The sequence below is a fragment of the Triticum aestivum genome, chromosome 2B, assembly GCF_018294505.1.
Source record: "Triticum aestivum cultivar Chinese Spring chromosome 2B, IWGSC CS RefSeq v2.1, whole genome shotgun sequence".
In the NCBI taxonomy this organism is placed as follows: domain Eukaryota; kingdom Viridiplantae; phylum Streptophyta; class Magnoliopsida; order Poales; family Poaceae; genus Triticum; species Triticum aestivum.
The window spans coordinates 587,460,746-587,532,834 of NC_057798.1; the positions used below are offsets into that span (position 1 = coordinate 587,460,746).

At 43.6% G+C, this 72,089-nt stretch overlaps 1 protein-coding gene and 3 non-coding genes across 5 annotated transcripts; all 4 read right to left on the reverse strand.

Annotated features, from left to right (window-relative positions):
* Positions 1-12,350: 12,350 nt before the first annotated feature.
* TRNAI-GAU (transfer RNA isoleucine (anticodon GAU)) lies at positions 12,351-12,424 on the reverse strand. The gene has a single exon. It is a non-coding gene; the product is annotated as a tRNA-Ile (tRNA).
* Positions 12,425-14,648: 2,224 nt separating this feature from the next.
* On the reverse strand, positions 14,649-14,722 carry TRNAI-GAU (transfer RNA isoleucine (anticodon GAU)). The gene has a single exon. It is a non-coding gene; the product is annotated as a tRNA-Ile (tRNA).
* Positions 14,723-14,932: 210 nt separating this feature from the next.
* On the reverse strand, positions 14,933-20,212 carry LOC123046180 (probable metal-nicotianamine transporter YSL9). 2 transcript variants are annotated; one of them, XM_044469483.1, is made up of 8 exons: positions 20,069-20,212; positions 18,764-19,179; positions 18,499-18,665; positions 17,572-17,669; positions 17,091-17,225; positions 16,814-17,003; positions 16,623-16,737; positions 14,933-16,546 (listed from the first exon to the last, which is right to left on the reverse strand). In XM_044469483.1, exons 2-8 carry the CDS (start codon positions 19,140-19,142, stop codon positions 15,624-15,626), a joined length of 2,007 nt encoding a protein of 668 aa, XP_044325418.1. In that variant the 5' UTR covers positions 19,143-19,179; positions 20,069-20,212; the 3' UTR covers positions 14,933-15,623. The 2 variants fall into 2 exon arrangements, with proteins under 2 accessions (XP_044325418.1, XP_044325417.1); XM_044469482.1 differs by lacking the exon at positions 20,069-20,212 and adding an exon at positions 19,308-19,589.
* TRNAI-GAU (transfer RNA isoleucine (anticodon GAU)) lies at positions 14,973-15,046 on the reverse strand. Its single transcript has one exon. It is a non-coding gene; the product is annotated as a tRNA-Ile (tRNA).
* Positions 20,213-72,089: the final 51,877 nt, after the last annotated feature.

Here is a 72,089-nt window from a genome sequence, read left to right on the forward strand (position 1 = left end):
GACTTCTTCCCGGCAAATGGCTTACCGGGCGTGGCAACATCTTTGCCGTCCTTCTTGAAGTTCTTTTTACCCTTGCCCTTCTTGAACTTGGTGGTTTTATTGACCATCAACACTTGATGTTCTTTCTTGATTTCTACCTCTGCCGACTTCAGCATTGAAAATACTTCAGGAATGGTTTTCTCCATCCCCTGCATATTGTAGTTCATCACAAAGCTCTTGTAGCTCGGTGGGAGCGACTGAAGGATTCTGTCAATGACCGCCTCGTTCGGGAGGTTAATGTCCAGCTGGGACAGGCGGTTGTGTAACCCAGACATTTTGAGTATGTGCTCACTGACAGAACTATTTTGCTCCATCTTACAACTATATAACTTGTCGGAGACTTCATATCTCTTGACCCGGGCATGAGCTTGGAAAACCATTTTCAGCTCCTCGAACATCTCATATGCTCCGTGTTGCTCAAAACGCTTTTGGAGCCCCAGTTCTAAGCTCTAAAGCATGCCGCACTGGACGAGGGAGTAATCATCAGCACGTGACTGCCAAGCGTTCATAACGTCTTGGTTCTCTGGGATGGGTGCTTCACCTAGTGGTCCTTCTAGGACATATGCTTTCTTGGCAGCTATGATGATGATCCTCAGGTTCTGGACCCAGTCCGTATAGTTGCTGCCATCATCTTTCAGCTTGGTTTTCTCTAGGAACGCGTTGAAGTTCATGTTGACATGAGCGTTGGCCATTTGATCTACAAGACATATTTTGCAAAGATTTTAGACTAAGTTCATGATAATTAAGTTCATCTGATCAAATTATTTAATGAACTCCCACTCAGATTTGACATCCCTCTAGTCATCTAAGTGTTACATGATCCGAGTCGACTAGGCCGTGTCCAATCATCACGTGAGACGGACTAGTCATCATCGGTGAACATCTCCATGTTTGATCAAAACTTCCACACGACTCATGTTCGACCTTTCGGTCTCTGTGTTCCGAGGCCATGTCTGTACATGCTAGGCTCATCAAGTTAACCTAAGTGTTTTTGCATGTGTAAAACTGTCTTACACCCGTTGTATGTGAACGTAAGAATCTATCACACCCGATCATCACATGGTGCTTCGAAACGGCAAACTTTAGCAACGGCGCACAGTTAGGGGGAACACTTTCTTGAAATTATTATAAGGGATCATCTTATTTACTACCATCGTTCTAAGTAAACAAGATGCATAAACATAATAAACATCACATGCAATTATATAGTAGTGACATGATATGGCCAATATCATATAGCTCCTTTGATCTCCATCTTCGGGGCTCCAGGATCATCTTCGTCACCGGCATGACACCATGATCTCCATCATCGTGTCTCCATGAAGTTGCTCGCCAACTATTACTTCTACTACTATGGCTAATGGTTTAGCAATAAAGTAAAGTAATTACATGGCATGAAATCATTGACACGCAGGTCATACAATAATTAAGACAACTCCTATGGCTCCTGCCGGTTGTCATACTCATCGACATGCAAGTCATGATTCCTATTACAAGAACACGATCTCATACATCACAATATATCATTCATCATTCATCACAACTTTTGGCCATATCACATCACAAAGCAATTGCTGCAAAAACAAGTTAGACGTCCTCTAATTGTTGTTGCATCTTTTACGTGGCTGCAATAGGGTTCTAGCAAGAACGTTTTCTTACCTACGAATAACCACAACGTGATTTGTCAACTTCTATTTAACCTTCATAAGGACCCTTTTCATCGAATCCGCTCCAACTAAAGTGGGAGAGACAGACACCCGCTAGCCACCTTATGCAACTAGTGCATGTCAGTCGGTGGAACCTGTCTCACGTAAGCGTACATGTAAGGTCGGTCCGGGCCGCTTCATCCCACAATACCGCTGAAGCAAAATAAGACTAGTAGTGGCAATAAAGTTGACAACATCTACGCCCACAACAGATTTGTGTTCTACTCGTGCAATAGAGAACTACGCATAGACCTAGCTCTGATACCACTATTAGGGAACGTTGCATAAAATAAAAAAAATTCCTACGTTCACCAAGATCAATCTATGAGTTCATCTAGCAATGAGTTAGAGGAGTGCATCTACATACCCTTGTAGATCGCGAGCGGAAGCATTCAAGAGAACGGGGTTGAGGGAGTCGTACTCGTCGTGATCCAAATCACCGGAGATCCTAGCGCCGAACGGACGGCACCTCCGCATTCAACACACGTACGGTCAGCATGACATCTCCTCCTTCTTGATCCAGCAAGGGGGAAGGAGAGTTTGATGAAGATCCAGCAGCACGACGGTGTGGTGGTGGATGCAGCAGGGTTCCGGCAGGGCTTCGCCAAGCGACTACGGGAGGAGGAGGTGTAGCAAGGGGGGTAGGGAGGCGCCAGATGTTAGGGTGTGGCTGCCCTCCCACCCCCCTCTTTATATAGGGACCCCAGGGGGGGTGCCGGCCCTGGAGATGGGATCTCCCAAGGGGGGCGGTGGCCAGGGGGTGGAGTGCCCCCAAGGCAAGTGGAGGCGCCCCCTCCCCTAGGGTTCCCAACCCTAGGCGCAGAGGGGGCCCGGGAGGGTGCACCAGCTCACCAGGGGCTGGTTCCCCTCCCACTTCAGCCCATGGGGCCCTCCGGGATGGGTGGCCCCACCCGGTGGACCCCCCGAGACCCTTCCGGTGGTCCCGGTACAATACCGGTAACCCCCAAAACTTTCCCGATGGCCGAAAAACGACTTCCCATATATAATTCTTTACCTCCGGACCATTCCGGAACTCCTCGTGACGTCCGGGATCTCATCCGGGACTCCGAACAACTTTTGGTTTGCTGCATACTCATATTCTTACAACCCTAGCGTCACCGAACCTTAAGTGTGTAGACCCTACGGGTTCGGGAGACATGTAGACATGACCGAGACGGCTCTCCGGTCAATAACCAACAGCAGGATCTGGATACCCATGTTGGCTCCCACATGCTCCTCGATGATCTCATCGGATGAACCACGATGTCGAGGATTTAAGCAACCCCGTATATAATTCACTTTGTCAATCGATACGTTACTTGCCCGAGATTCGATCGTCGGTATCCCAATACCTCGTTCAATCTCGTTACCGGCAAGTCACTTTACTCGTACCGTAATGCATGATCCCGTGACCAGACACTTGGTCACTTTGAGCTCATTATGATGATGCATTACCGAGTGGGCCCAGAGATACCTCTCCGTCATACGGAGTGACAAATCCCAGTCTCGATCCGTGTCAACCCAACAGACACTTTCGGAGATACCTGTAGTGCACCTTTATAGCCACCCAGTTACGTTGTGACGTTTGGTACACCCAAAGCACTCCTACGGCATCCGGGAGTTACACGATCTCATGGTCTAAGGAAAAGATACTTGACATTGGAAAACCTCTAGCAAACGAACTACACGATCTTTGTGCTATGCTTAGGATTGGGTCTTGTCCATCACATCATTCTCCTAATGACGTGATCCCGTTATCAATGACATCCAATGTCCATAGTCAGGAACCATGACTATCTGTTGATCAACGAGCTAGTCAACTAGAGGCTCACTAGGGACATGTTGTGGTCTAAGTATTCACACGTGTATTACGATTTCCGGATAATACAATTATAGCATGAATAAAAGACAATTATCATGAACAAGGAAATATAATAATAATCCTTTTATTATTGCCTCTAGGGCATATTTCCAACAGTCTCCCACTTGCACTAGAGTCAATAATCTATTTACATTGTGATGAGTCGAACACCCATAGAGTTCTGGTGTTGATCATGTTTTGCTCGCGGAAGAGGTTTAGTCAACGGATCTGCGACATTCAGATCCGTATGTACTTTGCAAATATCTATGTCTCCATCTTGAACATTTTCACAGATGGAGTTGAAACGATGCTTGATGTGCCTGGTCTTCTTGTGAAACCTGGGCTCCTTTATGGGTTCTATTCTGGTCATTTTTTCCGTTTAAAACTATAAACTGGTGGTTATTTTACAGTTTCATGCGTTTTAAGGGATCTGCTAGAGATGCTTTTAGGGTGGTAGGCCCGTCAACTTATGTTCCGCAGGTCCCATGTTCTAACCCTGATGATGACCTCAACTTTTTGTCAGAATTAAAGTTCTTTTTTTAACATGGAATTAAAGTTCTTAATTTATGTTGTTAAAATACAACGATATAATTACTGGGTATCCTTCTAGTACATGAATCGTTATCCTGGTGGGTTGGCTAGCTGCACACATCGGTTGGCTGGCACAGAGCGTATGTCTTTGACCTACAAGTTGGTCCCGTGGCGCTTTTTTGGGTGAAAAATAAAATAAAATTCGAGGGTACTTTTGTAAAAGAAAACACGCCACATGCCTCTGCTACACCGCCCGGTCACTGACAATGGGCCCGCACGCCATGCTGTCACGCCTCATCAGCGCCGCATGCGTATACAAATGAGTTTTGCACCGTATTTGGATGACAAGCCAAGTTGTGGCACCAGTTTAATGTATGCTGCAAGTTCTAGCACTAAAGTGACTTTTCTCGCCAAGTTTAAGCACCGGTGGTATAATTGACTCTAGAAACAACAATGTCTTAAATCTAGTAGAACAAAAGAATAAAAGCAGCATATCCTATATATGACCTAGAGCACCTAGATATATCAAGCTGATCCAGGCTCATATGAAGATCCATCTTCAATGCACCATCAACAAGCCTTGTACTCATGGATATACTCATACTCTACCCGTTTATACTGACATGTGAACCTTACTCGTGAAGTGTGTCGTGAGCTTGTGAACCTATATTAAAGTTGTCATCAATTGTTAATTTAAATTAAGATAATTGTTATGTACTCACCTATCTGTTATTGAGTTGAGATAAATATTATTTTTGGCTAAATGTGATACCGAGGAATGTAAAATTGTGAATATCGTGTGTACTATTTACTCTAACCATTGGGTACCACATGTGAATTTGGTATTCGTTTGGTATTTTGATGATATGTATGTTGTTGCTTCCTTTAGTGGTGTCATATGAACGTCGACTGCATGACACTTCATCATATTTAGGCCTAAGGGAGAAGGCATTGTGGAGTAATAAGTAGATGATGAGTTGCTAGAGTGACTGTAGGATCGAAAGTATGTCTAGAGAGAGGTGATTAGACTACTTGACCAAATAAAAACCTAACATTTTCCCAATTTTAGTTGTGGCCAGATTTTAGCAAATCTAGCAAGTCAACCATCACCCTACACATGCAATTTCAAGAGTATAGCAACGGAAAGTAAGACATTGCACATGTAAGTAAAGGAGGGGGTTGGAGAAGGCAAACACAATTGGGACAATGTAATTTTGGCATGGTTTTGATAGGTGGTGCTATCGTATGTCCACGTTGATGGAGACTTCAACCCGCGCGAGTCCACGGAGGGCTCCACCCACGAAGGGTCCATGAAGAAGCAACATTGTCTATCCCACCATGGCCATCGTTCACGAAGAACTTGCGTCACTTGGGTAGATCTTCATGAAGTAGGCGATCTACTTGACCTTACAAACTTCTTGGTTCAACTCCACATCATGTTGGAGGCTCCCAAGCAACACCTAACCAATCTAGGAGACACCACTCTTCAAAAGGTAATAGATGGTGTGAATGATGATGAACTCCTTGCTCTTGTGCTTCAAATTATAGTCTCTCCAACACTCAACTCTCTCTCACAGATTTGGCTTTGACGATGGAAGAAAAAATTGAGTGGAAAGCAACTTGGAGAAGGCTAGAAATCAAGATTCAAATGGTAGGAATGGAATCTCTTGATCTCCACACATGAGTAGGTGGTTCTCTCTCAGAAAATGAGTAGTGGAAGTGTAGGCATGTTCTGATGGCTCTCTTGCTAAGTAAGAGGGGGTGGAGGGGTATATATAGCTAGCCTCCACACAAAATCCAACCATTACACACTTTTGACTCAACTCGGTGGCACCGATCAAAATTCTCGGTGGCACCAACCTGTGTAAAAGATATGAACTTTAGGAGTCTCGGTGGGACCGACTTGAAACATCTTGGAGGGACCGATGTGCAATGGTAATGGCAAACCTCGTTTCGGTGGCACCGATTGCATCAACTCGGTAGGACCGAAGTGAAGCAATAAGGCAACCGAAGGCTGGAAAGCCATCTCAGTGGCACCGATTGCAAAACTCGATAAGACCAAAATAATTGCAACAGATGACAGAGAGTTGGCAAGGTCATCTCGGTAGGACCGACATTCATATCGGTGACTCCGATCTGTTAGGGTTTGGCTGTGGCAGTGTCCAGTTGAACTGTACCTGGGTCCGGATATGTAGGTTTTGGTGGGACCGAGTTGGATTGTAGGGTTTACGACATATTTGGATAGAGAAAGTGGTTGAGGGTTTTTCGAACAATACCACTAAGCACTTGAGCAATCAGATCATCAACAACACCGCATCCCCTTTTAATAGTATTGGCTTTCCTATGGACTCAATATGATCTTGGATCACTTAACCAAAAATGTAGAGTCTTGAGCTTTTGCCAATCCATGTCCTTAGCATTTTGAGGGGTCCACAATCACTATTCCGTGCCATGCCAATCATTGAACTTCCTAAAATATTTAACTTGAATGAATATTAGTTCAGTGATATATATGTTGTTATTAGTTACCAAAACCACCCGAGGATTAGTTGCACTTTCAATCTCCCCCTTTTTGGTAATTGATGACAACAAGCTTCGTCAAATGATTAAATGAATGAAATACATGGTCACTTTGAGAAATATGTGATAAGCAAGAGCCCCCCTCCCCTAAATTTGTGCATTATTAAAAAATTGTGTTTGAATGCAAATGCACAATCGATTAGGATCATGGGTCACTCTTCCATGTCACATACAACTTGGTGGAGCGCACAAAATGATATGATTGGGATAATAAGCACTCGTCACCAAAAACACAAGTGAATGATCATACAAAGATAATGATAATGATAAGCAATATGCATAAAATGAAGCATAGTATGATCAAGCACAAACAACCAACATAGTATCTCACACACACAACAAATCAAAGTAGCATAAACCAAGTAGTAGCAAAAACTCGAAGAAATCAAATGAGCAAATCAAGCTAGCATAAACCAAGTAGTAGCAAAAACTCGAAGAAATCAAATGAGCAAAAGCAAGACACTCTCCCTCTCTCTTTCTCTCTCTCAGCCTAATGATCTATACAAATTATCCCCCCCTTTGGAAGTATCAAAAAGCTCGAATAGGTATAGATCTATGCGTCTCTCTAAGCACGATCCCCGGCCGCTCCTGGAGGTGAAGATCTCTGGCTGGCAGCTCCGGTGTGTGTAGACAGTGTTCAGAGAAGTGTATCTGCAAAAGCTTCGGCTTGCGTCTGCTAGGTTGGTGGAGTAGACACTAGCGGTGGAACTGATGGAGTAGCAGCAAGGGCTAAAGTGGTAGTCCTCATATCTACAGTAGGCACGGTAGCAGACCTTGCTATCCTAGGCATTATTTGGAGTATGTCAGTAGTAGGTTTGTCATCACACTGTCCTCTGCATCCTCTCTAGCTTTAGCAGCTGCATCAACATCATTCTTCAGCTCTCCATGATGGTCTGGACCTCTGTGACCTTTACATCAAGATCATAAATTTTTGCCTCAACTATCTGCTCTAAGCTCTCCTGGTTCTTGGCGAGGCTGGCCAAACTTCGTTCAATCCTCAGGGTTGCTTCTAGCAGATAAGTCATTTGATCACTTTTGGTCTTGAGATTAGCAAATGGACCAGATGCTTCCTTAGCTGCGAGGGCTGCATGTATCTTCTCTTGTGCCTCAACAGAAGTAGGATGAGATGGGTCCATCACCATTACGTTATCCTCGAATTCTGGCAACAATAGGAGATGCTCGCGATCAAGAAGATATGTGCTCGTTCCAATCTTGGAACTGATGAGTAACTGAATGTGCGGAGCAAAACCACATGATCTCCTTTGGTCTGTAGTTGTCCTCTTGATAGTTTCAATAATTAAGCTCATTACCTTGAATTTTTTTAGGTGTGTCAAAGAGATGCAACAGGTTGATGGAATGGCCACGGATCATCTTGTCATCTTCAGATTTGGGCAACAAAGTGGGCCTCAAAATAGTGTTTGTAGTGGCCAAACCAGGTAGCAAATGCTTCACAGAACCTAACTTGTGGGTCTCAACATCTTTCTCGGGAATAGCTTTGTACATGTCCTTCATCGAGTTGCGGTCCACCTTGGGCTTTGCATAGACATCAATGTCTCTCTCTTCTTCTTCAAGAACAACAAGAAAAGTTGCCCACTCAAAGATGGTCGACTGGTATCTCACTCCCTCAGTCATCGGCACAATCCTTCCACCTGGATAGAAATGAGCAGTTGAATAGAATTGCATTATCATCTCATCATTCAATGAGGTAAGCTTCTTCCCAACAAAAGCATCAACACCTGCAAGTCTGAAACTCTCATGGACATGGGGAAGTTGTCTTCATTGTCATCAATGTATTTCCAATCCACCCATTTTATGTCACTGACAATAGGCTTTTTGTCAAGCAGCACCGTTTTGTAAAATCTTGTTGCTCTCTGGTGTGGAAATGATAATCACAGACAGTTCTTCTCTTGATAGAATAAGGATCATATAATCTCCACTGACGCGAACATTTGTCATTTCTTAACATCATGTTCTCAACAACAGAATGGGCTTTGTCATGATCTGAAATTTTGGGTCTCAATTTCTTGAGCACTAGTGGCTCATCATCTTCAGGCACTGAGGCCTTATTCTTCTCACTTGCAGAAACATTGAACTAAAACCACGACGAGTAATTTGAAACGGAGAGAGTAGTTCTCATGGCCTTTGTAGCTGAAACTCTTGTAGTTCAAATACTTGTTCAACACACACACACACACACACACACACACACACACACACATATATATATATAGGAGTAGGATTTTCTACAATAGCTTGCCACAGAACTAAATATATATATAATCAATATTTCTCAAATATTTTTTTGAAAAGTGTTTTTTGTAATATACATATATTTAAAATATTCTAAAGTATAAGTAAAAGTACAAAAATAAAGTAAAAAGGAAAACAGAAAACGCAGGAAAAAAACAGGGAAAAGAGGCTGGGGGCTCCCGTGCTCGTGGGCCGGCCCAACTCGCTCGCGCTTCAGCGAGTCCGAAGCCAGACTTGTTGAAGGCGAGACGTGCCCGACAAAAAACGAACTTGTGTCTGTTTGCGTTGGCACGTTGGGCTGTTGTCTCTGTTCGTTACACGTGCGAAATGCGTCGGCGGGTTGGAGTTTTTTTTTTATGGTAGCGTTGGAGCTGCCCTGGGGTCAGGTGCACGACGCCCCGTCCCATGCCGAGTCATTTCAGTCACGAATCAGCCGGTCTCGACTGGGCTAGCGTGACTTTGGGCCGCGTTCCCGGCGCACTCCCTCACCGCAGTTGATATCGGGCACCGGCTCGTGGTTGCGCTACAACCATTGCCGCTGGAAATGCGCGCGCTGCGATCAATCGTCCCTTCCCTCCGTCCTCCGGCGCCAGGAGGTAACCTAATACACTCTTGACGGATCTTCTAACTAGCGCTTCTATCACCGATCTATTTACTTCTATCGTCGATTTGCTCTGGAGTGTATGATTTTTACGCGATTCCAGACAAAATAAAACAAATTGTTGACGCGATCTACAATATCGCCGTCATTTCTTGTCACTGCGGAGACGATTGTGTAGGGTTTCTAGGGCAAATCTATTGTCTACTCTGCATCCATCCTAAATAAGATGGACCTGCTGGCGAACAAAATCAGAGGACAGGAAAAAGTTTCCTGTACACAATTCGGCCAGAGAATTTCAGAACACGGTCCAGATCGAGCATCGGATCCCGCTTTGCGTGGTTGAACCAAAGGCAGCCGTGGACAGCTCGTAAGCTATACATACATGCAGTACAATCCCACATCAGTGAAAGCAATCCCACACACTATGATTCCACGAGACATTGTGGCTGATCTGTGCCATCAGAAAACTGAGAAGACACCTGTGAACGACGAGGGCGGTGAACGACGAGGGCTACTGTTAGGAATCTTCAGTACTTGAGTGAGTGGGAGAAGACACCAGTGAACGACGACGATCCACATCGGGCGGTTCATGTGGAGGCCGGCAGTTCACACAAGATGCCCCGTCTCTTTCACGCATCAGCGTCGGTCTACGATCGCGATGTTGCACAACACAAGCAAGCATAAAGAAGAAGAGTTGGGGACTGTAACAGGTTAGTTTACTGTCCTTGTTTTGATCCCGAGCCTAGTCTATGGACTGCGTGGATCATGCTTCACATCTTCTTGATTGTTTGGTTAGATCCATTGGTAAATTTGGTCGATACACGCGGAATTGTTTCATGCATGGTCTTGATCACCTCAATAATTGGCCTAGTGATGTAGCATTGGGCAGGGCTGTCTGGCTAGTGTTTTTTTGGGGGGACCGGCTGTCTGGCTGCTTGATGGACCTGAACCCGTTAGCTTTTGAGTCAAATCGATCTAAGAACAACTCTAGATCATACACCCTAAAACACCGGCTACCACCGGATTTGGAGAGCAATGGGGGTGAACTTTGTGTGCGCAGATAAATGGAGTTTTCATGTACATCTCAATTGACCCAGTCCGGTTGAAGATGCTTTTAGTTTTTTTTTTTAGAAAAGAAGGATGACCCTGGCCTCTGCATTGAGAGATGCATGCGGCCATTTTATTGATTATTCTTGAGGACCTTACAAAGTAGAACAACAATATGCCTGAATCCGCCATCTTGGCAACATCTGCTGCTACTCCTATCCATATGATGAAGGGGTGCAAGTCGGGCCACATATCCAGACCTCTCACCTAAGCCTAACATCTAAAGCCGGAGGCCCCGACCGAGCCATCTATCGGTCCAGGGCACAAACCGGTCCGACGCACTCACATGTGTCGTTGCCGCCATCTTCCACCGGTCCATCTTCAGAGCAGATTGAGGTGTCAACCTTAGCAGGGCCTCCGCCATCGACGCCACCATGACGCCAAACGACAACCTCCACCTACGCGAGCCTTGGCAGGTCTTCCGCCATGGACACCACCATGAAACCAAACGACGACCTCCACCTACGCGAGTCCATCTCCAAGCAACGGACGTAGATCCATGCTAGGATAGGTCTGCACCACCGCCCTCGTCCACCACCCACTAGCGCCACCCAACCCCAAGGTTCCCAAAGCGGCACCTTCAAGAAGGTAACGGCGCCGTGAGCGCCGCCGCCGCCCAACAAATTTAGGGCTTTCGCCCAGGAGACCTAGGGGAAGGGGAAGTGAGGAGATCAGTCCATACCGACGCCTCCAAGGAGGGGAACGACACCCTAGGCGTCGTTGTCGGCATGGCCGACCATGGCCGGCCAGGGATTTCGCCCGAACTAGATCCCCGCCACCAGCAGCACCTCCTGTACAGAACCGGCGACCAAGGGAAGCGCGAGCCGACCCGGCTGGCCCGCACGCCGAACAGGGAAGGAGGGAAGGCGCCAGATCGCGCGCACCGACCTCCGCAGAAGCCGCCGCCAGCCGCCAGCCGCCAACGACCACCGGGATCCCGCCGCCCGCGCGGCCAGGACGCCAGATCCACCACCCGCACAGCTGCTCGCCGGAGCTTGTTGTGCCTCGCCAAAGGAGCCGCCGCTCCAGATCCGGGACTCCCCACGCAGAGGCAGGACAGCCGAGACCCCACGGCCACCATCCTTGGCGTCCCGGGTTTGCCCGGCGGCTGCCTCAGGCGGCGGCGAGGAGGTGGGACGAGGTGGGGAGGGGGCTGAGGCGGCGCGGCTAGGGTTCCCCCGCCGCCGCCGGGGGAGGCGACGCGGGGGTCGCGAGAGGGAGCTGAAGATGCTCTTAGTGTTCGTATTTCTTTATGTTTGAGAACTTTTTAGAGGGTGAGAGATTATATAGTCTGGCTGTAATAAGCTATTCTTATTTTCTCAAACTCACTACAAAAACAGTAAGGGGTTGGAGAACATAATAAAGAAAATGTAGTCATAGCTGAATTAATTAAATCCATGAGAAACCCTACATTAATTAAACAATCGTCCGGCAGGCCTGTGATACCAGATCTAATACTCCCTATGATCATATTATGTACTAAATCAACAACAATTAATATGGATTGGAGGGAGTAAGTTAGTTAGTATATCAGTACAAAAACGAGTAATCGTGATTGCATATCCTGGCGGTCCCTGAGATACCAGACCTAATAAGCTATTTTTATTTGCTCAATTTACTAGAGAAAATAACACAAATACAGGAAAAAGAGAGTAATCGCAATTAAAAAAAGAAATGGTCCCGACGGGGTTTGAACCCGTGACCTTTGGTATATCAGACCAACACTCTAACCAACTGAGCCACGGGACCTAATTATTTAGTGAATATTTCTTTCTTTATTAAAATAATGGAAAATACAGAAGAACCAAAAAATCAAGACCCATGAGAGTTAGGCTCCTCGCTTACACTGCGGCCAGAGTTAATAAGCTGGAGAGGTGTTTTGAATTCAATAAAGAATTGCAGTTCAGTGGTGGTAAGCATGGTAAGCAGCACTGATTTTGTTGGATGTTCTCAGAAACTCGTGATGGTTGCGTCAATCCTGTTGAGTGGGTACATCTATCTATCTTAATACCAGTCTCACACTCATCAGTTTATACACATTACTTGACAGTTCTTTCCAAGTCACAGATCAACTGACAACCCTTCAGTAGTTTATATCTGATGATAATATTTGCAGGAACAGCTGAAACCGACATTACGCAATTGGATCTGCTGCTCTTGAAAGATATACTCCCTCTGTAAAGAAGTATAAGAGTGTTTAGTGTGTTTATAGAGGGAGTACTTCTTACTACTTGATGATAACATTTGCAGTCTCCAACTCTTCTTACGACCTTCTTGAAAGGCACCAGTGAACAACGACGATCCACATCGAGCGGTTCATGTGGAGGCCGGCAGTTCACACAAGCACCCCGTCGCTTTCACGCATCAGCATCGGTCTATGATCGCAATGGGCACAAGCAAGCAAAAAGTAGAAGAGTTGGAGTCTTGGAGACTGTAACAGGTTAGTTTACTGTGTTGTTTTGATTTTTGGGCATAGTCTACGGACTGCATGGATCATGCTTCACATCTTCTTAATTGTTCGGTTATACTCACCGGTAACTTTGGTCCATACCCACGGAATTGTTTTATGCATGGTCTTGATCACCTCAATAATTGGCCTAGTGATGCATGCAGCATTGGGCAGGGCTGGCTGGCTAGCTAGAGGGATTTGAACCCTCCACTTTGGCACAAACCGATCCTAGAAAAATTCCAGCAGATTTGATAAAAGGGCAGCCCCTCTAATGGTTCCAGAGGGAACTCTAGGAGGTTTTAGAGTGCGCTGCTAAATCACACACCCTAAAATTGCATCCTCTGTACTTCTTATTCCATGTGGGACTCAGTTGTCACTGTGTCACTATTTTTCTTCTTTTCCCCATTCGTTTCTTGCTCATCATCCGGACGCATCACTGTTCTGGCTGGCGCACCTTGTCCCTCTCGCTAGTCCCCTCCACTCGCCACCCCCGTAGGATGTCCCTCCAGCCTCTGCCCGTTATGTTGATGGGCAATGACTGGAGAAGGAAGGAACCAAGGTGGCGCTTCACCGGTTGCGACTGGCGGGGTCGGCTGCTGGGGGCGCGGCGCCGAGAAGGGAGGGGTGTGGAGCCGGCTACCAGTCACAAGAAGCGGAGGGAAGGCCGCGACAGGGGAATGAGTCATGCAGTCGGTGGGGTTGGTGAGACCACGACGGTGAGTGAATGAAAAGGGCATGAAGTTTCGTTGGCACCAAAACTTTTGTGCATAGGGTGTCCCTCTGTATTTTCCTCTCTCTTACCTAATACTCCCTCCATTCTGATTTACTCGCCGTGGTTTAGTTGGAAAGGAGGGAGTAAATATATAAAGGGTGGTGCGATCTTTTAGAGGGTGCCCTCCAAAATTTTTTAGGGATAGAGGGTCACTTAGGGAATCTGGTTGAGTGAGTATTTCTCTATTTTGATAGTTTTATTGGAGGGGTTCTAAGTAATCTGGCAGAATTGCTCTAAACAATGATCGGTTTGGGAATATAGAGAAAAAAGAGTAATTGCAGTTACTCGCCGTGGTTTAGTTGGAACGGAGGGAGTAAATATATAAAGGGTGGTGCGGTCTTTTAGAGGGTGCCCTCTAATTTTTTTTAGGGATAGAGGGTCACTTAGGGAATCTGGTTGAGTGAGTATTTCTCTATTTTGATAGTTTTATTGGAGGGGTTCTAATTAATCTGGCAGAATTGCTCTAAACAATGATCGGTTTGGGAATATAGAGAAAAAAGAGTAATTGCAATTACTCGCCGTGGTTTAGTTGGAACGGAGGGAGTAAATATATAAAGGGTGGTGCGGTCTTTTAGAGGGTGCCCTCTAATTTTTTTTAGGGATAGAGGGTCACTTAAGGAATCTGGTTGAGTGAGTATTTCTCTATTTTGATAGTTTTATTGGAGGGGTTCTAAGTAATCTGGCAGAATTGCTCTAAACAATGATCGGTTTGGGAATATAGAGAAAAAAGAGTAATTGCAGTTAAAAAGAATTGGTCCCAACGGGGCTTGAACCCGTGACCTTTGGTATATCAGACCAACACTCTAACCAACTGAGCTACAGGACCTAATTTATTTCTTAATATTTATTTACTATTAAAATAATAAAACGGAGAATATACAATAAGTAATCATGATTGAATACAATTTTAAAAACTCCTGCCGGCCCCTGATATACAAGACTTAATGAGTCATTTTTGTTTTCTCAAATTACTAGGAAAAACGATGAGCAGTTAGAAAATACATTGAAAAAAGAGGGTAATCTTCCCGCAAAAAAAGAAAAGAAAATAGAGGGTAATCACAATTTAAAAAAAGAACTGGTCCCGACGGGGATTGAACCCGTGACTTTTGGCATATCAGACCAACACTCTAACCAACTGAGCTACAGGACCTAATTATCTACTGAATATTTCTTTACCTTAAAAGCAATTTAAAAAGACCTTCGCATTTTATTCTGAGAATCATATCTCCTACACATACATAAACTGATAGATAGGGACTTCTCACTAAAGAAAATAATCACCACAGGAAGATAATTACACAGTAATGTATAGGCCTAATTTTGTCTTCAGTGTTCAGTGGTAAGCACTAAGCAGCACTGAATTTGTTGGATGGTTTTCAGAAACTCATGATGTTTCCCTGCTGCAGCATACAGTAATTCATCGCTGCGGTAATCCTGTCGAGTGGGCTCATCTATCTTCATACCCCAGTCTTATCCTCATCAGTTTATACACATTACTTGACAACGCTTTCGGTGCCACACGTCATCTGACAACCCTTCATTTGATGGTTTATATCCGATGATAACATTTGTAGATAACAGATGGAAGCCCACATTTGGCAATTGGATCTGCTGCTCTTGAAAGATGATATACCTCTTACAATTTTACACCTTCTGGATTTATATATCATTCAACTTATTCACCATAGAGCTGCGAGCCAGCGACCACTATCGGGCATGATACCCATCTAGTGTGTAGAAGCAAATGCCATGCACATTGGTGGGGTGATCTTGGCCAACGCAAGCAAGGAAGCTGGGAAGATCCAAAGTCCATCCCCACATATAAAACCGGAGGCAACTGCTGGCACCATATGTGCTGCTTTGCTCCTGTCAATCTTGTGCCAGATGTAGACTATCAAGCTCCCGGCACACATGTCGATGGCGAAGCTCGCGCCGACAAGGAAGGGGAACCCCATTGCCATGGGCAAGGGGACCCATTTGCCATACTTCTGTGGAAGGAAATCCCTCATCAGGTTGGCCACCAGTGCAAAGGCAAAGAATCCACAGCAGAGCTGCAAGCAATGCATGGGCAGAGCAGAGAAGCCCTCCACACCAAGAATCGCGATGTTTCGGTATATCAGAGCATACGGCGCCTTCCAGGGGCTGTCCTGGTTGCCTATGTCAAAGGCATTGTAGAACACATAGAATGTCAGCGGTGAGATGACACAACCAATGGCGGTGCCGATGATCTGGGCGATAAGCATTGATCTAGGTGATGTTAATGTAAGATGCCCAGTTTTGAAGTCCTGCATCAGATCAGCAGATATCGACGTCATACACTTCACCATGCCACAGCCTACCATCCCAGCAACCACGCCATGTTCTTTCCCAGCTGCGGCCGCAAGAATGAGGAGGGCAACTTTTCCATAGTTGAAGGCCATGTTGATGTCGGTAAGACCGGATCCATAGGCATTGGAGAAACCCAGAGCAGGAGCCAATAGGTATGCTACAACAGCATAGTACCACTTCAACTCAGGGAACATCCTGGGAATAGTGATTACAGCAACGACCGATAATGCAAAGTAACCCAAAAAGGCTAGCCAGTTAGGGAGACTGTCTCTTATAAACACTTCATTGCGATGTTGTTCAACGAGTGACAGAGTATCTTCCCCTGAAAGCATAATGAACCCAACATTAGGTCATCTATACACCAGGAAGGCAGAAACCAGAAAGGTTAAGCTGTTTACCATTCTTTGCGTTTTTCTGTTTTGATTTGTCAAGCATACTCATGACGGTCTTAAGAATAATCTTTGTAAAATTGTATATGCCGTCTCCTAGGATGAGAGCTATGCAAATGAAGGCCTGTGAACGAGAGAAGGTAAGAAAAAAAGATTTGCAAAACACGCGCACAACAACAAAATTACACTTGGAAACATACCTTGTAACCTTGCAGACTTCTCATGCTGCTTTCTGGTAATTCTGCCGGATACCAGTTCCCTTTCAAATCAGCAATCAGTGGCCACATTACGCCCCAGGAGAGAATAGAGCCAAGAAGGAGAGATATATTCACAAGGTGGGGGCAAATCATCCCTGCCCCAACATATGTGAGATTGAAATCAAAGAAGAACCTGACACCCCATCATAAAATCTAAATTAGGTGAAACTGTTACTAGTCAAGAACAGAATAGAATAATGAATAACATGACGGGCATTACGAATGTTTCCAAGCTCGTAGTCCAAGAGTGGGGAATTGCGAAAAGCCACAATGATCTCCACCAGAATAAAACCACTGGAAGAAGCTCCAGAAGAAGCTAATTGCAAAGTATTTTGTGAATCCATTCACTTGCATCCTGACGTTAGCAAGAAAAACATCAAATTTTGCTTAAAATGAGAGAATCATAATACTCCCTCCGGTCCTTTTTACTCCGCATATAAGATTTGTCTGGTCATGTTTATATGAAAAATATTCAACTTCTACAATATTAAAGTTATACAATGAAAAATAAATTCACGACGCATCTAATGATATTGATTTCGTATTGTGAATGTTATTTTTTTCCTATAAAGTTTGACTTCAGACAAATATTATATGCGGAGTTTGAGTTTGACTCCAGATAAATCTTATATTCGGAGTAAAAAGGACCGGTGGGAGTATATGGCTATGAAGGCTACTGGTTATGTGAGAGAACTGCATACTTTGCCACATCATCTCCCTTGGACGCATGAAATCCATTTATAAGCACGGCAGTTGCAGTTCCGCTTGGGTAAGTTAATTTGTAGTCGATCACCAAAATCTGAAAAATTACAAAGCTCCATAAAAAATGTGCTTAAAATAGTTTCTTTCCATTTGCAACTGATGTCAAACAGCTTGAAGTTTTTTTTTTCCACACGGGTCAAACAACTTGAAGCTGTTGTAAGGTAACAAAGGAAAAGTTATGCAGGGATCACGTTCAACTTTAAAGAGCTCCCAAGATGATATGTCTGATCTTGCCAGCAGAAGTGAATGATGTTCACATAAATTTTTCCCTCCATCAAACTTATGCTTAGAAATCAATTCAATTTAATTGCAACCGAATATTCCAGTAAAAAGAGTCCTTATTTTTTCCATAATTTACAATTCATTTAAATTGCATGTATGTCAAACCATAGGCGAGGTATCTAGTATTTTTGTTATACATAGAGAACTGAACACCGCACGCCATGGCTTTATTTTCTTGGCACTATTTAGCCAAAAAGGTTTAACATACTTGCCCACTCTTAGGCTTCAAGCAAACACGCTCATAGTCCTTAGGGTCATAACTTAGCCAATGTGTATAACGTGTGGGACTTGGCTGAAGAAATGCTTTGGCTATGGGCAGTGTGGCAACTAAACTAACAGTCCGAAAAGAATTTAAGTGCCAGCGTTCACCACAAACAACAAGGCCTAACAAAAAAAATGGAAGAATACTCGTTGCTTGTCTCAGCTTTACATAATCCTTCAGACACTTAGTTGGACATTGGGCAAAGGAACAAAATTGGGGGGTGAAGGGCAGAATCTCAGTTGGTAGTACTAAGTAGAACCGTGATCGAATAGCAAGAGTAAATTTCTGAAGATGTATACAGGAAAGAAAGACTGTCACCGACCTTCCTGAGAGGGACAAGCGCGAGAATCCCGACGAAGGCGACGGCGAAGAGGAAGCCCATCATCCACCCAACGCCGGGCTCCTTGGTGCCCACGTTGCCTTCCATGTCCACCCCGGCCATCTCGTAGGTCTTCTTGTTGAGCCCGAGCAGGTAGGACCCGAACCCACCTGGGGAGCGCAAAAAGGAAAATCCAAGAAGGCGTCAGAATCTCGGTGCTCCACTTGACAAAGAAAAGTGGGGAGAGATTCGCGGGCGCGGTCCCGACCGGCGGCGCCGATGCTGTAGCAGGCGACGGCGCAGGTCTGCACGACGGTGTTCTCCTGGCGGGTGAGCGGGCGGACGACGCGGCCCAGGCGGGCCAGCGCCTGCGTCCAGCCCCGGAGCATGACGAAGGAGATGAGCGCGGCGGAGACGTTGAGGGTGGGGTTGAGGCCCGTGGTGAGGTTGAGCTTCATCACGATGACGCTGTACATGGTGCCGACGGCCACGCTCACCACCAGGCCGCGCAGCGTCAGCTGCTCCGTCCACGGCGGCACGCGGCCGGTCGCGTGCGCGGGCGCCCCCGGCTCCGCGCCGTCATCGCAGAGCGCGGCCTTCCCCTTGTCGCTGCTTCCCCCGGCGTCGTCCCGCTGGTGGAGCCCCATGGCGAGCCCGGGGCGGGGTTGCTTCCTCCGCCGTTCCCTGCTTCATGGGGAAAAGAAATATTTCCGCGGCGTCAGGTTCAAGTCCATAGTAAAAAGGATTCTTGAAGAGGAGCTAGTGGTGAACAGAAAGCCCAGCATTTGATGGTGAGCTGACAGGAGTATTACGGTGCTATTAGCAGTGTAGTCATGAGCAAGCGAGCTCTTGTGCACCATGAACGAATGATTCAGTGGAACCAAACATGTAAATTTGATGAGCGATTCATGAGCACGCAAAATCTTTTGTCCTTGAGTGGGATGAAAAGAGAAAAATGAAAAACAAATCCGGCGTCACCTGGGGTCTCCGCTCCAAACCAAAACGACAAGAAGAGTGAACCAAGGGAAATTGAAGGTGAGCAGGGGAACCGGGGAGCACGTCAAGGAAAGAGAAGGAAAACGATGGACAATAGAAACAGTTCGACACTTCTTCTCCAGATCTCAGTACTTTAGCGCTGACTGACCGAGCGCTGCCCCTTGTGTACGTTAACAGTAAAACACACGCAACCACACAAAACTAGAAAATAATAATTAATCAGGAGTTCTTTCCTGGCACGCAATAAGTCAGGCGGCTCTTGCTCAACATTTCGAGCTGGAAACACGAAGGGATCCCCGTCGAATCAGAACACGAGATCGACCGCAACTCCAAGCAGAAGCGGTGACAGATAATGGAAGCAACCCCAAAGCAAGATGATGTATCAAAGAACAAAGAACTTAAACTCTTATTTTCCAATAGATAGAAGAAACAAGTCAACAGGAAACTGTCAGATCTCCCCAAGCAAGAGATAGATGGATCAAAAACAAGGAACGGCACAGTTATTAAACAGTTCTTATTCTAGGAGATATACTAGATAGATAGATTTTCGGACGATGTGCTCCTATCAGGACTGTACCTGCTCGGTGATCGTAGAAGCGGAGCCCGGCCGGCGGCTGCTGGACGGTAGGAGTCGGGCAGTCGGCGGTCGATCGATCGGTCAGACGTGATGGGTGGACTACTGACACCAGTAGACAGTGGCAGAGGTTATATATAAAGAGGCAAGAGCACTACAGATCCACAAACTTGCAATGGATGTGATGGTTTAGTCCACAAACTTGTAAAAGGTGATCACCTTATCCTTAAACTTGCAATGTATGTGAACATTTAGTCCAAAGCCAATCACAAGTTGACAAATGGTGCCACGCTGGCAGCGTTGTGGCACACCCGCTCGGCCCGGCATTTTTATGAAAAACCCCTCCACCTTTATTGAAATTATGAATGTTGTTGCGCTTGCGCCTACGTGCCAGAGGGCGGTGCTAGCAATCTGGCTAGGATTGGCGACTGCCATACCTCAAATTCCACCAAAAAATATATTAGTATATATACGAGTACTAGTGTGTGTGCATATTAATTACTCAACTTGGCGACAACAATAGAATATAACCACAACTTAGAAACATATAGTAGAAACGGTCGATATATAGGCCATCTAGAAGACGACGGTGATGATCTACTGCGACTCAGTGGACGGCGTGGTGTTGGCGGCTGAGCCGTGGTCGTATATATTGGTATATATTGGTATTGTACGTGTTGAGCAAGCTGAGTTGATTGCTGACTTGCTGATGGTCCTAATGGATCGGCAAGTTGTCTTGCAAGTTCAACTCCATGTACAAATCAACACACGTTCGCCGGTTTCAAATTCTGGAAATCCTTTCGCTGCATGGCCGAATGTGTGCAGCAGCAAACAACAAGCAGGGAGCGGCAGTGGCCGGCACTGAATCGGGCCATACGAGGACGCAAGCGCGACTGAGCACAAAATGGCATAGAATAAGAAGATCAAGTAATGAATGAAAGCGTTCTAAAAATGTAAAGAATGAAAGTTAATTTAGGATTGAAATTGAACTTTGAATTTTGAAGCAAATTTTGTTGCCGTCTGCCAAAATAAGCTTAAATTTTAGGTATCCCCTATTGACAAAACTAATCGATTGATTTTGAATTTTGATTGTGCTTGCTAAACACAAAGTATTTATAAAACTAATATTTAGTGAGCTCTTGCGTAATTACATTATATGTACATGGTTTTCTCCTTGATAGTTATCGCCACACCTAAGAATTATTCTTGCCTCTGCCACTGGCAGTAATTAACACGGTTTCAGTACTGGTTTCAACAACGACATAGTCCAACACGTTTTTCTTTGTTGGTGTCCAATCCACATGATGATGTACTTCTGAGATTGAGTATCCAGAGAGCGCCTCAAATGGGTCTTACTGGCATTTGGTGACAGATCCTACTAAACAAGCACAAGATAATGACCATTTTCACATAAACGGTGGCAACCCACTTAACATTTACAGATGCGACCAATTAGTCGATGATTATTTTTCTCGGGCAACGCATATTTGCATTTTTTTGGCGAGAATTGCATATTTGCATTACATCACGCTAGGATGTCGAGCGGGTGATGGACAGTGGTGGTGGTTCATTCGGATGAAATGTTTCTAATGGTCATATTTAGTTTGTTCCTAGGGAAGGTTATACTTAGTTGTGTGTGTGTGTGTGTGTGACCAAACTTGCTGCATCTACACAAAAAACTTGATTTTTTTGTTGAGCGGAACACAAAAAACTTGTTGGACAGGCGAGACGTCTATCTAGAAGGTTGGGCTCGCACAACACTGGCGTATGCTGGACCAGGCTTGGCGAGGGCGCGACTGTCTTGCTTGTAGCGAGACACGGTCTAGCCTCGCGTCAAGCAGCGCCCAGAATGGGCCAGCAAATTAGGGACCGCAAGCATTGAGCATTTTTTGCTTTTTTTCCACAGTTTTACTTTAATTTTACCTTTTCTTGTAATTCTAAATATATCTATTATAAAATTCAATTTACATACATAATTGAAAATGTTAGTCGTGCATTTAAAAATGTTAACATGTATAGAAAAATATTTCTAATGTATACAAAAAATGTACAATGTTTGTGGAAAAAAGTAGACATCAAAACATATATATGAGAAAAAAATTAATCATGTATTAAAAAAAAGGTCTGCATAAAAATATATTTCAGATGAATGCAAAGGGTACAATGTGTATACAAAAAAGTAGACATCAAAAGATATATATGAGCGTGTTGCATGTAATAAGTTTTTGTGGCAGCTACTTTAGGTTATGGCCAAGAGTAGTGAATCATCCTTGACGTGGAATTTTGCATTGGCTTTTCTAATAAAAATTTCAGGAGGGGGACCCTTTGATTAAAAAATATGAATATAAAAATAATATTCCGTGCGTGTGATTTCCGTAAAAGTGGAGGGGTTTCTCGTAAAAACGCCAGGCTGAGCGGGTGTGCCACGACGTGGCCAGCGTGGCGCCACTTGTCAACTTGTAATTGGCTTTGGACTAAATATTCACATACATTGCAAGTTTAGGGATGAGGTGATCACCTTTTGCAAGTTTGTGGACTAAACCATCATATTCATTGCAAGTTTGTGGATCTATAGTGCTCTTGCCTCATATATAAAGGCGTGGACGTTTGTTGTCTTATGGCACATGGGCCCGGCGGGGCAGCATGGTTCACGCCAACTGTGCTCAGCTTGTCTGCTTCCGGGGGCGTGTGCTCCGCGCTCGCCCCCCTCGCGCCACGCGCGACGTCAGGCGTTCCCGTTTTTCGCTGCATGATGCACCCTGTCCGGGGTAGATGCACGCACGAGGGCTCTCTGCTTCTTCTCTTCTTCTACGACGTGGTAGATGATCGTCCTCTCCTCTCCCCGGTGGCGCCGGAGGGAGCGGCCGACACGTCGGTGAACAAAATCCAGGCCGGGATCACGGGTCTGGGCAGGCAGATGCCGATACGGGGCGCGTCCAGCCGCCCAGTCCAACCAGGGGACCAACAGGACCTTCACCCCGCTGTGACTGTTTCAGTACCCTTGTTCTCGGACCCCGTGGTGTGGGTTTTCCGTAATCGCTTGGTCCCCTGCTGATATTCCCTATCCTACCTAGATGCTCAAGTGGCCCCGGCCACATGGTTAGGGCAACTCCAACGGGATCACCAAGTGGATGACAAAAAATGTCCGCCGACACGTCCGAACGGTGTGTGCGGATAGCGGGCTAGGCGCCGGTCATTCAACCGTAGCCATCAAATCCGAACCGTGGGCTAAGATTGGTAGAGGTGGTCCAATAGAAAAAAGAGGTGACCGGAACATATGGGTTGTGGGGAGAAGTGGTCCACCTAGATCAACTTGTTGCCAATGTAGTACACGCCCGTTTCTTCCTCACAGGGGGTCTTTGCCGCCTCCTAACCTAACCCGCCGCCGCCACCACATCTACTACCATAGCTTCGGTCTCCTCTCCCCCGTCTGGTGGCCTCGCCGGTGGAAAGAGGAGTGGGGACCTGTCCGTCTTGCTTTTTTGTCAGGTTTTTACTTCTCCGGCGACATTGACGAGGTGATGGAGTGTTGGAATAAGGTCTTTCTGGGTTTTCCCTACCTCTACGACGTCCGATATGGCGCCGACGAAGAACCTGTGGGAGTTTGTGTCCCCATATGTGTTGGTTCCCTTCAGATCTTGGCAGTTTGTGTGTCTTTTAAGGAGAGTTTTTGGCTGGCTGTTGGTGTAGCGACTTCAACATCTTCTTCTGTGTTGTTCTGTGGCTTGACCCGGTTTCTCCAACACTCTATGCTGATCGTGATGGATTGCAAGCCTGTTATGCGCGGTGTGATGCTCCAACCGATGTTGCTTCAATGTTTTTTAGATCTCGTCTCAAGGGACGAGTGGCTATTGCTGTCTTCAAAGCCTAGTATGGCGAGGGCGTTCGCAGGCATCGCCTTTCTTTGCTGTTGGTTCAGTGCAATTTTCAATCTTCAGTGGGTGGCGTGCAATCAGAGAAAAAAAGAAGACTAGTATACTTTATAATGTAATTTTATTTTGTACTGGATGTTCTACATCCAGTTGTGTATCCATTATACTGGTCATTGTTTTCCTCGGTAGTAATTAGATCTAAGATGCCCTTTGGGTGTCTTTGTTAAAAAACTAATAGTGGGCTAGACAGGCCTCTGAACTCCTCTAACCACCCCCCTCCAGTTTGGTGCCGGTTTGGGCAATTGCGAACGTTTGGACCGGTTCAAACAAATTTGATCACTTTCCTTGGATGGGTTAAAGTGTTCGAACAGTCCGGTCCATACCTTTAAGAGTGATTTGATGACCCACGTTAGAGTTGCCTTTAGTATTTCGTCGAGAAATATTCCTAATCTCTTTGTAAGGACAACGTTGAACTCTTACAAGGTCATCCTTATAGAAACTAGAAATTACATATAGGTCCACAAGAAAATCGATGTATCCTCATTCACTCATTGATGGTGCATCGTGAGCTCAATGCTGCATATGTACCTCTGAAAGACCATCAGCTAGTGTCAGGGCCGGTTTTCCGGGACATAAAATCCCAGCAAATGACCCTTGTGTCGTCACCAGCCCCAAGATTACTGTTGTTGGTGGACACTTCCTTGATACAAAATTCCAAGCAGTTACAAGAATTTGAGTACAAGACCATAAATGTCCATTGAGTATAACAATGATCTCTAGTGGTGGATGACAGAAGCGGCTCGTGGATCTCCAACGTCTACCACCATAGCTTCGGTCTCCCTCCCCTCCCCCGTCTGGTGGCCTCGCCGGTGGAAAGAGGAGTGGGGACCTATCCGTCTTGTTTTTTGTTAGGTTTTTACCTCTCCGACGACATTGACGAGGTGATGGAGTGTTGGAATAAGGTCTTTCTGGGTTTTCCCTACCTCTACGATGTCCGATCTGGCACCGACGAAGAACCTGTGGGAGTTTGTGTCCCCATATGTGTTGGTTCCCTTCAGATCTTGGCAATTTGTGTGTCTTTTAAGGAGAGCTTTTGGCTGGCTGTTGGTGTAGCGACTTCAACATCTTCTTCTGTGTTGTTCTATGGCTTGACCCGGTTTCTCCAACACTCTATGCTGATCGTGATGGATTGTAAGCCTGTTATGCATGGGGTGATGCTTCAACCGATGTCGCTTCAATGATTTTTAGATATCGTCTCAAGGGACGAGTGGCTATTGCGGTCTGCAAAGCCTAGTATGGCGAGGGCATTCGCAGGCATCGCCTTTCTTTGCTGTTGGTTCAGTGCAATTTTCAATCTCCAGTGGGTGGCGTGCAATCAGAGGAAAAAGAAGACTACTATACTTTATAATGTAATTTTATTTTGTACTGGATGTTCTACATCCAGTTGTGTATCCATTGTACTGGTCATTGTTTTCCTTGGTAGTAATTAGATCTAAGATGCCCTTTGGGTGTCTTTGTTAAAAAACTAATAGTGGGCTAGACATGCCTCTGAACTCCTCTAACCACCCCCCTCCAGTTTGGTGCCGGTTTGGGCAATTGCAAACGTTTGGACCGGTTCAAACAAATGTGATCGCTTTCCTTGGATGGGTTAAAGTGTTCGAACAGTCCGGTCCAAACCTTTAAGAGTGATTTGATGACCCGCGTTGGAGTTGCCTTTAGTATTTCGTCGAGAAATATTCCTAATCTCTTTGTAAGGACAAAGTTGAACTCTTACAAGGTCATCCTTATAGAAACTAGAAATTACATATAGGTCCACAAGAAAATCGATGTATCCTCATTCACTCATTGATGGTGCGTCGTGAGCTCAATGCTGCATATGGACCTTTGAAAGACCATTAGCTAGTGTCAGGGCCGGCTTTCCGGGACATAAAATCCCAGCAAATGACCCTTGTGTTGTCACCAGCCCCAGGATTACTATTGTTGGTGGACACTTCCTTGATACAGAATTCCAAGCAATTACAAGAATTTGAGTACAAGACTATAAATGTCCATTGAGTATAACAATGATCTGTAGTGGTGGATGACAGAAGCGGCTCGTGGATCTCCAACGTCTATGGGACTCTATTCCGATAGGAACAACTGGCCTGGCTAACTCTATCTCACGTGGCTGCTATCTCCCATTCCTAGGTTGTGGGGTCTTCATGGTGCTCCTATCCAAGTTGTGATCTAGCCAGTACAATAGCCAGGGACAAGCCTATGCGTATGTTTGAATGTACTCGCAAACATCATGAACAAAAGATATATTGAATGCATATGTTTGATTGAAACTAAAGCATGGCATGATAAATATTAATACGGTGCAGATGAATAAATAAATTATATTAGTAATAAACCAAGAAGATAAAATGGAACAACGGGTGTTGGACCGCCCGAGGGATTCCAAGAAGAATGCCAAATGGGTGTCTGAAAGCGATGCCTCAAGATGTCTTGAAAATAAAACTGAGTATCCAGGTAGTCTAGCCGTCCCAAGTGATACCAGAAAATAAAAGAAAACCGAGTGCCCGGGTAGTCTGGCCATCCCAAGTGACACTTCGTAAATTCAAATAAGATAAATGGTTAGCCAAAATAACAATAATATTTATAGCAATAATCATGATAACAAAGATATCCATGATAGCATTAGTTGTGCCAATAATTATCTTGGAAAAATGAATCATGCTTAATTTAATTATTCCCTCCGAAGACCGACACTTGACCAACCCAGACTGTAGTCCTTAACCATGGACACGACTATTCGAATATGTTTTTATACTCTGCAGAGGGTGTACTCTTTACTCACAAGTAAAGGACTTCCTTAGTCAACCTCGAGACGTTGACTAATTCCGATTACGGTCTTTGGGTTAAAAACAGACCTAACCAGCACACATCGGCTTATCTTTCCTGATGCCAGGAATCACCCAAAGCATCGCTTAAGAAAAACTCTAAGATGGAGAGGTCACAACCTTGCATGGGATCACAATTTATACCGCGCGCTAACTAAGGGGTGCCCCCTCTCGGCCTCAGCCGGACACACCAATGCCCCCTGACATGATGACTGGCATTATTCTTGGAACCGGGAAACCCTCATCGTGGCCCTCTGTATGGTGTGCGCAGGAAAGGGGTTAACAACTTACTGAACCATACCCTACCTATGGCAGGGACATGTGGTAGCACGAATCAAGTTTGGGGGTTACCGGAACAAGACTTGATCTATGGTCGACTTAGGAGGTTTATATTTTCCTGCAATGACTAGCACACTATATTTCCTTGGTGGTACTCAACATGGTCACCACCTAGCATGTCCCAACATGCCATCACTGATCACTCTCGTCATCACGAGATCTCAGTCTCACGGTCACTTTTACTCGTGACAAATCTTTCCTATAGGTTAGTGATGACCCACAAGTATATGGGATCAATTGTAGCCTTTTCAATAAGTAAGAGTGTCGAACTCAACGAGGAGTAGAAGGAAATGACAATTGGTTTTCAGCAAGGTAATGTCTGCAAGTGCTGAAATTATAAGTAATAGAGTAGTTTGATAGCAAGATAATTTGTAACGAGCAAGTAACAGTAGTGGTAAGAAAAGTGCAGCAAGGTAGGCCAATCCTTTTGAGGCAAAGGACAGGCCAAAACGGTCTCTTATCATAAGCAAAGTGTTCTTGAGGGTACACGGGAATTTCATCTAGTCACTTTCATCATGTTGACTCGATTCGTGTTCGCTACTTTGATAATTTGGTATGTGGGTGGACCGGTGCTTAGGTGCTATCCTTACTTGAACAAACCTCCTACTTATGATTAACCCCCTCGCAAGCATCCGCAACTACGAGAAAAGGATTAAGAATAAATTCTAACAATAGAATTAAACTTTTGGATCCAATCGGTCCCTTACCGAATAGCGCATAAACTAAGGTTTAAGCTTCTGTCACTCTCGCAACCCATCATCTAATAACTACTCCACAATGCATTCCCTTAGGCCCAAATATGGTGAAGTGTCATGTAGTCGATGTTCACATGACACCACTAAGGGAACCACAACATACATATCATCAAAATATCGAACACATATCAAGTTCACATGATTACTTGCAACATGATTTCTCCCGTGACCTCAAGAACAAAAGTAACTACTCACAAATGATAATCATGCTCAAGATCAGAGGGGTATTGAATAGCATAGTGGACATGAACATATAATCTTCCACCAAATAAACCATATAGTAATCAACTACAAGATGTAATCAACACTACTAGTCACTCACAAGCACCAATCTATAGTTCCGCTACAAAGACTGAACACAAGAGATGAACTAGGGTTTGCGAGGAGATGGTGTTGTTGAAGATGTTGATGGAGATTGCCCTCCCCAAGATGGGAGAGTTGTTGGTGATGATGATGACGACGATTTCCCCCTCCGGGAGGGAAGTTCCCCTGGCGGAATCGCTTCGCCGGAGGGCAAAAGTGCTCCTGCCCAAGTTCCGCCTCGAGACGGCGACGCTTCGTCTTGAAAGTCCTCCCCTTATTTTTTCTAGGTCAAAATGACTTATGTACCAGAAGAGGGGCACCGGAGGTGGGCCAAGGGGAGCACAACCCACCAGGGCGCGCCCAAATGGGTTGTGCCCACCTGGTGGGCCCCCTCTGGTACTTATTGGCTCTAATAATTCTCATTTATTCCATAAAAAATCATTGTGAAGTTTCAGCTCATTTGGAGTTGTGCAGAATAGGTAGCCTGACGTAGCTTTTTCAGGTCCAAATTTCCAGCTGTCGGAACCCCCCCCTCCCGCTTGTGTGAACCTTGCATATTATGAGAGAAAAGGCATTAGAATTACTCCAAAAAACATTATTATGCAATAAAACAACATAAATAACAGTAGGTAAAAATGATGCAAAATAGACGTATCAACTCCCCCAAGCTTAGACCTCGCTTGTCCTCAAGCGAAAACCAAAATCAAAAAACATGTCCACATGCTTTGAGAGAGAGGTGTCGATACAAACAAAATACGGACATAGAAGCATCATGTAACTTATTATGACAACAACAAACTTTAACTTAAAACTTTTATTATATACTTCTCATGAGCAAGTAAAAATTCATCACAACATCGAAGTATAAAGTATAAACGCTATTGGAAACCAACAAACTATGTTCTCAGTCAACTTTGCAACTACAATTTATCATCTTTTCAGGAAAGGGTCACGTATCGGAGCCTTTAGGCAAATCCACATACTCAACCATCATATATATAGTCTTCTATGATTGCTAACACTCACCGCATACACATGAGCAAAACGTTTCAACCGGACACATAGAAAGGTAGGAGCTTATAGTTTCGCCTCCCAGTGTATTCACCTCAAGGTTGATGTCAACAATAATAACTTATGCTAGCCATATTCAGCTGGATATATGTGCCTAGATCTTTCCTCACCACATGATGCTTGCCAAAAGAGAAAATAAAAAGGAATAAAGAGAAGAACTTTGACTCTCGCAAGAAAGTAAATACATGAAAGTAAAATATAGGCCGTTCACATAGGGAATCACAGGTTGCCATGCGCTTTTTCTTTGTATGCTCAACCCCTTAGTGCAAGAGAATGTCATGTTATATTGCCCCTTATGATGGCAACCTTTATTATGCAGTCTGTCGCTTTTATTCTTCGCCATCACAAGTTCGTACAACGCTCAATTTTCTCTTACACTAAATGATCTAACACATTTAGAAGCAATTTTTATTGCCTTATTGCACCGATGACAACTTACTTGAAGGATCTTACTCAATCCATAGGTAGGTATGGTGGACTCCCAAAACAAGATTTGGGTTTAAGGGTTTTGGATGCACAAGTACTATCTCTACTTAGTGCGGATTTTTTGGCTAGCAAAGATGGGGGGCAAACACCACATGTTGAAGGATCTATGACAATATAGCTTCTATGTGAATATGAACAAACATAAATCATTATGTTGTCTTCCTTGTCCAACGTCAACAATTTTGGCATATAATATTTTAATTGGTGCTCAATTTCACAAAAGATTTCCAAGATAATATATTTGCATGTGAATCTTCTCTTTCCTTATTAAGTCTTTCATGAGTTGCATCGTTGACCAATGCTATGTTTGTCAATCTACAATAAAATTTTCTACTTATACTTTTCTTTGTGTGATGTCATTACTTACCATAAGATTAGCATATGATCCTTTTCATTTATTCCTTTCTTTTTATTGAAACATGAAAGTAAAGAAAGCAAAACTCAAACTAAACTTTATTATATATCTTGCACACGATTACAAAGATAGATTACTAAGGAAACTTTCAAAATAAAGGATCGAACTAAACTTTTATTCATCTAAAGCAAAAGATAACTATGGATCGAACTAAGATAAGTAAAGGCAAAAGATAGTGGAGGTGATACGATACCAGGCACCTCCTCCAAGCTTGGCGAACGCCAAGGGGAGTGCCCATACCCGATACTCAATTTTCTTTTGGTGATGAAGAAGGAGATGGCGGTGATGAAGTGGTAGCAATCTTGTCCAATATATCTCTAAGTGCCTCCCTTAAACTGTGAATCTCCCAAAGAGCTTGGTGAAGCAACTCGGTGTTCTTCTTTACTTCAGCCATGATATGCTTATTTTTTGGACCCCAAGAGTTTGTTCCTGCATCACTTTCTCTTGGACGAGATATGTCCCAATTGGACGGTATATGCACACGAGGAGTGTTTTCGAACCCATAGTTATGAATAAAATTGTGAAAATTGTTATGATGTAACCTGTGTAAAGACCTCCTGGAAGGGAGTTCTTCTTGTACTTCAGAGCTCTCTCGATTGTTTGATGATCTCATGGCTTGATGAGGATTAGGACGGGTAGAGATACCAGCTAGTGTGCCTCTCTCGGAAGCCGGAGGGTGAACTCCAAGGGAATTCCCTTCATCTTCCTCCATAGCAACCTCCTGAACTCTCTCCCCCTCTAGCTCCTCCTGCAGCAACCCCGCATTGTCTTCTCCATTGTTGGAAGAGGGGGAAGACATGATGCTTGGCTTAACAGATTTGACAAAAAACAGCAAGAAAAGAAACCATGAGATTTCTCCGCGATATGGAGGTTAATAGGTTCGGGGGGTATATAAAGATTTTTTATCTTGGAGACAAGCAAACGGAAGAAAAACGGAGTCCGGAAGGTACCCGAGGTGGGCACAACACCTGGGCGTGCCTGGCAGGCCAGGCGGCCTGGTGTCTTGTGCCCACTAGGGGTAGCTTCCTGGTTGTTTCTTAGTTTCCTAATTTTCTAAATATTCCAAAGCTGACAAAAAATATTTTTACGGATATTTTGGAATTCGTTTACTTACCGTATCACATACCTCCTCTTTTTCACGATTCTGGAGTGTTCCGAAAGGTTTCTTTTATGTGTTCCTACGATGTCATAGTTTGGGTAATATTGCTTTCAACATTAATGGGCGTACCTTAGATATAATGTTTTATTCGTTGCCCATTAACAATCTTCGGGTTAGCGCCTTCGTCATTATTTATTTTGATAGCTCTAGATCGATAAAACTCCTCGATAACATAGGGTCCTTCCCATTTGGAGAGGAGTCTTCCTGCAAAGAATCTAAAACGAGAGTTGAACAAAAGAACATATTCTCCAACTTTGAACTCATGCTTTTGGATTATTTTATCATGCCATCTTTTAAATTTTTCTTTGAATAACTTTGCATTTTCATAATCTTGGGTTCTCCATTCATCTAATGAGCTAATATCAAATAACCTCTTCTCACCAGCAAGTTTGAAATCATAGTTGAGTTATTTAATTTCCCAATATGCTTTATGTTCTAACTCAAGAGGCAAATGACAAGCTTTTCCATAAACCATTTTATAAGGAGACATACCCATAGGATTTTTATATGTTGTTCTATAAGTCCAAAGTGCATCATCTAATTTCTTAGACCAATTCTTCTGGGGCCTATTGACAGTCTTTTGTAAAGTTAATTTTATTTCTCTATTGCTAAGTTCAACTTGACCACTAGACTGAGGATGATAGGATGATGCAATTCTATGGTTAACATCATACTTGGCAAGCATTTTATGGAAAGCGCCATGTATAAAGTGTGAACCACCATCAGTCATTAAATATCTAGGGACTCCAAACCTTGGGAAAATAACTTCCTTAAGCATTTTAATAGAGGTGTTGTGATCAGCACTACTGGTTGGAATAGCTTCTCCCACTTAGTAACATAATCAACAACAACCAAAATATGAGTATACCCATTAGAAGAAGCAAAAGGTCCCATGAAATCAAATCCCCAAACATCAAATGGTTTAATAGCAAGTGAATAATTCATAGGCATTTCTTGACGCTTACCGATATTACCTATTCTTTGACATTCATCGCAAGATAAGACGAACTTACGGGCATCCTTGAAGAGAGTAGGCTAATAAAAACCAGATTGCAATACCTTATGAGCAGTTCTGTCTCCCGCATGATGTCCTCCATAAGCTTAGAGTGACATTTCCGTAGGATTTGTTCATGTTCATGCTTAGGTACACAACGTCTAATAATACCATTTACTCCTTTATAAAGATGTGGGTCATCCCAAAAGTAATGTCTTAAATCATAGAAGAATTTTTTCTTTTGTTGGTATGTAAAGCTAGGTGGTATGTATTTAGCAACAATATAATTAGCATAGTCAGCATACCAAGGAGTGCTAAGAGAAACATTTATTGCAGCTAACTGTTCATCAGGAAAGCTATCATTAATAGGTTGTGGGTCAGCAAGAGTATTTTCAAGCCTAGACATGCTATCAACTATGGGGTTCTCCGCTCCTTTTCTATCAGTGATATGCAGATCAAATTCTTGTAGTAGAAGAACCCACCTAATGAGTCTAGGTTTAGCATCTTTCTTTTCCATAAGATATTTTATAGCAGCATGATCAGTGTGAATAGTCACTTTGGAATCAACAATGTAGGATCTAAATTTATCACAAGCAAATACCACTACTAAGAATTCTTTTTCAGTAATAGCATAGTTTCATTGAGCACTATCTAAAGTTTTACTAGCATAGTGGACAACATTTCATTTCTTATCAACTCTTTGTCCTAGAATAGCACCAACAGCATAATCACTAGCATCCCACATAATTTCAAAAGGCAAGTTCCAATTAGGTGGTTCAACAATAGGTGCAGAAATTAAGGCTTTATTTAGTGTTTCGAAGGCTTCGAAACAATCATCATCAAAAACAAAAGGAATATCCTTTTGCAAAAGATTTGTAAGAGGCCTAGAAATTTTAGAAAAGTATTTGATAAATCTCCTATAGAAACCAGCATGACCAAGGAAACTACGAATACCTTTGATATCTTTAGGACATGGCATTTTCTCATTTGCATCAACCTTGGCTTTATCCACTTGAATACCTCTTTTAGAAATTTTATGGCCCAAAATAATACCTTCGTCAACAATAAAGTGGCACTTCTCCCAATTCAAGACCAGATTTGTTTGCTCACATCTCTGCAAAACTCGATCAAGATTGCTTAAACAATCATCAAAAGACTTCCCATAAACAGAAAAGTCATCCATGAAAACCTCAACAATCTTTTCACAAAAATCAGAGAATATAGTAGTCATGCATCTTTGAAAGGTAGCAGGTGCATTGCATAAACCAAAAGGCATACGTCTATAAGCAGAAGTTCCAAAAGGACAAGTAGAAGTGTTATTTTCTTGATCAGGTTGAGAAACAGGTATTTGTGAAAAACCAGAATATCCATCAAGGAAGCAAAAAATGTGTGTGCTTAGATAATCTTTCTAGCATTTGATCAATAAAAGGCAGAGGGTAATGATCTTTTCTAGTTGCTTTGTTTAATTTTTATCAATTACCATTCTATAGCTTGTGACAATTATTTGTGGAATAAGTTCATTCTTATCATTAAGAACAACAGTAATACCTCCTTTCTTAGGGAGACAATGAACATGGCTTACCCATCTACTATCAACTATAGGATAGATAATACCTGCTTCCAGAAGTTTCAATATTTTCGTTCTTACCACTTCTTTCATCTTTGGATTTAACCGACGTTGGTGATCAACAACGGGTTTAGCATCAGGTTCCATATTAATCTTGTGCTGGCATAAAGTGGGACTAATGCCCTTAAGATCATCAAGAGTATATCCAATAGCAGCTCGGTGCTTCCTTAGAACTTTCAATAATCTTTTTCTTCATGTTCTGAAAGGTTAGCACTAATAATAACAAGATATATCTTTTTATCATCAAGACAAGCATATTTCAAAGTGGCTGGCAATTGTTTTAATTCAAACACAGGATCACCTTTAGGTGGAGGAGGACCTCCTAGAGTTTCAATAGGCAGATTGTGTTTAAGCAGAGGTTGTTATTCGAACAAGATTCTATCTATTTCATTTCTTTCGTGCATATACAAATCATATTCATGGTCTAGCAAATACTGTTCTAAAGGATCAGTAGGAGGTACAACAATAGAAGCAAGACCAATTATCTCAACCTTACTAGGCAATCTTTATTATGATGCTTTCTACTAAACTTAGAAAAATTAAACTCATGAGACTCATCACCAAAACTAACACCGATAGTTTGTTTCTCACAAACTATTTTAGCATTAACGGTGTTCAAGAAAGGTCTACCAAAGATAATGGGACGAAAGTCATCTTGTGGGGAACCAAGAACAAGAAAATCAGTAGGGTATTTTATTTTCCCACACAAGACTTCAACATCTCTAACAATCTCAATTGGTGATATAGTATCTCTATTGGCAAGCTTAATACTAACATCTATGTCTTTTATCTCAGCGGGGGCTATGTCATTCATAATTTCTTGATATAAGGTAAAAGGAATGGCACTCACGCTAGCACCTATATCACATAAACCATGATAACAGTGATCTCCTATCTTAACTGAGACAACAGGCATGCCAACAACAGGTCTATGTTTATCTTTTTCATCGGGTTTGGCAATTCTAGCAGCTTCATCATAGAAGTAAATAACATGCCCATCAATATTATTGACCAAGAGATATTTAAGCATAGCAACACTAGGTACTACTTTGATGTGTTTAGCTAGTTTAGGTGTTGTAATATAACTTTTGTTGACCATAGTTGAAACTTTAGCATGTTCCTTCATCCTAACAGGGAAAGGTGGTTTTTCAATATAAGCAGTGGGAACAACCGGATCAACATTATAAATGATAGTTTCATCTTTAGATTTTACCAGTTCTTTAATTTCTTATTTAATTGGTGGGTGATATTTGAACTACTTCTCTTTAGGAAGATCAACATGAGTAGTAAAAGATTCACAAAAGGAAGCTACTATCTCAGAGTCGAGTCCATATTTAGTGCTAAACTTTTGAAAAGCATCGGCATTCATAAAAGATTTAACACAATCATACTTAGGCTCAATACCTGACTCTTTACCTTCGTCGAGTTCCCAATCTTCAGAGTTGCGTTTAATTCTTTCTAAAAGATCCCACTGGAATTCAATAGTCTTAGTCTTCTTCATAAAAGAACCAGTACAAGAAGTATCGAGCATGGATTGATCATTACGAGAAAGCCGAGCATAAAAATTCTGAACAATAATTTCTCTTGAGAGCTCATGATTGGGGCATGAATATAACATTGACTTAAGTCTGCCCCAAGCTAGAGCGATACTTTCTCCTTCACGAGGCCAAAATATATATATATAATCCTAATCACGATGAACTAAATGCATAGGATAATTTTTTTGATGGAATTCCAATTTCAATCGATTCCAGTTCCAAGATCCAATATCATCCTATAGCCTATACCATGTCAATGTCTTTCCCTTCAAAGATAAAGGGAAAACCTTCTTTTTAGCTTCATTTCCGGGTAAACCTGCGAGCTTAAACAATCCACAAATTTCATCCACATATATCAAGTGCATATCAGGATGTTCGGTTCCATCTCCTACATAAGGATTAGCTAGCAGTTGTTCTACCATACCTGAAGGAATTTTGTATTCAATATTTTCAGTAGGCTCAGTATGTTGAGGGGCAACTAATTGTGGTTCCGGTTGAGGTGAAGATACCCCGAACAAACCCCTCAAAGGATTGTTTTCCATAGTAACAAGTGACAATAAATTTCAGCACGTAGTAATAATTTTTCTTTACCAATTTCCACTTATCAAGAGCTTTTCACTCCCCGGCAACGGTGCCAGAAAATTGCCTTGATGACCCACAAGTATATGGGATCAATTATAGCTTTTTGATAAGTAAGAGTGTCGAACCCAACAAGGAGCAGAAGGAAATGACAAGTGGTTTTCAACAAGGTAATGTCTGCAAGTGCTGAAATTATAAGTAACAGAGTAGTTTGATAACAAGATAATTTGTAACGAGCAAGTAACGGTAGTAGTAACAAAAGTGCAGAAAGATAGCCCAATCCTTTTGAGGCAAAGTACAGGCCAAAATGGTCTCTTATGATAAGCAAAGTGTTCTTGAGGGTACACGGAAATTTCATGTAGTCACTTTCCTCATGTTGATTCGATTCATGTTCGCTACTTTGATAATTTGGTATGTGGGTGGACCGGTGCTTAGGTGTTGTTCTTACTTGAACAAACCTCCTACTTATGATTAACCCCCTCACAAGCATCCGCAACTACGAGAAAAGTATTAAGAACAAATTCTAACCATAGCATTAAACTTTTGGATCCAATCGGTCCCTTACGAAATAGCGCATAAACTAGGGTTTAAGCTTCTGTCACTCTCGCAACCCATCATCTAATAACTACTCCACAATTCATTACCTTAGGCCCAAATATGGTGAAGTGTCATGTAGTCCATGTTCACATGACACCACTAAGGGAACCACAACATACATATCAAATTCACATGATTACTTGCAACATGATTTCTCCTGTGACCTCAAGAACAAAAGTAACTACTCACAAATGATAATCATGCTCAAGATCAGAGGGGTATTAAATAGCATAACGGATCTTAACATATAATCTTGCACCAAATAAACCATGTAGTAATCAACTACAAGATGTAATCAACACTACTAGTCACCCACAAGCACCAATGTATAGTTCCAGTACAAAGATTGAACACAAGAGATGAACTAGGGTTTGCGAGGAGATGGTGTTGTTGAAGATGTTGATGGAGATTTCCCTCCCGAAGATGGGAGAGTTGTTGGTGATGATGACGACGATGATTTCCCCTTCCGGGAAGGAAGTTCCCCCGGCGGAACCGCTCCGCCGGAGGGCAAAAGTGCTCCTGCCCAAGTTCCGCCTCGAGACGGCGGCACTTCATCATGAAAGTCCTCCCCTTATTTTTTTTCTAGGTCAAAATGACTTATGTACCAGAAGAGGGGCACTGGAGGTGGGCCGAGGGGAGCACAACCCACCAGGGCGCACCTAGGCTCCCTAGCACGCCCAGGTGGGTTCCCTGTGGTACTTATTGGCTCCAATAATTCTCATTTATTCCATAGAAAATCCTCGTGATGTTTCAGCTCATTTGGAGTTGTGCAGAATAGGTAGCCTCACTTAGCTTTTTTAGGTCCATATTTCCAGCTGTCGGAATTCTCCCCCTTTGTGTGTACCTTGCATATTATGAGAGAAAAGACATTAGAATTACTCCAAAAAGCATTATTATGCAATAAAACAACATAAATCACAGTAGGTAAACATGATGCAAAATGGACGTATCAGTCAGCCAGAAAAACATGTGCATGTGTGGCAGGGGTAATAACCTCACCCAAGTATATCTCATGCTGAAGCGAAGGCAAAATATTATGAGTAGACATGCATGCAATAAATAGTACTATGCAAATTTCATTTAAATTAGCATAATCAATATTTGAATATCCTAGCAAGAAAACAACCAAGCATTCATCATATCAAGTGTCCAAGATGCTTGCCTTGAGCATGCAGAAAAGTTGGGTGTACTTCATAAGCTTTGAAAACATCATCTTCCCTCCACTTTCCTATTTTCAAAATAATGCAAATTTCACATAAAACCATAATAGTATAAAAAGGTACTTTGTAAATTTTTGAAATAAATACTAAAATAAATTAGATGAAATTTGAGGAATAACAGAGAAAAAATAATTCATTTGGAGTTGTGGTTTAGAAACTAGAGGCGGTCAAAGTTGTAGTCAAATCTATTTTTAATTAAAACTTAAAAAGAAAACTGTCTGGACTGAAATACGTCTCCCTGTAGGGAAAACACACTATGCTGAATGCTCCGGCGATTTGGACGGAAAAGAATAGAATCCTGACGGATGGGTCCCACCCGTCAGGTTTGAAAATCGTGGGCGAGAATAGAGGGGAGGTGGGGTTGTCACCGGCGGCGATCGACGGTGATCCAGGGGCTGGCGATGGTGCAGGCATGCTCAGGGTGCTCATCTGCATCGTTGGGTGGTGGATTTGGTAGCCGGCGAGCACTGTAACGACAACGACATTGACTCCGGCGGACGGCGGCTTCGGGTGATGTGGGATCTCATCGGAGGGACCTCCAAACGTCAAATTGACGCGTGGGTCGGACGATGAAATGGATTACGAGCCTACTTGTGAAATTTTGGAGGAGGAGGTGGACGAATGACGTTGGCTTCTTCTCAGGAGCAGAGGCGGATCGGGCGGTCGGAGTTGGGGAAGAAGACCTCCCCGAGGTCGTTCGATCCCTCTGGAGTGAGATTGCGGATGAGTGAAAACAGTTTGAGTGCTGAACGGGACTCGGGGTGCCCTTTATATAGGCGTGCGAGCATGAACGGAGCGGGGTGGATCATGGTGAACTAAATTCGGCCAGTGGAGGTGGTTAGGGGAGGTAGGCATGGATGGTGGTTGTCGATGTGGCCAATGGAGCCATCTGGAGCCGTCTATGCGCTTGAATCCAAGTGTCAACGCCTTCTCCACAGTTGAGTTCCTGTTCGACCATGGTGGACGGTGGCATCTCCGGTGACTCCCAGGTGGACCCCTGGTGGTTTGGACGGCGTGCAAGCGATGCGGAGGAGGCGACGTGTGCCAGGAAGGTACGATGGACGGCGCAAGGGGGTGAAGGCGCGTCGGTGGCCGTGGCTAGCTGGCGGCTGCCCATGGCTTGGCCGGCGGCCATTGCGCCGTACTACCACTACTTTGGTGGTGGTGAGAGGCTGGCGGGTGGGCCAGAGCGTCGCCAGGGTTGGTGGCACTTAAGGGGAGGATGAGTGGAGTGCACGACATCCGATTCTTCTGGATTTGATCCCAATCCAATTTTGGTGCACTAAAGGTGTTCGACAAAATGCCAATGCTAGCTAGGCATTTATTGAATTTGAATTTTTTTGTGGTGGCTCTCTGATGCAGTTCTAAGATGCTGTAAAAGTTTCAGAATTGTTGGAGTAGGAGAGATTGGGTTTTGAGCAAGGAATATAAATCTGGCCCAAATTTCATTCAAGTGAAATTTGAAATTTTTGAACCTGAGGATAGAATGTTTTTAAAGAATTTGAATGAGGGTACTGATGTTTTTTTGTGGTAGGATTGGCGAGGCCAGAAGTGCCAAGGAGATCATAGTTCCTTTGCAATTCTATAAGAATCAATAATTGTTGGAGAATTGGATTTATAAATAATTTGAATAATGAAAGGAATTTTGCGTAGGTAGAATGGGGTATGGATTCTGCCATAGGGCAGGGAAGGTGCTTGAGAACACTTTTTGAAATAGAATTTGGGTCTAAAAGGACCCCAGTTTCAAAAAGGGAAACAAACTACACAATTAAAGAAAAATCACTTCCACAATAATTTAAAATATGAAACTTTTTCAGAATATTTGTGAAAATAAAACCATCATATTTAAGCCACGCGAAGATTTTACAAACTCAAAAGAAAATATTTGAATTATCTTTAGGGCAACAGAAACATTCTAGAGTTTGAAAATACCAAAAAATAATTTTGGGCAATTTCTATAATGGAGTATTTACCACTGTATAAAAGAAAATTTAGATGAAATTATTAAGTAGAAAACTTTCAAACCCACAATATTTTTCTAAACTTTCTATATCGAGGGAAGAATTTTAGAAAACAGAAAACAGAAAAGAATCTAAAAATAATAGAAGTCCTAATATAATTCAAAATTTTATTTCTGTCCAAGTTTTACTTAATAAAAAGATGGTTAAAATTTTGGGGTGTTACAACTAGGAAAACGTTGTTGATACAGTGGCCTTGAAATCGTTGTTCTGAGTCAGAAGACGCTGGTGGCAGCGATCTAAAACAAAGATGGCCGCCCAAAGAAGAAGGCTACAATGAGGGTTGTCTGACCACCTCAAATATAGCCACCCTGATCCGTATAGACCTAACTTCACAAGCTCCCCGACAAAGTGGAAACTAGTCAAACATCACTGGTTGGAGAAGGATTCATAGGACAAAGCCACAAAGCGACGTAGTCCACTCCGCTATAAGACGCATTTGAAGACCACATGCATACCACGAAGACACGATTAGATTCACCACTACAATAGAGCAACCACCAAACAATCCTTCGCCCCTACTCTGTGTTGAGACGAGACTAATGTCGATGAGTCAAAGAAACCTTATTCTTGACCTGCACAATGCTGCAATTGCCACTACAACATCGCCGTTGGGGAATAAAATTCTAGCCCTAAAATACTCAATTACATTGTCGTAACACAGGTCCTAGGTCTCCACCATCTCAATGCCGCCTGCTGAGGTGGAGGAGACCCATGGCTTCACTTGCGGGAACGGGTTGAGCAGCGACTGTTTAGAGTTTTTCTAGAAGGGCGCGGCTGAGAAAAAGCTTTACAAGACTAAACAATTGCATGCCGAGTCGGAAATTCACAGGGGCACGCAGGTGCGGAAGCATGCACCTGCCCAGCTCTACCCGATCCTCAAAGCAGTCGAATCGCGCACGAGTGCACAATAAGTTTTAAGTTTCAATCTTTGAAACTTATGACTTTCCATGGCGGCAGACATGATGAGTGTGTCAGCGTCGCACATGGAGACGGACGTTGGATGGTCGGACCTATTGAAAGGATCGATATGGTTTACTAGAGGAGGGGTGAATAGGCAACCACCAATTTTTAGCTTTTCTTAACAAATTAGGCTAAGCACAAAGTAGGTTGTCTAGAAGTGCAACTATGTTGGCAACCTATATGATGCTAACAACAATGATAACACAAGCAAGCAAGATATATGACACAAGTAAAGATTGCTCAAGGTAAAGGTAAGAGATAACCACGTGTGGAACCGGTAGATACGAGGATGTATTAACGAAGTTCCTTACCTTTGAGGGGAAGTACGTCTGCACTTGGAGCGGTGTGGAGGCACAGTGCTCCCCAAGAAGCCACCAGGGCCACCGTATTCTCCTCATGCCCTCACACAATGCGAGATGTCGTGATTCCACTAGTGGTGCCCTTGAAGGTGGCAACCGGACCTTTACAAACAAGGTTGGGGCTCTCTCCACAACCAAATTGGAGGCTCCCAACGATACCACAAAGCTTCACCACAATGGAATTGTGGCTTCGAGGTGACCTCGACCATCTAGAGTGCTCAAACACTCAAGAGTAAAAAAAATCCACACAAGAAAGTATGGGGGAATCAAATATCCTTTGGTGGAAGTGTAGATCTAGGTCCCATCTTTCAATCCCTAGCAAATCAACAAGTTTGAGTGGCTAAGGAGAGAGATAGGGCAAGAAAGATTGAAGGGCATTAATGGAGGAGAGAGAGAGGCAAGAGGTAAAAAGGTAGGTGGAAGAAACCCCCTTTATATAGGCACCCCCATTATCCAACCGTTACAACAGTTTTTACACTGCAGCGGTACAACCGCTCATGATCTCGGTACAATCGGGATTCACGGGTATGCTGCAGAAAACCCACAAGCGGTACAACCGGTTGCATGAGCGGTAGTACCGGTTAACAAAGAGTAACTGGACTAATCGCTCAACAACCGCCTTGAAACAGAAGGGAGTCACCCCTATGGGCGGTGGTTGGGCGGTCGTTACACTAGAACTACCGCCTGGCCCTGGAACCGGAGGTGGCTAAGTCCTGAGCGGTAGAACCGCTCCGGACATCGGTAGTACCGGTTAGCGGAGCATAATCGGGAGAACCGAGCCACCACTGCCCAAGGACCGCCGCATCACAAAACCAAGTCCGGTGGTTGGGTGGTACCTAGCTGGTACAACCGCCCGTGAAGCATCTCCTTCCCAAAGCAAAGGCGGTACCACCACCCGGGGGCAGCGGTACAACCGCTGGGCATGTACCTGGGAGGTGCAACCCCATGGTATCACCCCTCGGGCGGTGGTTGTGCCGGTATAACAGGGGCAGCTGGTACAATCGCCTAGTGGGCGGTACAACCACTTGGAGGTAAAAATCCTGGATTAGAAGGAAAATGGGGACCTCTCTCTACTCAAATGGTGGGAGCGGTGGGTGAAGAGAAATGTGCACGTGCATTGATTCACCCAATACCTTCTGATGTGGATTCCCTCTTAATAGACGGGTTTCCTACGACCAAAGAAATAAAACACGTAGAAAACACCGTCTTTGATCTTTTCCGTCCAGAGGGAATGTCTTGCACCTAATCATAGAGTACCTAAAGAACTTGGCACATGATTAGACCATCAAGAGAGTTGTCATCATCACCCAAAACACAAAAATGGGAAACGCCCTAACAATCTCCCCCTTTTTGGTGGATGATGACAACCACAAGATTTGCATAGGAGGTCTAGAAACTATAGACGGGCTCCCCCTAGATGTGTGCGCTATTTGGATTTGCTTTTGGAATGCAAAGTCACACATTAGGATCAAATCTCCCCCTAGATTTTATAGACCAACCACTATGAATAAGCATAAAAGATAGTTAGTAATCATACATAAGAACGTAAGGCATAAATGCAGCTACGATAGCATAGAACACATGTCTCATACCATGCAGAGTCTCCCACCACAAGGTCCAAAGCCTAAAAAGAAAGCAACTGGAAGACCAAGTTCAACTCTCAAGACAAAGCAAATAACCAACCCATGCAAATCTCGAGACCTAGTAGATCTCTCTCCCCCTTTGGCATCAAGACACCAAAAAGGAAAAAAAGTGATGCTAACGCCCAGAGCTTAGTAGATCTCGTCTGACCCCTCGATCTCATCTGAATCATGATCTTTAGACTCCTCATCGTCCTCCATGATATCATCAACAACAGCTCAAGTGGAGCTAGTGGGATGGCCAGATGACTCAGCCTCATCATTAGTCCATGTGCTATGCACAGAAATCCACTTGTCCTCTGGAGTGATGCTCTTCTCGGATCCACTTTGCACAGGCATGTTGAGATGCTTCATCATGGCAATCTAACGGCATCGAGCATCCTTCTCATTAGCATGTGACTCATACAACATCTTTTGAATGTGTGACTGAAGGCTGTCTTCTTCACTTTAGCTGTGAGCTTGGTCACCCATGATGGCTTGGCACCAGCCTCCATCTCGAAATCCTCATCATCCGAAGTGGCATAAATGTCCTCGGGATCATCAGCAGGGAAGCGGGGCTCGGAATGCTTCTTCTTCTTGAGCTGCTTGACCTCATGCATGGTGAGATTATCAGGCAAAGTGAGAGGCTCTCCAGGACATTGAACAACCCAAACTGAGTTCAAAAAGCACATGACAAAAGGTGCATAGATGGCAACCTTTTTGTAGATGACCATGCTATACATCTCCTCCCAAAGCCACTTGGATACATCAAACGTAGCACCAGATCTCACTTTACTCTTCATAGCAACCAGCAAGTCAACTAGGTACCCATAAATCTCATCCTGATTTCCAACCTTGGGCAGAAGCACATTATGAAACACATGATGCATAATAGCATAAACCTTCTCAAGATCCTTAAACTCACCAACAATGCCTCACCCACGAATGTACAGAGGAGCTAGCTTCTCCTTAGGCATAGAGTGGGGACAGTCTTGAGGATGAATGCCACATTCCCGATGAGACCGGTATCATCATAGCCAAGAGCGTTGCAGAAAGCTCTCCAGGGCACTTGAAACAACTCATCATGGCACATGAAAGAGAGAGTGCGAGCATCATCTGCACCAAAATGAACGGTTGCATAAAACTGATGAATAAGCTGAACATCAAAGTCGCAGTTGATAGACATGAGCTTGACTAAGTCAAACTCCTCACAGAGAGCCAAAGCCTCTTCAAAGTACTCCAAGTTATTCCTCCAGTGATCAAGGACAATGGCACAGTGCTTTGTATACCGATTCTTGTGATGCTCAAACAGCTCATGGACAATCCTTACTTGCATCTCATTCCAAAACTGAATAGTGGTCCAACGGGCCTCAACTCGCACTTCATATGGATTTCTCTTCCGAAAGGCTTCCTAGTCCTTGGCCTTCCACTTGTGCATAGGAAGAGCAACCTTTTGCTTGGCAGCAATAGACTTGTCACGGCGAGTGGATTTAGAGGGAACCACAACCTCCTCTTCCTCTTCCGACTCAGCAGGACGCTTGCATCTTCGAGCCCGCTTCTTGGTCTTAGTACGAGGAGCAGAACGAGAACCAGAGCCACCTGCACACACACACACACACGGGAAGCACAGAAGAGACCCAACAAAGATGACATGATTGCACACAAGATCAAAATAATATATTGCTTGTGAGTCAGAGAAAGTAAAATAGTGCCACTTGGTTTAGGAATCCTGGTTGTACCGGTTCTCCAACAAGTGGAACTTCCCAAACAGTTGTTCAGCCCATAAGGGTGGTAAAACCGCTGGAAGCAAGCAGTACCACCCATGGGGGATGCTACCTCTTGAGCATGCGCTAGTTTTCCCTTGAAGAGGAAAGGGTGACGCAGCAAAGTAGCATAAGTATTTCCCTCAGTTTTGAGAACCAAGGTATCAATCCAGTAGGAGACGACACACAAGTCACCTAGTACCTGCACAAACAATCAAGAACCTTGCAACCAACGCGATAAAGGGGTTGTCAATCCCTTCATGGTCACTCGCAAAAGTGAGATCTGATAGAGATAATAAAGTAAATATTTTTGGTATTTTTGTTGTATATATTGGAAAGTAAAGATTGCAAAATAGTAAATGAGTTGCGATGTAAATAAAAGATATGTAATATAATAAGAAAGAGACCCGGAGGCCATAGGTTTCACTAGTGGCTTCTCTCAAGATAGCATGTATTACGGTGGGTGAACAAATTACTGTCGAGCAATTGATAGAAGAGTGCATAATTACGAAGATATCTAAGGCAATGATCAGGAACATAGGCATCATGTCCGTGTCAAGTAGACCGAAATGATTCTGCATCTACTACTATTACTCCACACATCGACCGCTATCCAGCATGCATCTAGAGTATTAAGTTCATAAGAACGGAGTAACACATTAAGCAAGATGACATGATGTAGAGGGATAAACTCAAGCAATATGATATAAACCCCATCTTTTTATCCTCGATGGCAATAATACAATACGTGCCTTGCTGCCCCTCCTGTCACTGGGAAAGGACACAACAAGATTGAACCCAAAGCTAAGCACTTCTCCCATTGCAAGAAAGATCAATGTAGTAGGCCAACTAAACCAATAATTCGAAGAGACTTGCAAAGATATCAAATCATGCATATAAGAATTCATAGAAGAACCAAATAATATTCATAGATAATCTTGTTCATAAATCCACAATTCATCAGATCTCGACAAACACATCACAAAAGAATATTACATCAAATAGATCTCCAAGAACATCGGGGAGAACTTTGTATTGAGAATCAAAGAGAGAGAAGAATCCATCTAGCTAATAGCTATGGACCCGAAGGTCCGTGGTAAACTACTCATGCTTCATCGGAGAGGCAATGGTGTTGATGTAGAAGCCCTCTATGATCGATTCCCCCTCCGGCAGATCGCCGGAAAAGGCCCCAAGATGGTATCTCACGAGTACAGAAGGTTGCGACAGTGGAAAATAGGTTTCGTGGCTCCCCCTGATGTTTCTAGGGTATAAGAATATATATAGGCGAAAGAAGTACATCGGTGGAGCTACGAGGGGCCCACGAGGGTGGGGGTGCACCTACCCCCTGGGCGCGCCCTCCTGCCTCGTGGCCTCCTCGTGGAGTCCCAGACTTCTACTCCAAGTCTTCTGGATTGCTTTTGGTCCAAGAAAGATCCTCGCGAAGGTTTCATTCCGTTTGGACTCTGTTTGGTATTCCTTTTCTGTAAAACACTAAAATAGGCAAAAAAACCCAGAAACTAGCACTGGGCCTCCGGTTAATAGGTTAGTCCCAAAAATAATATAAAATAGCATATTAAAGCCCATTAAACATCCAAAATAGATAATATAATAGCATGGAACAATCAAAAATTATAGATACGCTGGAGACGTATTAGGGGAACGAGAGCCTATGGATTCAAATCAAACTAGCACTATTCTATGTTCTAAGGACTCACAAATAATAGTAGGAGAAAATATAGATCTCTTCCACCCAATAGTTTGGACAACAAATGCGGGATATCAAGAAATTCCATAAGGAGATGGATTTAAGGAAGGAAACCCTAGAAAAGAGAAGAGAGGCATTACCGGCATCCATGGGAAGATATCGGAAGGGAGGGGGTCTCCACGGAGCAGATCCAAGGAGGGCCCATGGATCTGGAGCGCCGGAGAGCAGTCCGAGGCGAGGGTGAGGGCAAGTGGTGGCTAGGCAGGCGAGGGGAACGAGAACAAAGGGAGGAAGAATATATGTCTTTGCACTGACCCCTTTATATACCCACAGACCGCGAAGCGGTTATACCGCTCTGAAGAGTGGTTGTACCGCTCCCTGGGACATACCAGTGTTTGCGAGAGGTACTTCTGATACCTGGGAGGTGGCGGTAGTACCGCCTAAAACCGAGAGGTAGTACCGGCCAGGAGCTCAACCTGGGGACCCAGCAGTAGAACCTCATAGACTACCCTGGTGGAACCCCTGGGTCGATACAACTGAATGTCCTAGCGGTTGAACCGCCATGGGCACCGGTTGTACCGCCCAGTCAACATCACCCACACCATGACCAACTTGTGTGCAATAGGGGTAGATGGTTTAAGGGGAGGAAAGGCTAAAGGCTTGGGATGGAAACAAGTCACTGGAATAGGGCAAAGTAACCTCCAAGAGTGCAAGAAGCAAACAAGAGAAGACCATAACTTGGAGGTCACAAACACCTAGGACCTACAAAATCTAGCAAGAGCGAACAAGATCCAAAGAAACCAACCCTTTTAAGGAGAAAAAGGGGAAGTAGCCAAAGCCACCTATGTTTGAGTCAATTGGCATGGCACCGCGAAGATTTTACCCTTGGGCCCATGACCAAAACTGATCTTTGAAGCACAAGTACCATAAAAAATGGCTCATGTGAAAGACTTGATCAATTTATGCATAATGGGGGAGGGAGAGTTCATTGAGAGAACAACACCCCCCTATGTCCATGCCTGCATCTAGAACAAGATTCAGTGATTAGTGCGGTGGGGTGTGCCTAGACTCAGGCCACATTGCTCGAATCAATGATATTTAGCTCATGCCTTAACTCGCAAAATCTTGCTTCATCTAGGGGCTTGGTGAAAATATCCGCTAATTGCTCTTGAGTGTTGATGTAGATGATCTCAATATCTCCGCGCTTGATATGGTCTCGAATGAAACGATGACGAATCTCAATGTGCTTCATCTTGCTATGTTGCACCGGATTGTGAGAAATCTTGATAGCACTTTCATTGTCACATAGAAGAGGAACTTTGTCACAAGTGACACCGTAATCCTTTAAAGTTTGCCTCATCCATAGAAATTGTGCAAAACAACTTGTGGCGGCTACATATTCTGCCTCGGTGGAACAGAGAGACACACAATTTTGCTTCTTCAAAGACCAACTCACCAAAGAGCGATCAAGGAATTGGCACCCTCCGGAAGTTGACTTCCTCTCCACACAATCTCCCGCCCAATCTGAGTCTGAATAACCCATGAGATCAAAGCTTGCTCATTTGGGGTACCATAAGCCAAAGTTTGGGGGTATGATCCAAATATCGAAAGATTCACTTTAACCGCCATATAATGGCTTTCCTTAGGTGCGGCTTGAAACCATGCACAAATTCCCACACTCAACATGATATCCGGTCTAGATGCACAAAGGTAAGGCAAGGATCCAATCATGGAGCGATATACCTTTTGATCCAGCACTTTACCATTGGGATCACTGTCGCATTTGGTGGGCATGGGGAACATGACGGGCTTGACATCATCTAGCTTGAATCTCTTGAGCATGTCTTGGGTATACTTGGCTTGGTTGATGAAAGTTCCTTCTCTTCTTTGCTCGACTTCGAACCCAAGGAAGAACTTCAACTCTCCCATCATAGACATCTCAAACTTCTCAGTCATTAGTGCGGCAAACTCATCATTGAAAGATTTGTTAGGAGAACCAAATATAATATCATCAACATATAGTTGGCATATGAACAAATCCCCCTTGATCCTCTTAGTAAAAAGAGTGGGATTGATTTTCCCAATTTCAAACCCACGATCTTGCAACAACTCAATGAGGTGCTCATACCACGCACGTGGGGCTTGTTTAAGGCCATAGAGCACCTTCTTGAGTTTGTATACATGATTTGGGAGCTTGGGATCCTCGAATCCTGGAGGTTGTTTGACATATACCAACTCATTCGAAGGACCATTAAGAAATGCACTTTTCACATCCATTGTTGCAACTTAAAATCATGATGAGATGCATATGCAAGCAACATGCGAATAGATCAGGACGAGCAACGGGGTCAAAGGTTTCACCGTAGTCGATACTCATGACTTGGGAGTAGCCTGTGCCACCAGTCTTGTCTTGTTTCGAACAACCACACCGTTCACGTCTTGCTTGTTCTTAAAGATCCGTTTGGTCCCAATTACATTGTGTTCCTCCGTTGGCCTTGGCACTTATTCCCAAACTTGGTTGCGCTCGAAGTTGTTGAGTTCATCATGCATGGCTTCAAACCAATCCTCATCATCGAGCGCCTCATGTACCTTTTGGGGTTCAACACACAAAACAAACACGTGATGCTCACAAAAGTTTGACAATTGTCTACGAGTAGTTACCCCTTTTCTCAAGCTTCCAAGAACATTCTCCAGGAGACGTTGTTGATTCTCGAGGTTGGAAGCCACCTTGGCGGCACGGCGCTCCAAAAGCTCTTGATCTTGAGCACCGTCTTGAGCTTGCTCTTGATCTTGAGCTTGCTCTTGATCTTGAGCGAGCTCGGAGGCATGAACTTGATCTTGGGTATCATTTGGTGCATCACCATCTCCACGGGGTTGATATTGCTCATAGGGTTGAGGGCCTTCACTTTGTTCTTTAGAAGCGTGTGGGTATAGTGTAGGTGATGGCTCCACTTGAGTAGAGCATTGTTCTTCTCCTTCGGCCACAAGGGGTTCCTCAATGAGGAGTATTTGACCAATCTCCACTCTTCTTATGGCTTGGGGAAGAGTTTAATCACCTACATCACAAAGACCACCTTGCTCCACTTGGGAGCCATTATTTTCATCAAACTCCATGTTACACATCTCCTCAATGAGTCTGGTGGACTTATTGAGGACACGTAAGCATGCGAGTTTGTAGCATAACCAACAAATATGCCCTCTTGAGCTCTAGGTTCGAATTTAGACAAACGAACACCTTTCTTGAGAATGAAACACTTACAACCAAGCACCCGGAAGTACTTGAGGTTGGGCTTATTACCGGTAAGTATCTCATATGGAGTCTTGTTCAAGCCTTTTGCGGAGGTAGATCCTATTGGATGCATGACATGCGGTCTTGATGGCTTCGGCCCAAAAGTTGTACGGAGATTTGAATTCCACGATCATGGTCCTTGTCGTGTCCATCAATGTCCGGTTCTTCCTTTCCACCACACCATTTTGTTGAGGGGTATAGGGTGCGGCATATTGGTGCTTGATCCCCTCATCACTAAGAAACTCATCCAAGGTGTAGTTCTTGAACTCGGTGCCATGTCACTTATAATCATCAAAATCTTTGCTTCATCTTGATGTTGAGCTTCATTTGCAAAGTTGATGACGGTTTGTTGAGTCTCACTCTTCCTCTTGAAGAAGTATACCCATGTATATCTTGAGTAGTCATCCATAATTACCAAGCAATACTTTCTTCCTCCAAGACTATCAAAGGATGGAGGACCAAAGAGATCCATGTGAAGGAGCTCCAAGGGCCTCTTCGAGTAGATGATAATTGAAGGTCGGTGAGCCATTTCATGAAGCTTTCCTTCAATATAAGCACTTCAAGCATAATCTTTGGCAAAACTCACATTTGTTAGTCCACAGACGTGATCCTCTTCGAGGAGACTTTGCAAATATCTCATATTAACATGGGCTAGTCAGTGATGCCAAAGCCAACCCACATCAATTTCCATTAGGCAAGTCGCGGTCTTAGTGGGTCGCTCCGAAAAGTTCACCACATAGAGACCGTTCTCGACATGACCAACAAAAGCTACTTTAAGAGTCTTGCTCCACAAAAGGGCCACGGTATCAAGATCAAAGAATGTTGCAAAACCCATAAGTGCAAGTTCACGAACGGAGAGCAAATTGTATGCAAGGGACTCAACAAGCATGGCCTTCTCAATAGATAAATCTTGAGAGATTACCACCTTGCAAGTCCCAATACCTTAGATGTAGACACATCACTGAATTGGACATGGGTGGGCATAGATGGAATTGGATGCACATCCACCACCAAGTCCTTGCTCCTAGTCATATGATTTGTTGCACCACTATCAAGCAACCATGACACTCCACCAGAAGCAAACTCCTACAATAGATCAATGCTTGGATTTAGGTACATTCTTGAATGGGTCCTTTGAGGTTAGTACCAAGGGTCTTAGGAACCCAAATAGATCATTCAATGTACTCATAATAAGAACCAGCAAATTTAGCATAAACACGTCCATCACTAGCATGGAATAAAACATAAGAGGGGTTAAAGTCATTGGCTTTGTTGGTAGGGGCGGTTTTGCCCTTTTTGGCATCACCACCCACTTCCTTGTTCTTCTTCTTCTCATGAGTACCCTCGCCCACCTTGAAAAACATTTCCTTGAGCGGAGAGGCTTCTTCTTCGAGTTGGGCACAAACCCAAGTCCTTCCTTAGCCACAACTTCCTTTTGATTGCTCAAAATGTCATTGAGGTTCTTGTCACCTTGTATGCAAGAAATAAGGCCTTTCTCTAGTTGTTCCTTCAACTTGTTATTCTCTTCCACAAGATGCACATGCTCACAACAAGAGTTAGTAGCATGGGCATTATCAATTAGAACAAACGGAGGACACGTGGAAATTTACTTGGTTAGCTTCACTTGGAGTTGAACATGAGACTCTTTGAGAGAAGCTTGAACACCCTTCAATACCTTGTGAGCCTTGTCAAGGGTATCAAACTCTTCCTTGAGTCTATCATGGCCAGCCCCAAGTGCAGCTTTCTCGAATTAAGCACACGAGTAAGAACAATAGCATGATCAAGATTTTTCGCAATTAAGCATGATCAACATTGTGTAACTCCTCAAGAGTCAAACAAAGACCCCGCTCTTCCTCAAGATCAATAGAAAGATCTGCAATCTCATCGTCATAGTCACAACTATTCCCCTCCAACTTGGAGATAGTATGCTCATGAGATTCAATGATATCATTTGCCTCATCAAGTTGTTCCAAGCGAGAAACAAAGTGCTTCTTGGATTCACCCTTGAGCTTACTCAAGAACTTGGTAAACTCATTCTCATGAACATTTACCACCTCACTATCATCAACACAATCTAACAATAAAGGAGTAGTAGTGATGGTGGTTTTGATGTTTGAGGTTACCTTGTTGATACCTTTGGCCATGAGACACTTGGCAGTGGTGTTTTTATTGGGGGCACCGAAGAGAGACACCTTGGAGGGGGAATGTGTCAATCGCAATGGTCCTCGTTGCCATTTTGTCTCCACTTGTGTCTTCATCATCGTCATTGGAGGCGTACTCTTCATGTGCCACCAAGCCCTTTGGAGGTGTCTTCTTGGTGAAATTGTTCTTGCTTGGGAAAGACTTGGCATTTTCTTTTGCGAGTGAGTTTGCCACCATTGTCTTCCCTCTTCTCGTAAGGACACTCTGCCACAAAGTGTCTCACATTGTCGCAATTGTATCAAGTCCTTACATGTTGCTTGTTCTTCGAGCTACTTGAGTTGTTCTTGATGAAGTTGGACCTTGAGTTACTCTTGTTACCCCAAAATTGCCTTGATGCAAGAGCCATTTGAAGGAAATATGCCCTAGAGGCAATAATAAAGTTGTTATTTTATATTTCCTTATTCATGATAAAGGTTTATTATTCATGCTAGAATTGTATTGATCGGAAACTTAAATACATGTGTGAATACATAAACAAATACCATGTCCCTAGTAAGCCTCTACTAGACTAGCTCATTGATCAAAGATGGTTAAGGTTTCCTAACCATGGTCATGTGTTGTCATTTGATAACGGGATCACATCATTAGGAGAATGATGTGATGGACAAGACCCATCTGTTAGCTTAGCATAATGATCATTCAGTTTTATTGCTATTGCTTTCTTCATGTCAAATAGATATTCCTTCGACTATGAGATTATGCAACTCCCGGATACCGGAGGAATACCTTGTGTGCTATCAAACGTCATAACATGACTGGGTGATCATAAAGATACTCTACAGGTATCTTCGAAAGTGTTTGTCGAGTTGGCATAGATCGAGATTACGATTTGTCACTCCGAGTATCGGAGAGGTATCTCTGGGCCCTCTTGGTAATACACAGTATAAGCTTGCAAGCAAACGACTAAGGAGTTAGTCACGAGGTGATGTATTAGAAAACGAGTAAAGAGACTTGCCAATAACGAGATTGAACTAGGTATGAAGATACCGACAATCGAATCTCAGGCAAGTAACATACTGAAAGCACAAGTGCTCCCTAGGTGATTTTGGTAATTAATGTCAACACATCTCTTGTTGGACTAATACTTCTACCTAGTATGTTTCAGATAAGTTCAACAATGGAGTGGCATGGACTAGAGGATGTGGAACCCCTTCAAGATGCTAAGGACAAAGGATTGGCTCAAGCTCAAAGCACAAGACTCTACATTTTACTTTTAGTGATCCAAGATCACATTGAGTCCATAGGAAAGCCAATACTATTAAGAGGGGATGAGGTGTTGCTTAATGGCTTGCTTGCTCAAAGTGCTTAGTGATATGCTCCAAAGCCCTCAACTACTTTCTCACATCCACATATGTCCCAAACCAAAAGTCAAACTCGGCCCTACAGAAACTTTCTATCCGGCGCCACCGAGTTCTCATGACATAGCCACTGCCACAAACCCTAATCAAGTCGGTCTCACTGATAGGGATCTCGGTCTCACCGAGATGGGATTGTAATCTCTCTGTTGCCCTTCATAACATTTTGGTCAAACCGAGATAAGCGATCGGTCCCACCGAGATTGCAATGCAAACTCACTGTTTCCCTTTCATAACATTTCGGTCAAACCGAGATGAGCGAATCGGTCTTACTGAGTTTGCCTGACCAACTCTCTGTGTGTCTATTACCAAAATCGGTCTCACCGAGTTTGTGTAATCAGTCGCACCGAGATTATGTTATGCCCTAACCCTAACCATATAGGTCCCACCGAGTTGACATGTCGGTCCCACCAAAATTCCTAACGGTCACATTATTTACTAAATCGGTCTGACCAAGTTTCAGGATTCGGTCCCACCGAGTTTGGTAAGTTGTGTGTAATGGTTAGATTTTGTGTGGAGGCTATATATACCCCTCCACCCACTCTTCATTCGTAGAGAGAGCCATCAGAACATGCCTACACATCCAACATACATTTTCTGAGAGAGAACCACCTACACTTGTGTTGAGGTCAAGATATTCCATTCCTACCACATAAATCTTGATCTCTAGCCTTCCCCAAGTTGCTTTCCACTCAAGTCTTCTTTCCACCAAATCCAAATCCTGTGAGAGAGAGTTGAGTGTTGGGGAGACTATCATTTGAAGAAAAAGAGCAAAGAGTTCATCATCAACACACCATTTGTTACTTCTTGGAGAGTGGTGTCTCCTAGATTGGCTAGGTGTCACTTGGGAGCCTCCATCAAGATTGTGGAGTTGAACCAAGGAGTTTGTAAGGGCAAGGAGATCGCCTACTTCGTGAAGATCTACCCTAGTGAGGCAAGTCCTTCGTGGGCAACGGCCATGGTGGGATAGACAAGGTTGCTTCTTCGTGGACCCTTCGTGGGTGGAGCCCTCCGTGGACTCGCGCAACCATTACCCGTCGTGGGTTGAAGTCTCCATCAACGTGGATGTACGATAGCATCACCTATCGCAACCACGGATAAAAAATATCCATGTATCCAAATTGCGTTTGCACACTCCAATCCCATCCCTTTACATTCTTGCAATTTGCATTTTTTACTTTCCGCTGCACATATACTCTTGTCATGCTTGCTTGATATGTATTGTGAATGTTAAACTTGTGCCAAAACTCCACTCCAACTTAAAGAAATTAAAAACTGCAACTTTTATTGCTTAGAGTCTATTCACCCCCTCTAGACACCTCTTCTCGTTCCTTTCAATTGGTACCAGAGCTTTGGTCTCCATTGCTTTGGTTTAAACACCATTGGAGGAAGATGGATGAGTCTACTTTGAGGAGTCTTAGACATAGAGTTCCTATACTTGATGGAGAGTATTTTCATGAGTGGAAAATGAGATGCTTGTGATTTTCAATGAATATCATTTGAAAAAGTACATTACTAGCCCTTGTGCACCTCATGTTAATCCTATGCATCCTACTCTTGATGAGTCAATTGACATGATCCGCAATCTTAGAACTGTTAATCTTATCACTAGAGGGTTGCCTAGAAACTTGATTGGATGTTTGCCTACTCTTGATTGCGTCTACACTATATGGAAATTTCTCGAGGAACGTTTTCCAAACTATTCCTTGCAAAATCTAGATGAAATTCTCCATAAGTCTATTATCTTTAGTAAGATGAATTCCAATGATCCTAAGTTTGGTGATTGTCTACTTGAGCTTACAAATCTGATGCGTGCCAAAGGAGATGTTGGAATTATTAGCGATATTATTTCCGAAGCTATTAGAATTCATAAATAAGATCATTGTCAAACTCATGCTAATGAATCACCCTCTCTAGGAATTCATCCATCACATGACGATGTTGAACATGGATACTATGATGAGGATGATGATAGTGACTTTGATCTTGATGATGCAATGAGACACTTTAGTCTTATGGAAAATCTTCAGGGATAGATGGCAGGAGGAAAGGAATGGGTTCTTGACAGTGGATGTACCGATCACATGACCGGAGATAAAGATATGTTTCGTGAGCTTGCTGAAAACGACGGCCCTCGAAAGTATGTCACTTTTGGTGACAACTCAAAGGGTAAGGTGGTTGGCCTCGGTAAGGTGGCCATCTCACATGATAGCTCCATACAAAATGTCATGCTCGTTGAATCTCTTGGGTACAATTTACTTTCAGTATCTAGACTTGCTGATTTCGGTTTCAATGTCCTATTTACTGAAGTAGATTGCCAAGTGTTTCGTAGAGATAATCATAAAATGGTCTTTACCGGTATACGTAGAGGTGATCTTTACATTGTTGATTTCACTAAAAAGGCTCAACCTAGAACTTGCTTAACTGCTAAATCCTCTAAAGGCTGGTTATGGCATAGACGGTTAGGTCATGTGGGCATGCGAAACCTTGACAAGCTTATTAAAGGTAATCATATCCTTGGCGTTAACAATATCATATTTGATAAGGATAGACTTTGCAGCGCTTTTCAAGCAGGTAAACAGGTTGGAGGAAGGCATCCCGTGAAGAACATCATGACCACAAGGAGGCCGCTCAAGCTACTTCACATGGATCTTTTCGGTCCCAACGCTTACAAAAGTCTCGGTGGAAATTCTTTTGGTCTAGTCATAGTCGATGATTTTTCAAGATTTATGTGGGTGTTCTTTCTCGATGATAAATTGCAGGTCCAAAAGATCTTCAAAAACTTCGCTAGGAAGGCCCAAAATCAATTTGAAGTGAAGATCAAGAAGGTTCGCAGCGACAACGGAACGGAGTTCAAGAACACAAATGTGGACACCTTTCTTGACGGAGAAGGGATTTCACATGAGTTCTCGGCTATGTACACACCTCGACAAAATGGAGTTGTTGAGAGGAAGAACCGTACACTCATTGAAATGGCGAGAACAATAGTTGATGAGTACAAGACGCCGAAGCACTTTTGGGCGGAAGCGGTTGAGATAGCTTGTCATGCAACAAATCGCTTGTATCTTCACAAGCTACTCGGCAAGACGGCATACGAGCTCCTCACCGGTAACAAACCCCAAGTTGGATACTTTCGAGTATTCTTCTCAAAGTGCTACATTCTTGATAAGCATCGTCGTTATAAATTTGCTCCTAAGTCTCATGAAGGTTTCCTACTTGGTGATGGCTCAAACTCTCACACTTACCGTGTCTACAATAATTTCACCCGAAAGGTTGAAGAGACGGTAGATGTGAAGTTTGATGAATCTAACGGCTCGCAAGTAGAGCAATTGCCTTCAGAAGCAATCCAAGACTTGTCTATTGGCAAGATTCATCCAATGGAGGCGAAGGAGAGTACCTCATCCGTCCAAGTGGAAGCTTCTACCTCACGACAAGGTGAACCAAGAGTTGATACGGAAGCATCCACAAGTGGGACACATCAAGACGAAGAAAACGAGGAAGTACACCAAGATGAACATCAACAACCTCCTTCTCCACCATGACAAGAGAACGACAATGTCAACAACGAAGAAGCCCAAGAAGAAGAACAAAATGAAGAAGATGTTCCACCAAGATCCAAGCAAAATATTTCACGAGTTCGAGCAAGAGTCGCCAAAGATCACCCCGTCGAGAAAATCTACAATGATATCCAAATCGGGAGAATCACCCGCTCTAAAACTCGTTTGGCTAACTTTTGTGAACATTATTCATTCATGTCTAGCATTGAACCTATGAAGGTTGAAGAAGCATTGGAAGATCCAGATTGGATAAACGCCAGGCATGAAGAGCTACACAACTTTGAGAGAAACCAAGTTTGGACATTGGTCGAGAAGCCCGACAACAACCACAACATCATTGGTACCAAATGGGTGTTTCGCAACAAGCAAGATGAAGATGGACAAGTGGTTCTCAACAAAGCATGTCTCATTGCCCAAGGCTACACTCAAGTCGAAGGTATGGACTATGGTGAGACATATGCCCCCATTGCTAGACTTGGGTCCATTCGCATCTTACTTGTCTATGCTAATCACCATGATATCACCTTGTACCAAATGGACATTAAAAGTGCTTTTCTAAATGGTGAAATAGAGGAGGAAGTTCATGTTAAGCAACCTCCCGGCTTTGTCAATCCTAAGAAACCTAATCATGCTTACAAACTTCACGAAGCTCTTTATGGTCTTAAACAAGCTCCTAGAGCGTGGTATAAATGCTTGACCAAGTTCCTTATTGAAAAAGGCTTTGAAATTGGAAAAATTGATTCTACTCTTTTTACTAAAAGGGTTAATGGAGAACTATTTGTGTGCCAAATCTATGTTGATGATGTTATATTTGGTTCGGCTAACCCTCACTTTAGTGAGAAGTTTGGAAAGCTAATGTCAGAGAAGTTCGAGATGTCAATGATGAGTGAACTCAAATTCTTTCTCGGTTTGCAAATCAAGCAAACTAAGGAAGGTACCTTTGTATCTCAAACAAAGTACACCAAGGACTTATTCAAGAAGTTCAATATGCAAGAATGCAAAGGTATGACTACACCCATGCCTACTAGTGGACATCTTGATTTGACCAAAGATGGTGAACCGGTTTATCAAAAGGTTTATCGCTCCATGATTGGTTCATTGTTATATCTATGTGCTTCACGTCCTGATATTATGCTAAGCGTGTGCACGTGTGCACGATATCAAGCGCCCCCTAAAGAATGTCATCTTAAGGTCGTGAAAAGGATAGTGAGATACTTAATCCATACACCAAACTTTGGCATTTGGTATCCAAAGAGGGCCTCTTTTAATCTTGTTGGCTACTCCGACTCGGACTATGCCGGTGACAAGGTTGATAGAAAGTCCACTTTGGGTACTTGTCAATTTCTTGGTAGATCTCTTGTGTCTTGGTCCTCCAAGAAACAAAACTCGGTATCCTTATCTACCGCGGAAGCGGAATACATTGCCGCTGGTTCATGTTGTGCTCAATTACTTTGGATGACCCCAACTCTTAAAGATTATGGGATATATGTGAAACATGTTCCATTGCTTTGTGACAATGAAAGTGCTATCAAGATTGCTCACAATCCCGTGCAACACTCTCGAACTAAGCATATTGAAGTTCGTCATCATTTCATTCGAGATCACGTTGCTAAGGGTGATATTAACCTTAAGCATGTTCGTACCGACAAGCAATTGGCGGATATATTCACTAAACCACTTGATGAGAAAGTGTTTTGCAGGCTGAGAGGTGAATTGAACACCATTGATGCTTCAAACTTGGAGTAGAAACTCCATTTGGATACATGCAAGACATGAGCCTATGACTAATCCTTGATATTTCTCTTATGATGACAATCTTATGTCTTGGATCACTACAAAAAAATACACTTCCGTGATGATACGTGTTTGTCACAGTAGGTTGCATTTTATGTCATGCATGTACATCCATGACGATTTTATGACAGAATCAAGATAGTCATACCTGTGCTGTCGTAGAAGTGTTCCATGACATTACCAAAATTATCATCACGGAAGTGTCCCCTTCCATGACGATAAATCGCACGTCATAGAAGTGCTTTCGTCAAGGGTGACCGACATGTGGCATCCACCGTAACGGGACGCTGTTAACCGCCGTTAACCTATCGGGTCCATTTTTTGGATCCGATAACCCACTAACAGCCACGACCAATGCCGACTTTCCACGTGTAAAATTCTCATTGGCTGACGGATCCACGCGTCAGCTCCGCGCTGGCACAGGTGTCACTCATCCAATGGTCGAGATGGGCCTATGATATGTTGACACGTGGACCGGCCCAAAAGTGGCCCATAAAGTTTAAATGGGCTGGCCCAACCGAAGGCCATAAGATTTAGCGGACCATAATGGGTCGGCCCAGCTGAAGGCCCGCAAGATTTTGTAGACCATAATGGGCCGGCCCAGATAAAGGCCCACAAAATTTAGCAGACCATAATGGGCTGGCCCAGCTAAAGGCCCACACGATTTTGCAGACCATAATGGGCCGACCCGGCTAAAGGCCCACAAGATTTTGCGGACCACAATGGGGCGGCCCAGCTAAAGGCCCACAAGATTCTACAGACCATAATGGGCCGGCCCAGCTAAAGGCCCAACATTCTCTGTCAAATCGGCCCATCAACGGCCTGTCCTACACTTGTCATCAACGCGCCCCATGGTCACTTCTGGCCCGTTAACAGTCTGCTAAGTAATTGGGCCGAATTACGACCCGGTGTATTTCCGGCCTGTTAAAGATCCTGCTTCATTTGGGCCCATTTACAGGCCATCAAAACTTTCAGCCCATAAACGACCGTGAAGGATTTGGGTCATATTCGTCCATGTCTGACATTCGGCCTGTTAGAGGCCCACTATAGATTTGGGCCACTTTCGGCCTATTGTCATTTTTGGCCTGTTAACGCCGGACAAAAACCATGGGCCATATGTGGCCCAACATCATATCGGGCCCATTAATGGCCCATATACAAATGACGATAATCTAGCCCGACCGAAGTTCCGGCCTGTTAAAGGCCCGTGTATTAGGTCGGCGCATTTACGGCCCGTCCGAATTTCGGCCTGTCAAAGATCCACATCGTAAATGGGCCACCATTTCAGCCTGCTAAGACCAGTGGGTTATTTGGCACAATCAGGGCCCAATCTCACTTTCGGTCTATTAAAGACCCATGTTTTTTATGGGCTCGAGATATTTACACCTGTAAACGGCCTATTTTTACTGAGGGCAGGCCTATTAAAGGCCCACTATGGGCATAGGCCTACCAGAAAAATATGAAAGCTTATGCTGATTTAGGCCCAGATTTTTTTAGTGGGCTACATACCAATTTCGGCCTGTAATCATTTTTAGCCCAATTGGCATGTGCCCGACGAATGTTGGCATGTTGGGCTCCTACGAAGCTTTCGGCCAAATACATTACTAAGATAAACCTACACTATACAAAAATAGCATTGTAATTACTGCAGCCTGTGGCGGCATCATAAATGTTGTATCACAACAAGGCCTGTTGGCATAAAGTTTACAGTCCTTCCAGATAAAAGCACCATCAGATGTATAGAAGCACAGATCATTTGACCTGAGTGCTAATGTTTCAGGTTGTAGAATCTGATGGAGCAGCACGATCTCCACCTTTTTCCGCCATTGCTCTTGAAGAACTAAGCGAATGTCTGATAGTCTGGATTCAAAACCATTCATATCTTGACGACATTTGTCAACCACTATTCTTGTTTCCAAAACGACTTCCATTAGGGATTGGACTTGTGTCTGGAGCATAGATATATCACTCTGTCTAGCGGGAAGATTTTGTTCAGTAGGCGATTTGGACGAGGTTACCTTGACAACCAACCCAGAATTATGCAGGAAGGTGCCTTTTGCACTGTTAGTGGAGAGATACCGATGCACTACATCAAGAGGTGCCATTGTGCCTGTGGTAGCCTCGTCACCTTCAGGTGGTTGTAGCATGTATTGTAGTGCCAACTACATAATAAATCACTTTCGAAACATATGCCATGTAGCATGCCTACTGTATTGTCTATTTCCTCACATTCGTTGACATCTAAGGATAAAGAGACATGGTTTAAAGTAGGATGAACATAGTATGACATCATTCATATCATGGGCAAACAGATATAAAACAAACAAGCTATTTTATCATTGTGTGCGCACGTGAACATAACAACTAGATTACATATCAAGACCAAAAGAATACCCTTCATCTCTTTTAAACCATGTAAGGTGAAATGATACGTTAAGACAACTGTGTATAAAAGTGAACAGAGTAACTGACATTGGCTGCAAACCAAGTAGTTAAATGAACACATCACAGTACCAATCAGTTCAAGGCAGGAGGAGTAAGGACTTACAACAGCGGCTTGAACTGGTGTGCTCATGCCCTTCATCTTGCTGGTGTGGCAATCCTTGAAGATTTGCACTGCATTCGGTTCAGGTTCTTTTTGGTCTGCACGGGCTTTCCTCTGTATTGGAACGAGTCAATATAGATACGATAATATGGCACAAAAAAAGAAGGAAGTAGCACCTATTTACAAGAGCCTCGCAGTGTGCAATATAGCTACGAGATCCTGTTGTCTGTTGGAATTTCACTTTAGAACAATTGGTTTTGTTCTTCAAACAGTTAGCCTAGAAGAAGATACACTTGTAAGGCACATACATAAGTACAAGTTCAATATGTGGTCTGATCAAATACATATAGCCTACCTGATACTTTGGATCAGACCAGTGTTTAACGAGGGTTGTCCAGTCTTCATCTGTAATATATTCCACTGGAGATGTTTGGGCGATTTCATTGTTAGCCTTGCCTTCAAAGTGAGATTTTCTATGGTGGTACCGATACTATCGCAGAGCAAACTGAAAAACATGAGTGCATGCTTGTTTAGTTGCATCATCTTTCGGATCCAACTTGAACCTCATCTGTTGAAAAAATAATGTGAGACTTATTAGGAGGAAGCTATAAAGTATGGGACAGAGCAAGACAATATTACTAATTGTGATGAATAACATTACTTACGGATAAATGGTCAAGGAAGGTGTTAAACTGGGTATTGTCTTTCTCATTCCTGTACTGGATCCACATTGGGAGGATACATGCATGACACCTAACGGCAACGGCTGCCTTTGATACTAACTTGGCTGACTCTGTAGCATCACGTGGCCTTTTTAAACCTGCCTCAAAATGGATCTCCATTCTTCCTCCTTTAGATTTTGTTAATTTGTCAAGCATTATCCCTGATGTCTGTTTTCGCTTGCACCGCGGTGCTAGTTCAACAATGAATATGGAAACTGTGAGAGTACATATAAAGGAGCATGCAACTGCAACTTGACTCGGTCAGGTACCGTCTTGGTGTTGATGCTCATGAGGTTCGTCTGATCTTGCCAAGTCCTGTTGTGTCAGCAATGCTTCAGAAGTAGTGTTAGGTGTGAAGGCAGCTTGGGAACTGGCCAGTTCTGGAGCAAACGAACGAGTAACTTGTTGAGATGCTGGTAGCCAAGTCCTGTTGTGTCAGCAGTGCTTTGGAAGTAGTGTTAGGTGTGAAGGCAGCTTGGGAACTGGCCATTTCGGGAGCAAACGAGCGAGTAACCTGTTGAGATGCTGGTACAGTTGAAGCGGATGCTGCAGCTGGTGGAGCAGGTGATACTATGTTTGTAGATTTAGCCGGTGGACTTGGACCTTCTACTGCACTATAAGTACCAGCAGAATCTCGACGGCAGATCCTTTTCCGTTTCACCCGACGAGTAACAGCACTCCCTACTATATTATTTTCCTTGCTCTTTTTTGACTTTGCCATGTCAAGTTGTACCCACAACACAAAAGAATAAAATCACTCTTCAGAACTCATTGATGCATGATACAGACAAGCAATACTTTGATGTAAGACAACCGTATGAGGATGAAATATGTAAGAAAAATAGGACGGCATGACATATTCACAGCTACGATGTGCAAACTAAGCAGAAGGATTTTCAAGAAAATAGAAGTAATGCAAGCTAGACACCATATGAAAGATGCAACCAATATTACTCTACCAAGCTAAAAGTGTCTTGTCATAAGTGGCAATTCGAAAAATTAGAAGCAATACAGTGTAGAAATCAATGCAAGATGCAACCACTATCAAACTGCCATGTTAAAAGCATCCAATCATGAGTGACTGATCCGGGATACATAACAACAGTACTTTGATGTAAGAACATGGTATGATAGATAGATGTAGTGTATTCTAGACACAGAAAGCCATGTCATATGCACATGTATAACGTATAAATTCAGCAGGTGCAATTTAATAAAAATAGAAGAAATACAGGCTAGACAACATATGCAACATGAAACCAATTATCACACTGTCAACTGAGAGCAAGCACCTGCGATGGTGGAGTACGGGAGATGAACTCATCGTGTAAACTTGGGACTTCAACTTCATTAGCAGTAGCAGTGGCAAATCTAGAGAGTCTCTGTTTGCGTCGGTGCGGAGGACCACCAACATCCCCTAACTTACTATTTTCCTTCCTATTTTTTGATATTGCCTTATGAAGTCAAAACCACAAGAAGATGAATAAAATTAGCTCTGCATAACTGGTTGATGCATGATACAGACGAACACTACTTTGATGTAAGGCAAGCACAGGATAGGAGGATGGAATATATATAAAAAAGACAGCGTTTCATATTCACACATATGATAGGAGGATGGAATATGTATGAAAAAACAGTAAGCGGAAGGCATTTCAACAAAATTAGAAGAAATGAAAGCTAGGCACCATACGAACATGCAACCAATATCACTCTATCAGGTAAAAAGTGTCTCGTCATAAGTGCCATTTCAAGAAATTAGAAGCAGTACAAGCTAGAAGACAATGCAAGATGCAACCTACATCACAATCCCAAGTTAAATGTGTCTTATGGGTAAGTGATCGTTGCAGGTATAAGTTGTAAGCTACGCAGATGCAATTCAACATAATCAGAAGCAATACAAACTAGACATCATACGGAAAACGCAACCACATATAACAGTTCCAACTAAGAGCAAGCACCTGTGATGGTGGAGTAGGGGAGATGTGCTCATCATGTACACGTATGTTCTAGAAACAGGAACACGTGCCATATTCACAGGCATTATGTGTAAAGTAAGCAGATGCAATTCAAGTTAGAAGCAATACAAGCTAGACATCATACGCAACATGCAACCACATATAATAGTGCCAAGTTAGAGCAAGCACCTGTGATGGTGGAGTAGGGGAGATGTGCTCATCATCTACACAGCTACGTTGACTGTCCAGCCTTGTGTTGTCTTGCGAATCTTGTTGGGAGGATGGCGGAGTAGAATCTGTAGAGACCCCCTGTTTGAGTTGCTCCGAAGGACCACCATCATCCACTGCCAGACTAATTTCCTTCAGCTGTAATGATTTTGCACTGTGAAGTCAAACCGATAAGAAAAAGGAATAAAATTCGCTCTTCAGAACTCATTCATGCATGATACTGACAAACACTACTTGGATGAAAGGCAAACACATGATGCGAGGATGGAATATGTATGAAAAACAGGATGGCATGACATATTCACACCTATGATGTGGTAACTAAGCAGAAGGCATTTCAACAAATTAGAAACACTGCAAGACACCATATGGAAGGTGCAATCAATATCACTCTGCCAAGTTAAAAATGTCTCGTCATAGGTGGCGTTCATCAAACTAGAAGCAATACATGCTAGAAATCATATTCAAGACGCAAACCAATATCACACTGCCAACTTAAAGGTGTCCCATTATAAGTGACTGATGCAGGATACACAAGAAGAGTAGTTTCATGTAAGTACATGGTGTGATAGACAGATATAATATGTACCAAAAATAGAAAAGCGTGTCATGTTCACATGTATCATGTGTAAGCTAAGCAGATGCAGTTTACACTAATTAGGAGCAATACGAGCTAGACATCATATGCAACATGCAACCAGATATCACACTGCCAAGTTAGAGCAAGCACCTTGGATGGTGGAGTAGGGGAGCGGAGACTTGGACCTTGTAATGCACTATCAGTACAAGGAGAATGGTACAGATGCTCCATTTACGTTGTTGCAAAGGACCACCATCATCGCCTTCCTTACTCTTTTCCTTCCTCTTTCTTGATTTTGCCTTGTCAAGTCAAACCCACAAGAAAAAGGAATAAATTTTTCTATTCAGAACTCATTGATGCATGATACTGACGAACACTACTTTCATGTAAGGCAGTCGCATGATAGGAGGATGGAATATGTATGAAAAACAGGACGGCGTGACATATTGACATGTATGATGTATAAAGTGTAAACTAAGCACAAGGTGCTTGAACTTGTTAGAATCAATGCAAGCTAGAAACCATATGAAAGATGAAACCAATATCACTCTGCCAAATTAAAAGGGTGCCCTAACAAATGTATTTGACCAAATTGGAAGCAATACATGGCAACAGGCTAGAAATAATATGCAATATGCAACGAATAAAGGTGACTCATCGTAAGTGATTGATGCGGGATACAGAAGAGAGGTAGTTTCATGTAAGAACAAGGTTAACACATAGATGTAGTGTGTACCAAAAATAGGAAGGCATGTCATATTCACAGGTATAGTGTGTAAACTAAGAGATGCGATTTACCCTAATTAGAAGCATTACAAGCTAGACACCGTATGCAACATGCAACCACATATCACACTACGAAGTTAGAGAAACCTGTGATGCTGGTGTAGGGGAAGTGCGGTCTTCAAGTACAAAGCTACGTTCAATATCTTCATTTAGGCTTGTTGTTTCTTGAGAATCGTGCGAAGAGGATGAAATTGCATTCTTTATAAGAGTATTGCGTCTCATATTAACCCATGCGCCTGACTGTCTCATCATAAGCGATAGATGCAGGATACACAAGAACAGTAATTTGATGTAAGAACATGGTGTGATAGGCTGATGTAGTATGTACCAAAAACAGGAAGGCATGTCATATTCACATGTATAATTTGTAATCTAAGTAGATGCAATTTAACAAATTAGGAGCAATACAAGCTAGGCACCATATGCAACATGCAACCAGGTATCACACTGCCATGTTAGAGCAAGCACCTTGGGTTGTGGAGTAGGGGGGATGAGATTTGGAACTAGCACTGCAGTACGAGTAGCAGGAGAATCTGCAGAGATCATCTGTTTCGGTTGCTCGAGAGGACCACCATCAATACGTGCCTTCGTCCTTTCAGATTTTGTCTTGTCAAGTAAATACACAAGAAAAAGGAATGAAATTCGCACTTCCAAATTCATTGATGCATGATACTGACGAACACAACTTTTATGTATGGCAACCACATTGTAGGAGGATGGAATATGTATGAAAAACGCTAAGCAGAAGGCATTTCAACAAATTGGAAGCAATGCAATCTAGACACCATATGAAAGATCCAACCAAAATCACTCTACCAAGTTAGATGTATCTCATTATAAGTGGCACTTCAACAAATTAGAGGCAATACATGTTTGAAATGATATGCAAGATGCAACCAATATTACACTGTTAACTTGAAGGTGTATCGTCAGAAGTGATTGACGAGGGATACACAAGAAAAGTAGTTTGATGTAAGAACATGGTTAATAGAAAGACGTAGTATGTACCAAAAACAGGAAGGCATGTCATATTCACAGGTATAATGTGTTAACTAAGAAGATGCAATTTACCCTAATTAGAAGCATTACAAGGTAGACACCATATGCAACATGCAACCACATATCACACTGCCAAGTAAGAGCAAGCACCTGCGATGGTGGTGTGGGGGAATTGCGGCGATCAACTAGAGAGCTATGTTGACTATCTTCATTTAGCCTTGCTGTTTTTTGAGAATCATGTGGGGAGGATGACACTGCACTCTTTAAACGAGTAGGGCGTCTCATAGTAACCCACTCGAGTGATTGTCTCATCATAAGTGATTGACAAGGGATACAAAAGAGCATTAGTTTGACGTACGAATATGGTTAATAGACATATGTAGTATGTATCAAAAACAGGAAGTCATGTCATTATCAAAGGTATAATGTGTAAAGTAAGCAGATGCAATTTAACCAAATTGGAAGCAATACAAGCTAGACACCATATGCAACATGTAACCACATTTGACAGCGCAAATTTAAAGCAAGCACCTGGGATGGTTGTGTGTGGCAATTGAGATCATCAACTGCAGAGCTACGTTTACTGTCTCCAACTGCTGACACTGCACCCATTAGAGCGCTGAAACGCTTAGTGCTTATCTTTGAATTACACTGGAGCGACTTCTGTCTTTTCTTTTATGCATTCATCAACACTGCGTTAGAGTCTGAAATACCCATGCATAAAAAAACAATAGTGTGAGTATGGGTGAAGTGTGTGCATAATTAGTACAGTGTAAAGGTAGCAGATAGCAGGTCGGTGAGAAATAAATGACGGGAGACATATGATAGCTCTACAACATGCATGGCACACTAAATTACTACATGATTCTATGAAAATAACAGTCGTCTGAAAGAAAATAGGTTAGTCTATTTTTTCTGCACCGTCTGATGTACAAAGAACGGGCAGATTGCCTTCATCTACCTCCAGCCAGTCAGTGTTGATGATCTTCCTCGAAACGCCAGCGACCACCGGCCCAGTATTCCTCCCCTGCCTGGGCCCTCCCCTCGACCTCACCGCACCGCCGTGCTTGGCACCGCCCCCGGCCATCCATTCAAGCCCCGCTGACCTCCAGATCAAGCGCAAGCAGCTCCTGCACCCCATACCCCTATGATAGACACCGATGCGCCGCTTCCCCGGGGAACAGGCGGACTAGGTGCTCCGCGCGCCTAAGCGGGTGCTGCTTCTTTTAGTTGTGGTTCGACTGACCCTGAATTGAAATCCAGGCAGGCTACTGACCTCTAGCAAAGGTGAAATAGTGAAAGGGAGGAAACCTTGTGCATTTAGTATCACGAAGAAGATGCAGTAAGAAGTGCTCAACTAGTTTGTTTCGTGGGATGAATACGGTGTGAGCAGAGACGTAAGATTTGCACGAATAAGGGAAGAGGAGTACTACTTTCTGCTGGCAGTGTTGTGTCCTCCTTCTGTTTTTCCAACGATCTTCTTGTGGTTCACCGGAAACCATAATTTGTGGAGGACGGTGCAGCCTTGGACGAACCCATGGCAAAGTTGTTGAGTGTGGTGCGGTGGCAATCTGTCGGCGGCGGGGAAGCAGATCCGAGGCGGCAAACGACGGCGTAGCGGGAACAGCTCTGGTGCGGTGGACGGTTGCGACAATGGAGAGGTAGCAGTGAGGCGCAGGACGGCGTGGTCGGAGTGGTTCTGGTACGGCGCACGTCGGCATCGGCGTCGTGGAGGCAGCTGCCTCGGCTTCAGCTGCTAAGTCCTTGAGGGTGTTGCGGTTGCGGTTGCGTTGGACGACGATGTCGGGGTACCAGCTCTGGTGTGATGGAGGAGGCGGCGGTGGATTGGCTGCTATGGGGTGGAGGACGGAGGAAGCTGGGGTTTCGCGGATGGTGGAGAGGGCATTTTGGCGCCCACGGAGTATGAATGGGGAAACGGAGGGAAGCTGGGAACTAAGGGGGAACAATGTTTCGGTTTGAGATGCGCTTGTTTGAAATTTGGGGAAAGTTACAAACTTTGCCCCCATCTAAAATTTCGGACATATTGCGGGTTGGGGGTAGGACAGTAATCTTAGGTGTCCCAAATGTGGGCAGGATAGATTTCGGCCGAGCGCATGGGTGTTTAGGTGCCCACGACGTATGAATGCTTCTCGGAGGCGGTTGAGACTGGCCTCTTGGTGAAGTTACAAACCTACCCTGGTTTAGACATTTGGACATCGGGCCGATAGGCTACACGGGCTAGAGTCAGGACAGTAATTTCACCAAACATTAGTCTCGCGCGGTTTCTAGTGACCACATGCCTATTTGGCGCTTCGTTCAATATTTGGGAGCAGAAGCATTAACGTTTTCGGTTCTCTTGAATTGAACTTTCAGGATTTGTCAAACTTCACAAATCTTTACTCTTGAAAATCCTAAAGCTACGATTACTTTGGAATGGAGGGGGTACATTTAAATATACATTATACACGAGTATATATTAAAAAATATGCAACTTACCTCAGTTCATGCATGGTTCCAGATATAATCTCCTTGGTTGCAAAAAAAGTTAGATATGCGTATGAATATATATAGCATGTTCCAACTCACAACAAAGATTGATGCCCCTTTTTACATCTGATTTACAAATGCCATTATCTCGGGTTCAAATAGATGAATGCACTTCCTATGAATTCGAATCTTCGAAACCCCCTTTATGTTGAATTCGACATGTATTCTATTTCGTAGCTAGCAATTTGGAATGTATCCATGCAAGTGACAAATTTATAAAGTGCTTCACATTAACAACATGGAGTGCACTAATTAATGTTTATATATGAATTGCAAAAGCATCCATTGCCTGTATTTCAAACCGCTCTCACTCTATGGATCGATAATATGAAATAAACACATGCACATGCTAGAATTCAATAGAGTATGGGTGTTTGATAGATCGATTTTCGTCCATACGCAATTTGCAAAATTCATGATCTCATCCAAAATTAATAATGACATTTATATTTTAATTTAATGCGTAGAGCCGCCTTTTACACGTAGATGCACTATGCCTCGGCCCGTTCTCACAAACACGCTATATATCTCTCTATCTAACGCATAAGTGCACACACTTTATATGCATCGGCATTTCTCTTTCACACATGCTCACAATATCTCTCAGGGTGCCGGGGTGTCTCACGCACATGCTCTCTCCGTTTCTCTCTCTCTCTCTCTCTCTCTGACTACTATGTACCACTCTTTTCGCTAATCTCAGTTGGAAAACACTATTTCTCTAACATGCATATATACACACGCACGGTATCTACTAGCCCTCTATACGCACATATATGTGCCTACGTGTCTCCCACACGCACATTATCTTTAGGCCTCTCATGCACACATTGCCCCCCCCAGACACACCTCTCTCTTAGTAGTTGGCAGATATGATTTCATCATATCATTCGGTAGGATATCCCTGGTTGTTAGGCTGGATGGTAATATGAGGCAAAGTTTTACCCTAGTTCGGACCCTTGCAGTTGAAGAAAGAGCCTACTCCTAGTACTGTATATTAGTGATAGGGGTGTGTACAAAGTACACGTGAATACCATGCATTGTGAGTGTGTGTGTGTTTATACTATCGACGAACTAGCCCCCAAGCTTCTGTAACATACTGGGGGCCTAGGGTTACAAATCATATATAGTCGGCTTATCACCAGTGGGGATAGAGTCCTCCACGACTCTGGTAGTTCGTGTTGTACGCCGAGTCCTCCACATGGGTCTTCGTATAACGCGTCTCGGTCCAACCTATATGTGGCGCAGGATGGAACCGACCCATGAGTCTTCATGTTGAGCCACCACAACTAGAAATGATGTGCCCACCACACCACACACGCAATCGGCCACTAAGAAAATAAGCATATACAATAGTACAACGGTATCTAGCTCACGATACGTCTCCATATTTTGTTGATGACACTGATGGACTTTGCATTTGATGTGTGCTCCATATTTTGTTGGCGACACTTACGGTCATTGTATTTGAAGCGAAAGCACGATATGGTCATTAGACTTCAGAATAAGCTCATCACGGTCACCACATACATTTTGTCGTGCTAACCAACATGTGGTTGGATGGTTAGGAGGACAATGGTTTCTCGAGCCCACTAAGGTTAAATTCCCAGTGCTCGCATTTATCTTGTGTTAATTTCAGTATTTTCCGGCGATGTGCGTTCAGTGGGAGGAGACGTTCCACTCGACTATGAGGCACCTATGGTGACTTCGTAAAATCTCAAGATCATATATGTTGGCCCACTCTCTCGAAGGTGCTCATAGGGGTAGGGTCCGCGTGTGTGCGCTTATAGCGGTGAGTGCTTGCGTGTATATATGAGCCCTTGCGTCTGTACCGTGTTAATAAATACTTGTCATGATTATACGGTCACTGGCTCACCCGTACAACTCCGTATTTTGTTGATGACACAATCAATTGACCAGTCAAACGTTCCACACAGCGCAACTAGTGTTGCACCATCGGGGTGCGTAACCGCGGGGCCCACCTGTCAGCCCGTATGTGAAAGAAATAAAATGGTAGTTTGAGTTTGTACCGTGTTAATAAAATAGGAGTACATTTTAGGGTGATCATATGGTCACTGGCTCACCATACAGCTCCGTAATTTGTTGATAACACGATCAATTGACCAGTCAAACGGTCCACATTCAGTAGCACACATTACCATAGGGCCCACCATTCAGCGTGTATATGAAGGACATAAATGGTAATAAATTAGTGGTCGGTGGGAATTTGAAGTCGTGAGACCTCTGGTTGGGGGGGGCGTTGATTGGGCGGTGGGGTGGGGGTCACGGGGGGGGGGGGGGCTAGAGGGATGGCCGGTGCAGTGGCGGACCGGCGGTGGGGAGTGATTTCGGGGAGGGCGGGGCAGCATAGCGGCGCGGGCCGGCCGCGAGCGGCGGGAGCCGGCGGTTCGGCCGATGGGAAAGCGAGCCGTCCTTTGCGCTGAAGCATATACCTCCGGGGCTCCGGGCAGTCCGGTGATCGTGCTGCCGGACATGGGGAACACAAATCGATCGGCGGGCGACCATTTAGGCCAGGTATTATATACCTGTGCTGTCCAGAACTAGCACCGCGTAGTTCATTTGAATGTAATGAAATCCTTCATGTTTGTATGAAAATCCGGTATTTTATATGATTTCCGTCGTTGTTATATGAAATATCAGTTTGTCTTCGTGTTTGTGTGAATTTCGTCCGATTGGTTGAGTTGCTGTCATAATGTGTGCGGCTACGGTTGGATGGTGTAATTTGCGGGTCGCCGCTCGGTCTGCGGGCAGCTCGGGCAGTGTTGTGGGACAAAAAAACACAGCTCATGCGAGCTCGTCTCCAACCTGCGCGCTGGAGGATGCATGAGCACCCGAGCCATTCCTCTTTCATCGGTGGCAAAGGCACCGGTGGACAAAAGGGTCGCCAATATTTTGGCTACCCCGGGCAAGATCCAAACAGCCCCTCCCAACAGATTCAAATCCCTCGTTTGCCGTGGAGTTTTGCCATGTGCTGTTTTCATGGACTAGCAAGATGCCCGTGCATTGCACGGAATGCATTTTTTTACAAACTCCCGCATGCATGCAAGGGATAATTAATGTCCTCCTTTGCTAGTACCACGAGGCAAACACCATTAATATTGCATCGATTAGTTTTAATGGCCTTGTATATCTGCAAATTGTAATTTTGATAGTGGCCCCTTGCATATAAAAATGGAGGGA

What these genes read in the sequence shown, in the direction of transcription:
- LOC123046180 (XM_044469482.1), bottom strand. Translation starts at nt 19,330, where the DNA reads ATGACTACACTGCTAATAGCACC. An exon ending in CTACGAGCTTGGAAACATTC is followed by an intron (nt 17,004 to 17,090) that starts GTAATGCCCGTC and finishes ATGGGGTGTCAG; the next exon opens with GTTCTTCTTTGATTTCAATC. An exon ending in ACAGAAAAACGCAAAGAATG is followed by an intron (nt 16,547 to 16,622) that starts GTAAACAGCTTA and finishes TTATGCTTTCAG; the next exon opens with GGGAAGATACTCTGTCACTC.